A 72,089-nucleotide genomic window follows, 5' to 3' on the forward strand; every position below is an offset into this window, starting at 1 on the left:
TGAGCAGATGGCTTCCTATCTAACTTGTACGTAGGCCCCTGTAAACAGCTTGGAATAACAAAGGTTATTTTGTCCTGTTTATTGAACACATTTTGTGGTTAGCAAAAGCACATTAACATTGCACATTTTAGGCAAGAATATAATGGCTTATACATTGAACATTGTAAAGGAATACAAAAGCATCCTTTTAACATTTTATAAAAGAGTAACTTAATATCATTTCCTTCATGCTGAATGGAATCTTTTTATTCTTCCATCAAAATATTTCCTATGAACTGACTATATGGGCACCCATCACAGTAGAGTCTGGGGCACATCACTTGGACCATAATGTAATTATGTGATTCACATACTTTTTATTATAATGTAATAATATATGTATCTTCATTTTGATGCCATTGTCACTTCTGATGGATACGGACAATTGGATTTATCCCAGATGATTTTGACATAGTATCTGACAAGTAAAATAGAGGAGAAACATTGTATAGGTAGTCCTTGGCTTAAAACCATTTGTTTAGTGCTTAGTGCGGCGAGGAGGAATTTATGAGCATGTTGGAAGAAATGTCCTTCTGGGTTCGGCTCCAAGTGGGGAAAAAGACACTGGAGACATGGAGGCTGCTTGGAAAGATGGTTTTAATGGTGGACAGGACCACATGGCTTGAGCCCTGAACAGAAAAGTGATCACATGCTTCAATGTTGGTGGAGAAGAAGAGAAGGGAAGAGAAGGGAAGAAGAAGGGCTTGCAGGGATTTTTATAATCTGTTCGGCCCCACCTATCTGTTTCCTGTTCCTGTGTAAGAAATGTATTCTGATTGGTTGCCAGACTCCCATGGGCCCGTGCAAGGGCAACCCTCTAGGCTGTTTTGAATTCAGGTTTGATTGAGTTCAGATGCCATGTGGTCAGTTGAGTAAAGGCTTATTATCCTGCCTTAATCCCATCACAGCTGAAGAGGAGAACTCTTTATTATGTAAAGTGGACTAGCTTGGCCTTCTTAATGGCCCATTGACAAAGTGGGGATGGGCAGGAAGCTGTAGGAATTTAGTGTTTAAAATGTGTTTCTCCCTTTTTCACATTCAGGAAAATATAATATTCTGCCTTATCAATATTTCCTAGGATATTTCATTTTTCTGGGAGAGGGCTAGGTGATAACTTCCTACAAGCACATACATGTAGATTTTATTTTTCATTGCAAGTTCCTCCCTGGCTATCCATGCTTCATTTCAATCTCAGGAGAACATGTTTTTTCCATGGGGTCGTTATTCATTTCCTAGCTAAGAAGTTGCAATCTTAGAAGTTTGAGAGAATTCCTTGACGAGTTCTTTTCCCCCAAGAGATACACATTGCAGAAGGAATCCCTGGGGAAACTTCACCGTAGCTAAGCCAGTGATCCAAGAAATTGAAAAGAAGGAGAATCTTTTCTCCTCTCATTATTGGGGGGAGAGGAGGAGGAGGAGGAGGAGGAGGAGAAGAAGAAGTAGAGGAAGAGGAGGAGGAGGAAGAGGGAAAGGAGAAGGAGGAGGAGGAGGAGGAGGAGGTGGTGGTGGTGGTGGTGGTGGTGGTGGAGGAGGAGGAGGAGGAGGAGGAGGAGGAGGAGGAGGAGGAGGAGGATATATCACCCTTCCAGAATTTGACATCAGCTACTGAATTTCCTGGGTGTGACCTTGAGATGAGCATTGGCAACCAGGAAAAAAAATAGAGGGCCCATGAGTTACTCTCTACTGTTTTTTTCAGCCACTGTGCATGGCTCCCTTGCAGATATACAGGATTGTCCCCCATGGAGGATAAGTTGGAGTTTTAAAATTCAATAAAATAGCAAACAGAGAAGCCATCAGATGATAGCTGTTCCGGACCACTTTGCCATTTATTTATTTAGCCTTCTGCTCTGGATTACTCTGCTATTTGTTTGTTGGTTTGTTTGTTTATTTATTCTTCTGCTTGGAACCATTCTGCCATTTATTTACTTACTTAGTCTTCTGCTCTGCCATTCATTCATTCATTCATTCATTCATTCATTCATTCATCTAACCTTCAACTCAGTGCAGACTTCTGGTGACTGCCTGGGCAAATCTTGAAGGGTTTTGTTTTGTTTGCAAGATTTCAGAAGTGGTTTGTCATTGCCTCCTTCCTAGGGCTGAGAGAGAGTGACTGGCTTAAGGTCACCCACTGGGCTTTGTGCTTAGGACAGAACTAGAACCCTCAGACTGCTGAGTTTCAGTCTGATGTCTTAACCATTACACCAGATTGTTTCTCTGCCACTAGCAGAAGGAAATTCTCAATGTGCTACAAGCCACTCCTTCTCTAACAAATGAAAAGAGGCTCCAAGGTTCAGTGCTCCATAAAATAACCTAGATGATTCATGCTACAATTAAGAGTCGGATCCAAACCAGCATATTAAACACACACAAAGCACTCACACACGCATAGCTGCACATAATTGTGATTGGCCTCAAAATGGCCCTGGATTGATTGATTTGGAAAAGCCACTTAACAATAAATAGTGTTGTTAGACATCGTACTCTGAACCATGAGCTCTAAAGGAGACATTACATTCCCTCAATTGGACAAAATCATGGATTTCTTAATTAGGTTTTGCTCTCTCAGTGATAAGAGATAAGGATATTCTTTCCAGGTCTTGTTGCCACAAAGAGATAGCAAAGTGCTTTTTGAGTTAAATAAGATCTTTTGATAACAGGTTACCTGCCCAGAGTGGATGAATTCTCGGGACTATCAGCATAGTTCCTACTTATTTTCTAAAAGCTGATTGCCTTGGTCAATTAAGGCACAGACCATAATGGTACAAAAACCATCAGCAGGGAATTTATGTTGTTTGAATTCAATGCAAGTTATAATTTAATCCCCAATGGATTGGAGAAGTTTATTCTAGTACATAGTTTCAATCTCCGTATGTATATTCTACATATTGGATTGATGGGAGATTGCTACTATTGGAAGAAAAACCCCATCTGGTTCAGTTCCGATCTGGGAGAAAGACACTGGACATATGGAGGCTGATTGGAAAGATGGTTTATTAATGAAGCAGAACTCCATGAGTTTGTGGTTCTGGGCAGCTGACAAAATGGAGTTGAGAGTGGATGGTTTTTATATCTTCTTTACACTTTGCATTTGAGCTTCCTGTTCCTGTGCAAGAACATGTCCTTTAATATTCTATTGGCTATGTAGAGGTCATAGTTGGCTCTATAATGCAAATTGTAGGTGCTTGTCTGCCTCTGGATTATTGTTTATCTGAGCTCTCAGGTTTGGACTGCTCTGGGATGGTGCAATGAAGGGGCTTGTGTCTTGAAAGGTGGTTGGGCAATTCCTATTGTGGCTAATGGCTTTTGACCTGTTTTGGATCTTGACTGAGGGGCTGCTTCTAATCCTACCATTCTGCCTTTGTTTCAAAACATCCTGTCTTGAATCGATTACCAAATCTGCATTTCTAAAAGCTGTATCCTCAGTTTCTGCTTGTGGGGCAGGGAGACTGGGACTGCTTCCTGCTTCTAAAAAAAATGTTTCTCCATTTAGGGAAATATAATGTTCTGCATTTTTAATATTCCTCAAAATATTTCTTTCTTCTAGGAGAAGGGGGCTTCCCACACTACTAAGTTATTCTGTACTTTGCAGTGGGAAGGATGTGGGTGGGGGGAGGATAGAATGTCATTTATTCAAAATCCTATCCACAGCATTAGAAGCATTAACCACATTTTATGCCAGGTTATACCGGATCTCTGGAAAGCGTATCGAACCGTGTTGGTGAACCTATGGCATCAATACAGCCCATCACTTTGACTTCTTTTTACCATTGCCACTAACATTACTACTCTGCTTATGATTTGTATAGACTTCACTCTTCAAAGAATCCCAATTTCAACCATATTTGATGGCAGAAGAAACCCTATTTTAAACTCACTAAAGTTTTTTTTAAAGAAAAATAAACCCTCTAATATTAAGATCTGGGGTCTGTAAAGATTGTTTATTGGTTTTTCAAATTTTCCTTTATTATTGATAAGATCCAATATGCTTCTGAGAATGTGCTTTGGGGTGTACATGTTGGTTTTCCTGTAGTCTGTGAATACTTCTGTATATTTGAGCCTACTCGTACATTTGAGATGGAGGAAACTTTTTTCCCCCATCGCAGGGTGGGGGCTGGGGAGGTCCAAGGATTTTTCCCCACACATTTTCTTTCCAAAATATTTAGGAAAACTGGCTTATTTGCAAGCTAAGCTTCACTCTGAATAAATGTAAGTAGGAATAATCAAAAGAAGGTTATAAACGTTATTGAAGGGCCTTGTGCTTTTATTGTTCAATATCTTGGATTTTTCATTTGCAAAAAGAAAGGATACAAATAAAACTTGAGAGAAAGGGGGAGAAAAAGCACTAAAAAAAAAAAACCTTGACAGTCTTAGAAGATGGATGTGAAGAATTGTTCAAGATCAAGGCAATAAAATGTTTAAGGTATCCATATTATTACAGAGTTAGAAGGTATCTCTCTCTTTTTTTCTTTTCTTTTTCTTTTAAAATTTGGCCCGAATGAAAAAAAGAGAAAGCATCTGGACATTTTTGGTTCAGCAATTTTTTTTTATGGTTATGAAATAATTAAAAGCAGGGCAAAGTCAGGAGCTGAATAAGACACTCTTATTTTTAGCTAACACAATCCAAATTATTGTAGCTCACATGCTAGGATCCTTCTGTGTTCATTTCATATTTAAAAGAAAACAGGCCATGGCCTTGGTACTGGATTGATGGCAGGAGGTGTTTTCACTTAAGAGATGGCACCTCTGTGTATATGAACAAGGGACAGCTGTCAAAAATGGAAAAGAGAGGCGAGAGGAAAGGAAAACAAGATTACAAAGTGCAAAGAACTTCAATTGCAATCACTGCCACCATCTTGAAATTTTTTGACATAATAACTATCTTCTAGTACTTGAGTGACTGTCATATAGAAGAGGGGATTGATTCATTCTCCAAAGTAACAGAGGGTAGGACAAGAAGTAATGGGTGGAAGCCTGTTAAAGAGAGATCCAACCTAGAAGTAAGGAGACATTTTCTGACAGTGACAATAATTGATCAATGGAGCAGATTGCCTCCTAGAGTTGTGGGTGTTTCATCACTGTAGGTGGGACAATCATTTGAGAGGGATGGTATAAAGTAGCCTGTCTTGGGCGGAAGGTTGCACTAGAAGACCTCAGATGTCCCTTCCAGCCTTATTGTTCTATGTTCCATGGCACTTAATAACAGCAACTGGAAATAATAGGAATAATCAAGTTTTGGAGGAAGACTGACGCTGGATAGAGAACAGTCGTACCATTTCAGTTATGTTGGGCAAAAGGAGACGTGGTGGAAATCTCTATGGGTAGGCTGCTGTCAAGTTGAAAACCAAGAATGACATTCCCAGCTGAGTTCTTTATTGTATAACATCTACAGACAAAACGTTACTAGGCTGAGGACTCTATTATTGTGGGTTGCCACAAAGAAGAGGGAGTCAAACTATTCTCCAAGGCACCTGAGGGTAGAACAAGAAGCAATGGGTGGAAACTAATCAAGGAGAGAAGCAACTTAGAACTGAGGAGAAATTTCCTGACAGTTAGAACAATTAATCAGTGGAACAGCTTGCCTCCAGAAGTTGTGAATGCTCCAACACTGGAAGTTTTTAAGAAGATGTTGGATAGCTATTTGTCTGAAACGGTATAGGGTTTCCTGCCTAGGCAGGGGGTTGGACTAGAAGACCTCCAAGGTCCCTTCCAACTCTACTATTGTATTGTATTGTATTGTATCTTCATCTACAACACACACGGTGACTTATCTTCTCTTTCTCTCACATGTAATATCTCGGCAGAATTGCCTCTTATTCTTCTGGAATTCATCTTCTCCCTCTTGGGATCCAGCTCCTAACTACGTATGTTCCGTCGCTGGTGTTTAAAACTGATACCACATTCTAATCCCCAGCAATCTGTGTCTGACGAGGTTTTTGACTAGGTTGAAGACTAGACCAGGGGTCTCCAAATGTGGCAACTTTAAGACTTGTGGACTTCAATTCCCAGAATTCCCCACCAGCCATGCGATGGACTTCAACTCCTAGAATTCTGAGAGTTGAAATCCACAAATGTTAAAGTTGCCCAGTTTGGAGATCTCTTGACTTGTTGTTGTTAGTTGCAAAGTCATGTCCGACCCATTGCAACTCCATGGAAAATGTTCCTCCAGGCCTTCCTGTCATCTACCAAACTCTGGAATCCATTTAAGCTCACACCAGTGGTGGGTTGCAGGCAGTATGCCCCGGTATGGGCATACCGGAGCCTGCCCGGAGCACTGGATACCGTTCCGGTACGGGGCTCCGGAGTGCCGACCCAACCACCCACCTGCCCGAGCTTCTTACTGGTCTTTTAAGTCTTTGGTGCTTCTGCATACACCGCCTGCGCGATGCTCTGCTGAGCAGCTGGAGCATTGTGGAGGCTCGCGGAGGTGCTAAGACACATGTGTGTGCTGCACACATGTGCACGCATGCTGCGTGGGTCCATGTGGACGCCGCAGGCCTATTCCAACCATACTGGTTGGAACATGATCCACCACTGGCTCACACCGACTGCTTCGGTGACTCCATCCAGCCACCTCCTTCTCTCACCCTAACCCTAACCCTTATTCTTTTGCCTTCAATCGTTCCCAGCATTAGGCTCTTCTCCAATGAGTCCTTCCTTCTTATTAGGTGGCCAAAGTATTTGAGTTTCCTCTTCAGGATATGGCCTTCTAAAGAGCAGTCAGGATTGATCTCCTCTAGGACTGCCTGGTTTGATCACCTTGCAGTCCAAGGGACTTGCAGGAATCTTCTCCAGCACCAGAGTTCAAAGGCCTCAATTCTTTGGTGCTGAGCCTTCCTTATGGTCCAACTTTCACAGCCATACATTGCAACTGGGACCCCTGGATTAGAGAAAAGCATTTAAAATAGCTGTGAGGTACAGCTCCAAGACAGTGTTGGTTACAAAGAGTTTTTGACATCCACAATTCAGGTTGTGAGATGGGAGATGGAAGACATAAGTAAAGCTGGGTAGTAGGCAAGAATAGATCCCTTTCTCCTAAGTCATCAGTTCAAGCTCTGAAAGACTTCCCCTAATGAAACATAATTAGAGCAACATCAAGTACTAAGATCTGCCAATTAGCCATCTGTGTACTCAATAGCTTATTTCCTGGCCTGTCCCACACTCCCCTTCTGATGACTGGAGAAGACACATGGTACAGAAGAAAAAATTACAAGCCATAATAACTCCGCACACATTAGATTTGTCATGGTGAGATCTAATTCACTCTAATTTGGGATATATATTATCTGAATGTTTTTGCTGCTTTGGAAATTTGAAGAAGAAGCCTGTTTAATTGCAAACATCAGTCAGTGATTGGGAGGCAAAGGTTTAATTTTCAGCTTCTTTGCAGTGGGGCTGTGTGAAAATGACATTTCTTCATGCCCTTGTTATTGGTCTGATGCTAGCCACATTTTCTTCAAAGAAGCAGAAGAGAGGTTTAGCAATAGCCTCCTCAAGGTTTGAAGGGGCATCATCTTGGATCAGTCACAGATTAGACTTTCAGCCAATTTACTTAGCAATGGGTACTGTGGAAATTTGGAGGGACGTGGTGGCTCAGTGGCATCGTGTAACAGAGTGAGCTCCTATTACGTGTCCCAGCTTCTGCCAACCTAGCAGTTCGAAAGCACATAAAACTGCAAGTAGAAAAAATAGGAGCGACCTTTGGTGGGAAGGTAACAGCGTTCTGTGTGCCTTCAGCATTTAGTCATGCCGGCCACATGACCACGGAGACGTCTTCAAACAGCTCTGGCTCTTCGACTTTGAAACAGAGATGAGCACCGACCTCTACAGTCAGGAGCGACTAGCATATATGTGCGAGGGGAACCTTTACATTTACCTTTTACTCTGGAAATTGCCCACCCTTGGAGCATCTCCCCCTCTGTCATTTTTAGGGAACTCCTGGCAATTTGTAAGAGATTTGGGTGTGATCTTGCTTGGTATGTATGCTTTTTAATACAAATTTAATAAAAGAATGAAACAAGCATGCTTTTTATGCTGTGCTTTTACATTCCTTTGCTTGAGCTAATAGTAAAGCTTAAAATCCCTTTATTTGCTGGTCTGTGGTTGTCTCAGGATCCAAACGAAACAACTGCCTGGGATCTGATCACTGGCCTGACACATGGCACAACAGCTTTATTTTTGAATAAATATATATAAATATATTTGAATAAATATGGCTTAGGTGTCACTACAAGTATTGTTGCTTCTGTTAATCATTTTCTATCCCTTTGAAGCTTTTCCAGTTACCTTTCCTTTCTGTCTAAAAAGGCCCAGGAAGAGATCGCACATCATATCTTGGGAATTAGGATGGCTGTAGATGGCAGGAGAGAAAAGCATATAGTGAAAGATAGAATAGAATAGAATAGAATAGAATGGAATTCTTTATTGGCCAAGTGTGATTGGACACACAAGGAATTTGTCTTTGGTGCAGAAGCTCTCAGTGTACATAAAAAGACAAGATAAATTCATCAAGAATCATAAGGTACATCACTTAATTATAGTTGTAGGGTACAAATAAGCAATCAGGAAACCATCAATGTCAATATAAATCATTAAGGATACAAGCAACAAAGTTACAGTCCTGCAGTCATAAGTGGGATGAGATGGGTGATAGAAACAACGAGAAGGCTAATAGTAATAGTAATGCAGCCTTAGTGAATAGTTCGACAGTGGTGAGGGAATTATTTGTTTAGCAGAGTGATGGCATTTGGGGAAAAAGTGTTCTTGTGTCTAGTTGCCTTGGTGTGCAGTGCTCTAGAGTGTCGTTTTGAGGGTAGGAGTTGAAACAATCTATGTCCAGGATGCGAGGGGTCTGTAAATATTTTCACGGAAGGCAGGAAGTTCAGAGAAGCATCCCATGGCCACCTTGACATGGTATGTCCAAGAAATTTGCATTTAACTCACAAGAACTTCATAAAAATGATTTTTTTTCCTTTGAAGGCTGTTGGACGTGCACATCCTCTTTCATCAGACTGAACGGTAATTGAGGAAAGAAAATCGGAACTGCCCCAATGATCTTCTGGATAATGTGAAGGATTCTAAGTGGAGTCAATCAAAGTTTCCTGCTTCTTGTTCAATCAAAGCCTTTTTGCGCACAATGCTTTGAAGATCTGAAAACAAATTTGCATGACCAAAGGGACAAAAGAAGGGATTTGAGTGCAGTTCAGAACCCACGGCCTACCTGATGTTGCTGAGCTTTGGTTCATAGGGCCAGCATGATGAGAGATGCAGGGGAATCACAAGTCATCAAAAGCAGGTGGGCCACCAGACCCTTCCACTTAATCTAACCCATTCTTATTTATAGTGAGTGACACTTTGCACTTTGGGATCTCTAGAATAAGCTCTTTACCCTCTCCTGTCCTTATAAGTGAAGATGTCAGGGACTGAAGGCAAAGATGGTTTTCATTGGTTCTACCATTGATCAACTACTCCAACACAGATATTTAACTGATTAGAGCCATGATGGCAAACCTATGGCACATGTGCCAGAGGTGGCACGCAGAGCCCTCTCTTATGGGCGTGTGTGGCATTGCTAGCTGCTCTTCAGGTTTCCAGCATGCATATGTGCACCAGACAGCTGATCTTCATTTGTGCTGGAGTGCCGGAAACTTGAAGACCAGCTGGCCGGATGCACATGCGTGCGCCGGAAACCCAAAGACCAACTGGCCGGCTTGTGCAAGTGTGCTGGCCAACTGGTCTTCAGGTTTCCGGCACACCGGCGTGCGTGTGTTCTGGTTTGGGCACTCAGTGCCGAAAATGTTCACCATCACTGGATTAGAGCATCAATTCTCAACTTTTTGTAATAACCACTTTTAATAATAATAATAATAAGTTTGAATTTATTAGCCGCTCCCTTTCCAAGTAGGACTCGGGGCGGCGTACAATGGGGCATATAAAACATAGAAAATATATAAAACACATAGGCGTACATACAGAACATACATACAGATACACAAACACGGACTCGGAGGAGGTAAACAATTTACATCATATAGACAGTTAAAAAACCCGCATTAAAATACCCCAATTGTAAAAACCCAATATAAAAATTAAGATTTAACGTTTAAAATACAATTTAAAAACAGTTAGGAGGAATAAGAATAATTACGATTGAGCCAGGCCAGATAATTGAAAGAGGTGGGTCTTCAGCTGAACACGGAAGGAGCGGAGATCGGAAGTAATCCTGATGTCACGGGGGAGGTCATTCCACAGGGCTGGGCCCACCACAGAGAAGGCTCTGCTCCTGGGTGTCGCCCCCCGGCACTGTTTGGCGGACGGCACCCGGAGAAGTCCCTCTCTGTGTGAGCGAATTGGTCGTAGGGATGTGTGGGGCAGGATGCGATCCTGCATATAACTAGGCCCTGTGCCATGAAGCGCTTTAAAGATCATAATCAAAACCTTGAAACGCACTCGGTAGACCACAGGAAGCCAGTGCAGCTCGCGCAGGAGAGGTGTTACAGGGGAGTACCTAGTCCTCCCCATAATCACCCGCGCGGCCGCGTTCTGGACCAACTGTAGTCTCCGAGTGCATCTCAAGGGAAGCCCCATGTAGAGAGCATTGCAGTAATCCAGGCGAGACGTCACTAGCGCATGGGTGACTGTGCGTAGGGCATCCCGGTCCAATAAGGGGCGCAATTGGCGCATCAGGCGGACCTGATGGAACGCCCCCCTTGCCACGGCTGTTACATGGTTATCCATGGACAGCCGGGCATCCAGGAGGACGCCCAAATTGCGCACCTGTTCCATGGGGGCTAGTTGGACGCCCCCAATGGCCAGAGATGGAAACACCTGGTTGAACCGGGAGGCCGGAAGCCACAGCCACTCCGTCTTGGAAGGGTTGAGTTTTAGTCGGTTGCCATCCATCCAGACCCGTACGGCCTCCAGACACCGGGACATCATTTCGACGGCCTCATTGGGGTGGTTCGGGGTGGAAATGTATAGCTGAGTATCATCAGCATACAGATGATATCCCACCCCAAAACCACGGATGATCTCGCCCAGCGGTTTCATATATGTGTTGAACAGGAGAGGCGAGAGTACCGATCCCTGTGGCACTCCACATGTGAGTGGCCTCCGGGTCGAACTCTGCTCCCCTGTCAACACACGTTGCGTCCGATCAGAGAGGTAGGAGCCAAACCACCGTAAGACGGTGCCCCTGACTCCCAGCCCCTCTAGCCGGTGCAACAGGATACCATGGTCGATGGTATCGAACGCCGCCGAGAGATCTAATAGGACCAGGATAGAGGAACAACCCCTATCTCTGGCCCTCCAGAGATCATCAACCAATGCGACCAAGGCCGTCTCTGTGCTGTGCCCGGGTCGGAAGCCGGACTGGCGCGGGTCTAGATAATCATTTTCCTCCAGGTGACGTGGGAACTGCTGTGCTACCACACTCTCTACAACCTTCGCTAAAAAAGGAAGGTTGGAGACTGGACGATAATTGACTAGGTCCGTTGGGTCCAGGGAAGGCTTCTTGAGCAGGGGCCTCACCACCGCCTCTTTCAAGGCGGCCGGTAGAGAACCCTCACCCAGCGAGGCGTTCACCAGGCCCAGGAGCCAGTCGCGCGTAACCTCCCAGGATGCCAGTACAAGCCAGGAGGGACACGGGTCCAATAAACATGTGGTAGGTCGCAGACGTCCACGCAACCTGTCCAAATCCTCGATGGCAACCGAGTCGAACTCCTCCCAAAGCGGTCCCTCAAGACTCGCAACGGGCGTCTCTACTGAATCACTGAAAGGGGTCCATCCCATCCGGATTTGAGCGACTTTATCCTGTAGATAATTCCCAAACTCCTCTGCTCTGCCCTGTAATGGGGCTTCCCGTGGTCTCTCAAACAAGAGGGAACGGGTTACCCGAAACAGGGCAGCAGGGCGGTTATCTGCAGACGCAATAAGAGCGGCACAATGTTGACGTTTGGCCGCTCTTAATGCCACAAGGTACGTCTTCAAATATGCTCGTGCCTGTGCTCGGTCAAATTCGGAACGGGAGGATCTCCAACGACTCTCTAGGCGTCTCTTGTGGCGTTTCATCACCCTTAGCTCCTCGGTAAACCAAGGTGCCAGGGTGGTTCGTCGCCGCAAGAGAGGCCGCAAAGGCGCCACCCGGTCTAGGGCCCCGGTAGTCGCACTATTCCATGCGTCTACCAGGTCCTCCACTCGGGGGCGGGTCAGGTCCACAGTAGGTGGCCCAAGTTCCGTCTGGAACCTATCCGGTTCCATCAGGCGCTTGGGGCGGAACCATCTAATACCTTCCAGTTCCGCCTCCTCGCGGCGGGGGGTGGCACCAGGGAAGTCCAGCCGGAGAAGTGAGTGATCCGACCATGACAGGGGAATAGTGTCTAGATCCCCTATTCCCAGATCACTCGTCCACTGGCCAGAGACAAAAACAAGGTCCAGGGTGTGGCCTCCCTCGTGAGTAGGGCCCTGAATTAACTGGGTCAGGTCCATGGCTGTCATGGAAGCCATGAACTCCCGAACCCCCTCAGACGCTTCTCCCATCGACGGCAGATTAAAATCCCCCATCACTAAAAGTTTGGGGGTCTCAACCGCCACCGATGAGATCAGCTCAAGGAGTTCGGGCAGGGCCGCTGAAGTATAGCGAGGAGCCAGGTATACTATCAGCAGGCCCAACTGCCTCCCTGGGCCCCATCTCACGACGAGGGACTCACACCCGGATGTCTGCGGCACAGTGAACTCTCTCGGCTCTAAGTCTTCCCGGATAATCACTGCTACCCCACCGCCCCTTCCCTGGGCCCGAGGCTGGTGAAATGCTCGATAACCTGGAGGGCACATTTCCACAAGGGGTAGACCTCCCTCGTGGCCCAACCAGGTCTCGGTTATTCCGGCGAGGTCCGGGTCCCCCTCCAAAATTAGATCGTGGATGAGGGGGGCCTTATTGACAACGGACCTCGCATTGCATAACAGCAGTCTCAGGCCTTGGGTCTGTAGATCCTGACCACCTAGTATGCAGGGGTTGGTACAAACGACCGGGAATGACCAAAAACCCCGGTCTCCCAACCGACTACGTGCTCTTAAACTGTCCTCGCACCTGCCCCTCCCTACGACCGTTGGTATTAAAGTGCCCTGCACAGGAATGCTATCTTCCTTCTCCTCCCCCACTCCGCTCCCTCCTCCTTCGACCACACCTAGATGCCTGGCTCTACCATCCCTCCTGACCTGTTCCCCCCCCTCCTCCCACCCCCCAACCCCAGGATCCCTACAAATTCTTAAAAAATATTTTATTAAAAAACCCCTTAATTTGCGCTTCCTCCACCTCTCAGGGTTAATAAACCCATCCTCAAGGTGGGCCCTCGAAAGGGCTGAAGGCCAGACCTGCGAGAAAGGGGATTCCCGCAGCCGCAGTAATTCCGGCTTCGTGTACATAGAAATGGAATCATGGGGTACAGTTAGTTGGTAACTGGTGCTGAAGAAATAGATGTAAAATCATTTGTTTGTCGAGAAGGTTTTCCTGACCCAAGATGAAAAGGGTGAGTTGATGGGCTAGTCGCCTCCCCGGGTTTCATTCAGGAGAGTTTCAAGATGGTGTAGGAACCGGCAAAGCAGATGTTAAAACGATGTTAAAAAGCAGATATTTAAAAGATGTTTAAAAAGATGTTAAAAGCAAACGCCAAGGTCACAATCAGAATAGTATCAAGGATTCAAGCCTAGGTTCTAGGTTTGCCCTTTAGTTGTGTCTGCTCTGCTCTGAGAGACTTTAACCGGCTCACCCCTCCTATAGCTGCTTCGTTCAGATCTTCCTCCATCTCCCTTCTCGCCTCTCACACAACGAGGCAGTCCTCCAGGTTTCTGGCCAACGCCCCGGCTAGCACGCCCACACGCCAACACGCCAGCACACCAACAGACCGACATACTTGCAATCTTTCTCATCATCTTCCTGTCTCTCCAGCCTCTCCGCGCTTCTCCCTCACGCCTCCCACACTCCGTTCTCTGTTTGGTGCCAGATGATCCGTTCCATGCTCCACGTCTGGCGCTCTCACCAGCTAGACGGGCAACCACAGCCAAACGAGACCCACTTCGTATCTCCGTTCTTCTCCGTTCCTCCGTTCCTCTCTAGCCGCCTGACACTCAGCTCAGCTCCACACTCCACACTCCACACTCCACACTCAACTCCGCGCTCCACGCTCCACGATCAGCTCCGCGCTCCACGCTCCCCATCTGGTGCTCTCACTAGCCAGATGGGAAGCCACAGCCAGCAAACCATTCCATAACTCCTTCTCCACTCCATTCCGTTCTCCTTCTCCACTCCATTCCATTCTCCATTCCATTCTCCGCCTAAGCGCTGGCGCGTTCGGCGTCCTCGGCGTCCTTCGGTGTTTCAGCTTCTCGCTAGCCAGCTGACCGCCCCAAACGCCCTACCCGGCCCCTCCTGGCCAGGGCAGAATCGGGGGGTGGTCGTCGACAAAGCACGACCCTCAGAGTAGCATTAGGGGTCGGCAGCACCTCTCCCAGATGGAAAACCCCTCCGCAATTTTGCGGAGCTCACACGGCAGCCGCCATTTGCCTCGGAAGCTCCTCCTCCTCCTCTTTTACTTTTGGGAACTTTTTTTCCCAATCATTACTGTTTCACCTAACCCAACCAACACTTCTTTGCTGCAACACCAATCCTTTGGAATAGTTTCCCATTTTCTATAGAAGCTTCCCTGTTAAGTAGTCCAGAAAGGTGTCAAATCAGGTCTTTCCACAGATGAAATGCATGATTGAAGCATCCTTCTTCTTGAGGTGTGGGGTGTGGGCTTTGATCACACATTCAGAACTGCAGAAAAAAACATTTACTGCCAATCTGCCTTCCATCGACAACCTCTACACTGCACGAGTGAAAAAGAGGGCTGTGAAAATATCTACAGACCCCTCACATCCTGGACATAAATTGTTTCAACTTCTACTCTCAAAATGATGCTATAGGGCACTATACACCAGAACAACTAGACACAAGGACAGTTTTTTCCCAAATGCCATCACTCTGCTTAATAACTAATTCCCTCAACACTGTCAAACTTTCATGAAGGCTGCATTACTATTACTATTAGTCTTCTCATCGTTCCTATCATCCATCTCCTCCCACTCATGACTGCAGGACTGTAACTTTGTTGCTTGTATCCTTACAATTTATATTGATATTGATTGTTTCCTGATTGCTTATTTGTAACGTATGACTATCATTAAGTGTTGTATCTTACGATTCTTGACGAATGTATCTTGTCTTTTTATGTACACTGAGAGCATCTGCACCAAAGACAATACAATACAATAGTAGAGTTGGAAGGGACCTTGGAGGTCTTCTAGTCCAACCCCCTGCCTAGGCAGGAAACCCTAAACTGTTTCAAACAGATGGCTATCCAACATCTTCTTAAAGACTTCCAGTGTTGGGGCATTCACAACTTCTGGAGGCAAGCTGTTCCACTAACAAGACAAATTCCTTGTGTGTCCAATCACACTTGGCCAATAAAGAATTCTATTCTATTTTATTCAAAAGTCATCTCTGCCCAGGATACTCCTTTGTAAGAATAATTATGGAAACATTAAGCATTGTTGGAAGTTTAAATAGCTACAAGGAGGGATTCAAATTAACATTGGAATTAGGGTTGTATTTTGTGAGATTGCAACTTCCTTTTCTTCCTTTCCATTTGGTATGAATATATTTATCTCCTGTCCTCCTCTCTACACACTCAACTAAATACTAGAGACTATTTTTCTGAGTATTTTGATTAGAGATGTTAAGCATGGCCTTTGTATTTGTACACATGTATTCCCCTGGCTACAATCTTGCAGTTTGAAGGGTGAAATGGAATGAAAAGACACTCTTGATAGTTCTGACATGTAATGTTTGGATGAGCAAGATGAAAGCAGATATAAGACGATGAAGTTGTCTTGACATTTGTTCTTTAATAAAAACAAGAAAGCTCTGCTATTACTATTGTCCTGTTTTTGGTGTCAACAGTACACTCACACAGAGTTGTTATGGAAATTAGCAGTTTACTTAAGGTTGAGTAGATATCAGCAGACAAAGAATGCAAACCAATATATAGCCTCTGTGAGAAACCTACGTGAGTGGTTTTGCTTTTAACAGGATTGCGCAGAAGAATAGTCAAACTCCAGTCCAGAATTCCAAAAACCAGATCAGGGTTGTCAGCCAGTCCAGAGATCAAAATTTCATGAGCAGAATCTATGCAAATGATACGCAAGAGCCCAAGATCAGATAGTTGATTCTAGTGAGGGATCATGGCTATCTTAAATAAGGCTGCTGCCAGCTGCTTTTAATCAAAAGATTTATTCCATTTTTTGAGGCTCTTGGCAAGGAGCCTCAAAGAACCTAATTGCTCTGCTCTTCACTCTATTTGTCTGGTGCAGGAGCTGGAAGGCCTGACATCATTATCATCTGACTGCTTCAACTGTTCAGGCAGTGCCTATATTAGACCTTCCTCGAGTGATTCTTTGCTTTGTGTCTCCTGAGGCTCTTCTTCACAGTCATTGTATGAGTCTTGGCCCATGACAATTATATATCTTTGAAAATGACCAGTCAGAGAGAGAGGAAGAATCAGGTGGGAAAGTAACCTTGAGTTGTTCCTGAGATCCAGGACTGTCCTCTGCCCCCAAGCTCCATGGAACCTTATCTATCTGTTTCCAAGGAAGACAAGCAGTCTGACAAGATTCCTGTATTATAGGCAGAATATAATAAAATACTTAGCTTGAACTGTACAGATGTGGATCTGGTTACTTGTACTTACTAATCAAAATAGGTTTAATTCATACAATGCAAAGCAACCTTTTTCACACAAAAGCAGGAGACATCTGCATTTGCTAGAACTGACCTGATCTTATTGTGTGAACACAAATTTGACAATCACACAGGTTTTTTTTAAATTTAATTTTAAGGGAAGTTGGAATTTTCTACAACATTTTATAGAGTCCTTTCCGGGAGAGGGGGCGGTCTATAAATGTGAATAATAAATAAATAAATAAATAACACTTTAATCAATAAGCTACAAGGATCATATATGAAATCAAAGTTCATGGCAAAATTCAAAATGTTCATCTGCTTTGAAGTTTTATTGGAGTTGATTATTGAGAAATTTGCCAAAACCTAAGTTTTAAAAATATACATATCATGAAGGTTCCTTTAGCTTTGATAGGCAGTTATTCATGGTTTGAGGTTACTTACTTCTTCACAGAGTTATAGACCAGATATGACTGTATTGTAATGGTACATCTGATGATTTGAGCAAAATTCTAATGCAGTCCCAGCATTCTCTTTTTATTAGGAATAAGCAATATTCCATTTTCTAGATTATTACTTAATTATCTAGCATGAAATATTGTTTGAAAATTATGGGGAAAAAACATTAATGCAGTTCTCATGATACAAATTCATTAACACTGAGCTAAAATGAATATTATGCAAATGGAAAAATCTGCTCCTCAATTCTCATTTGCAACAGCTGTGTTTTGTTTAGCTTATTTTTTGATCCTTATTTCCAGCAGAACCTCCAAACAAATGAGCAAAGAATTACTGTTAATATAGGGAGATCAATATCTTTCAATTGATTTAGGATTTTATCATTAAGGGATTCATTAAAAAAAGTAAGCAAAGCACTTTATAGTTGGATGAAATCCTTCATATAATTAGTTGAATATCATAGCAACACAGATAGTTCTAAAGTGGCAAATACTACATTTCAACAGGTAGGGGCGAGAGGTAAGGAAATTTCATCATAATATAGGTACTCCTTGACTTACAATCACAATTGAGCCTAAAATTTCTGTTGCCAACTGTGACAGTTGTTAAATGAGTTTTTATCCATTTTTTCTCCATTTTACGATTTTTCTTGCCACAATTGTTAAGTGAAATTGTTGTTGTTAAGGTATTATTGGAATACATGCCCTTCCTCTGAAGAAAAAAATATTATTTTACTGTCTTCTTTTCTTACTGTTTTAGTTTCCCAGAATTTTGAGATTCTTTATTGGTTGCTGACTGATTTTTAGCTACTCAAGTCCCTACCGAAATATAAAGTTTAGATCACAAGAAGTAATTTTTCCTCTCTAGCTTTCAGCTGGAATCCTACATCCAGTTTTGAGTCCCACCATTTCAAAGGACAATAAGACATTGTAGCATCCATTACCCCAAATTGTAAGACCAGGCAACCATCAAATTAAAATTATAAGAAGGCTGGTACCAGTTTATAAACTAGGAGGAACTTTTTGATTTGTATAAACTGTTCTTTTTGACTTGTATAAATTGTTAGCCAGTGGAATAGTCTACCACGTGAAGTGAGAGACCTTCAACCAGACAGAGGATTCCAGCTGGAAGCTAGACCAGAGAGGAAAAATTATTTCCTGTGGTCTAAACTTTGTATTTCTGTAGGTCTAGAGTAGCTAAAAATTAGTCAGCAACCAGTAAAGAACCTCAAAATTCTGGAAGCTAAAGCAGGTTAAAAACATCATAAGAATCTCTGACTCTGCAGTTTGTTTCAAATATAGCTTAAAGGCTTTGCTTGCTTTTTAATATTATAGAAGTTCACCTTTTGATGTTATTTTGAAAATTACTGCTTTGGTTTTAAGATGCTACTGCTTTCAGATTATTGATCTATTTTATTTTACTGCCTGCTAATCTGATGATCAACCTGTAAGCTTAGTTTAAAATATTGCTGGTATCACATGAGAAATTATTTTTAGTTTTTTTCAAGTGGCATAAATTATAAGTTATATATTCTAATTTTTATGCTTTAAGTTAACTGCATGAGAATATAAATACTAAATAGCTAGAATTTAATTAGAGGGCAACCCAATGTGGTTATAATAATCATCATTTAATGTAAAGTATTAAATATGATAATTGATGTACATTTTCAATATATTAGATAAAAAACCCAAGATAAATGGTCAGTTTTAATGGAATACAATATTACAGCCTGCTAAAGCACTCTGATAAACAAGAGTGGATAGTAATGATTGGTCTCTAGCTTGGAAAATATACATCAAAACAAGGAGAATATATTTGGGAGACTTGCTATACAACCATAGATTATATCTAAACATTGAACATATATTAGCAATTTTTTTTTCTGCCATAAACCCACGAAGTTACCTAATTGTCTCATCATGAACAAGGAAGTTTTGCATACTTCTGATAGACTCCCTGGGGGATATTTAGAATATAACCAAATGAATGAAAGATGATTTTGAGTGGCACGGTGGCCTAGTGGTGAAGGTGCTTGCCTTTCACTCGGAAGGTTGAGAGTTCAATCCTAGGTAGATGCAGATGTTTCTCTGCTAGGACACTGCAAACTCGTCCTGTGGCATCAGGAAGGGCATCTGGCCAGTAAACGCTGAACTCCATCCAGTTGCCCTGACTTTATCCTGAATTAAGGGATTACAGGGCTGCAAATAGGGAGTTTTAATGACTGATAATAAAAATCAGTGGATGTTACTGCTTAAGAAGCTTGGGTACTATGATATACTGTACAAGGTGTTCCCCGGAAGTCTTGGAAAGTTTAGTATGTTTTCAGCATTGGAAAAGAAGGACAATAGCTACCAATTCTTGGGTTGAATTCTTAATAAACTGCAATTCACTAGGAGTGGAATATAAGAATTATATGTACCCTGCAGGGTTTACAATGTTAGAATTGGTCTGTGTTTGCTTGCTACTGTGTTATATTGTTTCTGTTGTGGGATATGTTAAAAAAAACTATTTGTGCCTAATTAAAAATATGCATTACAGGGAGAAAGCCGCTACTGTTTCATTTCCCTGGCGGCCCCTCCTTCCTCAAATTATTTCCAGAAGGCTTCATAGGAGTTTCCTGTAGCCCAAGGGAAGAGGAGGAGAAGACAATTAAATTTAATCGCAAAGATACAAAACAGATGTAGAAAAGCAGAAAAGAAGCTAATCGTTAGGGAATAGGTCAAGGCCAGTGTAAAATAAATGCAGTCAACCTGAGGATATATTTTGATTTCTAGGCTTTGGGGTTACTGAACCCATCACAAACCTCTTTTTTTCCCTTTCTCCATCCCCACTCTCTTTCCTTCTACTTTATAATGACTTGGTAAGACCACGCTTAGACTACTGCATCCGTTTTGGTTGTTACAATGTAAAAAAGATATTGAGACGCTAGAAAGGGTGCAGAGAAGAGCAACAAAGATGATTAAGGGACTGGAAGCTAAGACATATAAAGGAATTGGGAATGTCTAGTTTAATGAAAAGCAGGACTAGGGACAGAGGTGGGTTCCTGCCAGTTCTATAGAAGAGGTTCCACAAATCTACAGTGCCATTTAGAACCGGTTCCAGCTCCCTCCCCCTGCCTGTCCGCACATCATCAAGATCAAGAGTGAGAGGAGGAATTCTGGGAATTGAAGTCCACAAGTGAGCAGAGGAATAGAGTACTCTTCTCGTGAAATACCTCTGAATCCACTCAATTGGATTAATGTCCGATATACAGTGTGGATTCCAGGCAGATGAGCTATATTTGAGAATTGCTCTGGCAAAGGTTTTGTATGCCCTAGTTTGCAGTACAATGTTCCCAGAGAAGAAGCTTTGCAAAATTAAGTTAACAACTCTTAATGCCTTTTTGGGAATGCTGTTACAGTGAGCTCTGAGGCTTAGATCATTTGAGATGGGTACTTTTGTCTGCAATGGTATAGAGTTTCCTATCTGAGTAGGGGGTCGGACAAAAAGACCTCCAGGTTATTCTGTTAGTGGGGCGGTGACAGGGGACAGGGGGTTGACAGCAATTTCATCATTCCTCGTGGTAAGCCATGCTGGGGACTGTTTGACTAAAGAGCAAAGTAAAGGCTGAAATAAGTGAATGAATAAGAATGCTGGAATCATTTAAAACCCAGCACTTTAAAATGCTGTGTTTTGTTCTGAGTGAAAACCACCACATTGAATCTGGTATTGCAGGTGCCACACACAATGGCATTATGTAGCTCAACGTCACGTTCAGCTGAGATCTAATGACATACTGTTTAGAAAGTAGAGGGGGGGAGATTGGTGCGTGATTGCTCATTCATATGCTTAGCAGTACCTGTTAGTTATCCCTCATTGTTCTTTCTGCAGTCTTATTTTCTCCATGTTGTCCTTTATATTTCCCCCATGTATTTGTGAGCTTTTGCCTGCTGTTTGTGTATCCTATATATAGGTAGCCATTCTGACAGTTGCAGTTAAGATTTGTCAGCTTTTGATCCTAACAGATGTAGGAAATTTTCTGCAGAGGGAAGAGCAACGCACTCACCCACGTCCGTGTATGTGCATACATATACAGACATACAGACGCTTCTGTATGCAGATATGTATCAGCCATACCGAGTACATTTATCTCTGCAGAGAGAGGCAGGCGTGGGCTTTGCCGATATAGATGAAGACATTTCTATTAAAGGCAGGAGGTGGTCTGTGAATAGAAGAAGAATCTGTATTTGTGCCACACTGCATGTCCCTCGTTTCTCATTCAAAAGGGACTGGGCTTATCTTAGAACGGATTCCCCCCCTCCCCTCATTTTAGGTTAAGGCTGCCATATTGATGGATTGGGTGGTCTTGAGAAGATAGTCAGGGAAAGTTTAAAGCCCTATAGAGACACAGCATCATCGTAAGAAGAGCACAGCTCCTTTCCTTAGTGGTGACATTGTTATTAATAGCAAGGTGGTTTCAGAGGTCAACCTCACTTTGTGGACACAACAGAGAGAGATCAGGGCTAGTGAGGGCAGGAGGAAAGGAAAGAATCAAAAGACAAGGGAAGTAGCGCTATATTGGTTCTGAACCTATGCACATTACAGAATTATGCATTACGCATTACAGAATTACAGTAACCAAACAATGAATGAATGTGTGTGTGTGTGTCTGTGTGTGTGAAAAAGTTCCCTTCACACTTATGGGCTACCGTGTTTTCCCAAAACTACGACATGTCCTGATAATAAGGCCATGCCATATTTTTTCTGTGGGCAAAAATATACCCCCTCCCCTGATAATAAGCCCCCTGGACAACCCCATCTCCAGCCAGGCAGAGCACTGTTCACCAACCTAGCGATATCCTGAAGGCAGGAGGCTGGGGGGGAGTGGGAGCAAAGGCGCTCCTATTGCTTGCCGCCTTTGGGATACCATTCGGTTGGTGAGTGGTGCTGTGACCAGCTGGAGTGGGGGTGGGTTGCTGGGCTGCTGCTCTCACGAGCAGCCACCCGGCAACCCCCTTTTCCAGCTGGGCAGAGCACCACTCACCGACCCAGTAATATCCCAAAGGCGCTAAGCCGCATGGCGCTCTGCCCAGCTGGAAAGAGAGGTTGCGTGAGCACCTGTTCTGCCCCCAGCTTGCGTGCCTCCCAGCCTCACCATCCCCTGGCCCAGCTCTCCCTGAAGGGCCAGGGCACCACCACTGCCACCACGCCGCCGCCGCCATCGCACTCCAAACATAACCGGCTTCCAAACTCCGAAGATCCGCTGCCAAGTCTTCCCGCAGCCAACCCACAACCCATAGAGCGCAGTCCCAGAGTGGCCGCTGCCGGAAAACTCTGCAGCGGATCTCTGGAGTTTGGAAGACAGTTATGCTCGGAGCACAGCGGCGGCAGCATGGCAGCAGTGCCCTGGCCCTGCAGGGAGAGCTGGACCAGGGCATGGTGAGGCTGGGAGCATGTGAGCTGGGGCGGAACATGTGCTCGTGCAACCTCCCTTTTCAGCCGGGCAGAGTGCCATGCGGCTTAGCGCCTTTGGGATATTACTGGGTCAGTGTGTGGCGCTCTGCCCGGCTAGAAAGGGGGGCTGCTGGGTGGCTGCTTGTGAGCATGGTTACCTCATGGTGGCTTTGTTGTGCTGCTGTGACAGTGCAACACAGCCGTTTGCCCCTGAAGCCGTACCCAGTTCTTTGGGTGCCTGCTCACAAGAGAGCAGCCACCCGGCAACCCCAAATCAATACTCCCTCTATAATAAGGCCCAAGCAACATTGGGGGGGGGGGAGGGAATAAGACCCTGTCTTATTTTCAGGGAAGCCCGGTAGTTGTTCCCGACTCTAGGGGGAGGTGCTCATCTCCATTTCAAAGCTGAAGAGCCAGCACTATCCGAAGATGTCTCCGTGGTCATGTGGCTGGCATGACTAAATGCTGAATACGCACGGAACACTGTTACCTTCCCCTGTATATGTATATGTATATGTATCTGTATCTGTATCTATCTGTATCTGTATCTATCTATCTATCTATCTATCTATCTATCTATCTATCTATCTATCTATCTATCTCTATCTCTATCTCTATCTCTATCTATCTATCTATCTCTATCTATCTATCTATCTATCTCTATCTATCTATCTATCTATCTATCTATCTATCTATCTATCTATATATATATCTATATATGTATTTGTGTTACAACCCCTGGTATGCCTAATATATATAGTGTTATGTCAAAGCACCTGGTATGCCAAATTTGGGAGAGAGCATACTGCTGAAATATGGGAGGCTGAAAGGTAAAAGGCAAGCAATATGAGTTAGTCTCTCTCTCTCTCTCTCTCTCTCTCTCTCTCTCTCTCTCTCTCTCTCTCTCTCTCTCTCTCTCTCTCTCTCTCTCTCTCTCTCTCTCATACCAACCCACCTCACAGGGTTGGTGCTGTAAAGATGTTAAGAATAGATATATAGAGATTGCAAGAATAGAAACAGAATAGAAAGTCATAGGGGAAGGAATAAAATCCTACTGAGAAAATATTAAAATAAGGCTGAAGTATAAAAATAAAAAGGTAGTAAAAAGAAATAGAGCATAGCTACAATAATAACCATAAAAGCCACAGTTGCGTTGGTAAAAGCAAACCTTTATTTCGCTGCAATAAAATGTCCCCATGAATTAAAGTAGAACGCTGTTGTTGTTTGGTCTCCGATCTGTACCATTTTTAAAAAGAGAGTGTGATGCATGAACCCCTGTAGCTGGCTTTGTCCAATGTGATTTTTCATGCTAGTGAAAGACCAAATGTGTGGATTAGCACAATGTACCCAGTTGTAACTTCCAGGGGTTTTCAAGAGCTGCCCTATGTACAAAGTATCACAGTAATCCATATGGGAAGTGACCAGGGTGTACAACCATGTCTTCTGTTTTTAAAGGAATATTTGAGGTCACCTTCATTCCTTCTGTTGTAAAACTCTAGAGGGCACACAGCCCATAAGTCAGCAAAATGTTGAAAACTCTCAAAAGATTCTGGAGGACAGTCAAGAGTTGCTGAATCCTCCTGATCAGCTGGGACTCAGGAGGCTGAGAATAGATGGGTGCGAGGTGGTATTTACCGGTTCTCTGAACTACCGTATTTTTTGGACTATAAGATGCACCTTCCCCCCCCCCCCCAAAGAGGGTGAAAATCTGGGTATGTCTTATACACTGAATATCGTTTTTGGCCTCCTGAAATCCCACCCCCTTTGCAAAAATGGCCATGCATATCCCTTAGGGGGCTTCCAGAGTGCTCCTGGGGGCTGGGGAGGGCAAAAATGAGCAAAAAATGGTCGGAATTTTTTGCTAGTTTTTGCCCCTCCCCAGCCCCCAGAAGCACTCTATAAGCCTCCTAAAGGCTATGCATGCCATTTTTTTGACAAAAATGGGCTGTTTTTTGCTTATTTTTGTCCCCCCCCCCCCCAGGAGCACCTTACAAGCCTTCTAAAGGCTATGCATGCCATATTTTTTTTTTTACAGCTACGAGCCATTTTTGGGAAGTCTACAAAGTGCAAAAACTTTTTTTTTATTTTGCCTCTTCAAAATCTTATTGTATCTTATACTCCGGTGCGTCTTATACTCCAAACATACGGTACTCAAAATTTCCGCTACTGGTTCTCCAGAACTGGTCAGAACCTGCTGAATACCATCCCTGGTCTGCATCCTCCTTTAAATTTCTTTCCCTATTAATAAGTGGCTTCTGGATTTCACAAATAATGGTTATAATAAAGAACCCTATTCTTCATGCATGTTAAGTACAATTTGTATATATATAACTGCCCCCTTAACCAATAATCATACCATTATGATAGCATGTCTGCAAATTTTGTCTACCTTTATAATTTATGGAATTAATAAATTAATTCCTTTTAAAAGTCAGGTATGCAAAGCTTTGGCCCTAAGTGCTGCTTTTCAGTTTCTCAAACCAAAGGTAGTAGAAAGATGAAAAGGTCAGGCAGTGAATAGAGTGGTATGATTTTTAGCTAAAATGTCAGACCACTTTACTTGCTCTTTTTGGACTCAATATTTCATTTTAGCTTGGTTTATTCTGGCTGTCCAACCTCACCAGTTAGCGATGACAGTATTATGGAAAGGTCAATAGTCAATGTTGGGGTCTTATTTTCAGCAACACAAGAATGGCTTGGGTGAAAATTAAGAAAAAGATGTTCCAAAGATGACCTAATCGACACATTAGAGAATTTCCACTGTGAAATCCTGAACAACCAGTTCATAATCTAAGTTGGAAATAGTTGGCTGTTGTGCAGGGAGGAAAATGGTGTTATTTTTGATAGATACCAACTAGGGATAGAGAATTTCTTTCTTTCTTTCTCTTTCTTTCTCTCCCTCCCTCCCCACTCTCTTCAATTTTAAATGGCTGCCTATCTTACAAAAAAGCAATTCCAAGCAATACAATAATACAATTTGGGGAGTGGGCATGATGAAAGTTGGGCAAGCTAAACCTTTTGAAGAATCTAGCACATGACTTCTTTAATTTCTTGGTGGAAACTGGCAGACAATTGTGAGTTGAGTTCTGAAAGGATTTGCCATCAAGTCTTCCTAAATGAAACTGGTAGGTATAATAACAAACAAACACAAATTATGGTTGAGAGTCAAGCAACAAGTTGCCCACCTCTGATCTAAGCTCCTGATTTAAAAAATGGAGAAGCATCAAATCCTATAAGTAACCTTACAATATTCTAAATCTTTTGTTATTACTTTTTGGCAAGGCTTGTACAACATGCTATCTTCTGGATTCAAATATTACATGGAATCATAGGTTATTCAAGCAAGCAAAGAAGAGCTAAACAAGCTTCCATACACTGTATACACTATTTTTATTCTGATAATATACAAGGCAATTGAGAATATTTAAAAAGAAGACTATGGAATGCTAAAAACACCATATGATTTTAAATATTTTATTCCATAGTGAAATCATTGAAGAATTAAAAGCCTAGTGAAAGAAATCATCTTCACAATGTTTATATATATTGAAAGAGGGACAAAATGCAACTTGCAAGGAAGTGTGATCCCTAGCCTGGGAAAAAATGGATATTATTTTCTAGTACAGGAATGATGGGCAGCAGAAGCATCTTCAAAGGAGGTATTAAGCAAAACTCTTCCTATTGATTCCAACAGTGTGACATAATTGCAATTGAAGAATTGTTCCCTTTGATTATTTTCCAACTTAGGCAGTTCCCAAATGTGTGGATTCCAACTTCCAGGATCAGATTTGGGTTCAGTTGTTTGAAACAGAAAGTGAATGTAGTCCTTGACCTATGACTGCAATGGAGTCCATATGACTGACCTGAACCTTTCTTTCAGCAGTCATTAAGTAATAATAATAATAATAATAATAATAATAATAATAATAATAATAATAATAATAATAATAATAATAATAATAATAATAATAATAATAATAATAATAATAATAATAATAATAATAATAATAATAATAATAATAATAATATTATTAAATTTCTAAAGGCCAATAGTTAAGCAAGCCCATTCTTTGCTACAGGGCATTTTTGCAACAAACTGTAAATGCAGGTGAGTTGCTGAATATTTGAAATCTGATCACTGGACTATGAGGGGGTGCCTGTTGTAACTTTGGACCTGGATTGTAAGTACATTTTGGGGGGTCCATTGTAACTTTCAACTGGTCAAGAACTACCTGTAATCTATAATTTTTACAGACAACAATCATAGAGACCTCTTAAGTTACTGAAATGGAAATGATGGGTTTAGAAGATCTTCAGCAACTGAACTATGTCCACTGAAGAACCAACCAATTAGTACTAAGGCATTAGAGTGAAACCCATTATAATTCCTTTCTAATCATGTTGCTGTAAAATGATGAAGAAGTGGCTCTTTTCACCCATAATGGAAAGTCTTGTAGGTTTCTTTTTAATCCTAAAGTAGCCTAAGAATCAACACTTATACTCTAGATTCTTAGCAATGCATCCAGTTTTGGTTACCATATTACAAAAAAGATGTTGAGACTCTGGAAAGAGTGCAGAGGAGAGCAACAAAGATGATTAAGGGGCTGGAGACTAAAACCTAAGAAGAACGGTTGCAAGAATTGGGTATCTCTAGTCTAATGAAAAGTAGGGCCAGGGGTGAAATGATAGCAGTGTTCCAATACTTGAGGGGTTGCCACAAAGAAGAGGGGGTCAAGCTATTTTCCAACACACCAGTGACAAGATGAGAAGCAATGGATGGAAATTAATAAAGAAGAAAAGAAACCTAGAACGTGTCTATGCAAGGAAATTATTTATTTGCTAAATTTGTCATCCATCTTGCCATGGGACTACTCTAGACAGCTTACAATTGCCTTAAACAGGCAGTCTGTATGGATGTTTTTGGTTCAAAAACTCTCTCTTGAACTGAATTCAAGTCCTGATATTTTCATGTAGGAATTATATGTAGAATTTCTATTTTTATATGTAGAAAAGAGGAAATGTCTTTTGGTGACACAGAAGGGAAGTGGTTTGTCACCAAGATAACACACAAGTTGTGACCAGCTGTCTAGAAAGATCTTCAGCAAATAGAGCTCAAGCAGTTCCCACATCATAAATGGAGAAACATTGACTTCAAATTGGAGAGCAGAAACTTTAACAAAGCGAGGAAAAAAGTGCGAATGGAGAAATATTAACATTTGGAGCAAAACTTTAAACTATTCTTGAGGTTGGCAAAGAAAAAAACCCATTATTCGAGTTGATCCTCTGTATTGTTATAAGCCTATAATGTCCCCTTTTTTCATTTTGAAGAGGAAAAGAGATTCTGAGACTAAGGAAGAAAAGGAGACAAATGATAAAAGCCTGGAGGATATTAGTCTAACCAACAAGAGACATTTTATAGTATGCAGAGGCATGAGAAGAAAATCTTTCAGAAGAAGCAAAGGCGATAAAAGTGAAACTTTGTCTGCTGATTTCCCCTAGAGGTCAGTCAGTTAATACTCTAGGTGCGGAAAGCTGTGAATTCAACTCCAGCAGTGAATTCTCATGGGGGGGGGGGGAATGATCTATTCACCAGTGTTTCTCAACACCCACACCTTGTGTGTGTGCGTGCATGTGTGTGTGTGTTGGGATATTGAAATTTAGCTGGGACAGTAAAGTGTATTTTTAAGTTCTGGGCGAAGAATGGAGGTGAGGCCAGAGTGGTTTCTAACAACTCTTTATTGAATACTGCCTGTGAGGCGACTGAACTTCCTGGCTGACACAGCTCCTTTTATCAACCAAACAACCAATCAGGAGAGAGTATTTTCCCCCTCCAACAGGGGACCAGAATGAGGACTTCAACTGACAACTATACACTATATACAATACATAACATGTATAATGGGCCAGAACACACAGTTATAGTTGTTTGGTTGGAGAGTGCGGGCTCCTGTCTGAGGCAATCTTTGTGGTGATTGGTTGCTGTGGGTGTGAAGGGAAGTTTCCCTTTTTTCCCGCCTTTTTCTTCTGTGTGCCCTGTATGCTTTATGATTTACTTCACGATGCTCCTGTTTGCCTGATTGTCTTGTTTGTTGTATAGGTTGATGTAAAATATATTTATTTATATAAAACTACAAGTTCATGTCAGTGTGTTTGACTTCATTTGGACACCTGCTGCACAATTTGCTGATTGTGTGTGTGTGTGTGTGTGTGTGTGTGTGTGAGGAAATGATAAATTTGCCAGAATCTTGGTTTATAAATGGCCCCTCACAATCTTTTGCGTAGATGCTCTCCCTCCCAGAAAAGATTGTAATTTTCTACTTGCAACCAAGTCCTCACTTTCATTGTTACAATCTCTGCTTTTGTGTTTTAATACCTTTGGGTTTTTTTGGTTTTTATTTTTTGCTGCTTCTCTGGAAATAACTGAATTAACATCTTCATCCTGTTTGGTCTTCTGAAGCAGCATAAAACCAATCCTTTTCATTTACTTAGGGAATATATATTTGCAAAAGAGGTGCCCTGCCTAACAGTTTCAAATTATCTGAACCACAGCTATGTCCCTTCTGTAATTAATGGTGGAAGCTTTGCTTTTGAGCAAAATAATTCTATTTACTTCTTGATTTGTTTGAAAATGAAACAAATTGATGGATTAACCCAGAAGGGAGAGAATGTCATGAGAAAGGGTCATTGACATACATATATCTACCAATTATAGACTGGGGAATTTAAAAGTGTGCATTTTGAATTGTTGTTGATTTGGACTGCTGATCTGTGAAGGAGGAATATATTATAATGGATTTTTTTTTTAAAAAGATAATGTTTCAGAACAAGTAAATAAAAGCCTCCTAGTGTACAGTCAAAAAAGGAAAAGGAAAATCACTGCAAACCTTGGTATATTTAGAACCAGCTGAGCTGTGAAAATGCTAAACTAATCTTTGGAGATGCTTGAGTTTCTCTTGGAAAAGTGAATGTATAACATTGTTTTGTCACACAAAAAATCTTGCATTTTATGTATCCAACAGTTTTCCCCTCATCTATTCCAAGCAATTATTCCCTGATATGCCCTGACTTTTGAATCTTTAAAAAGAAGCACAAACACACACTAACTTAAATGTATTTCTTCACTCTGCAAACTCAGCCAGAAATTGTATACAGAATTTGAGATTACAGCTGTAGTTGCTGAGATGCCAAGGGGAAGAGGAGCCCATAAAGAAACATGGCTTCCTATTATCTTCATGCTCTTTATTTCCTCATTTACAAATTTATGTAGACCTCCATCCTTTAACCAACTCTGGGCAGCTCCCAATCAAAAAATAAATAAATGACACCAAATCATTTTACAACTGTAAAACTCAATTAATTTGAACCTTAAAGTCAAGCAAGAGGCAGTGAGTTCCAGTCCCACCTTAACTATGAACGCCTGCTGAGTGACATTGCACCCTATCTGGAAAAGTGAAGGCGAGATACAGATGTGGGATAAATTTGGGCTATGAGTGAATATGGTTAATAACACAGGATTATATACAACTCTGCAGTGATCCAGTTACTGTAAGGTGATAGGACAAACTAATTTCTCTAGGCACATGCCTTAAAGATGAATTATTTCCTAATTGCCATTTCCTTTCTTCCTTCCCTCCCTCCCTCCTTTTTCCCCTTGCCAGTTATGTAGAATTTATGGAAGTTTCGAGGCATGAATGCCATTATATCAAGTAAAATTACATATTCCATCTCAGACCTCCTGGATCTAGCTAGTAACAAAATGGATCTAATGGCTGAGCTTACCTTCTTGATGACTGTACATAGAATAACAAAGACACTGATTATTTTCACTGTATGAAAAATATTATATGGGAGTTTATTCAGGCCTCTATACATTGGTCTGAGTGACATGATGATTGGAGGGGGGGCACTGTTCTGCTACACAAAAAACTAGAGTGTGTCATAAGTAGCTACAGTTTTAAGCAAAATTCTGAAGAGCAGTCACCCCATAATTTTTTATTCTTTAAGTTTGCTTATGAGATCAAATTATGGGGTGAGATTCATTCTTTACAATGAAAGTAATTCAAGGCTCTTGCTTTCCATGGAAACAAGATATTGCCCCTTATTTTTTCTACTTACTTAAAAAAACCACCAACATGTGGTAAGCACCAAGAAACATCTCTGCAGGCCCTTTGCCTCTCTGATCAGAAAAAAAAAATCCCCATTTCCCATAAAATGCTTCCTAGTCTTAAAAATAAACAAACAACAACACACCAGTGCTCAAGAATTCTGCAAGTTAATTTTGTAGATTTTGGAACAAAATAACTGGCAGCTACCTCCATAGGTAGCTACCATGCTCTTTTAAGCCTCACATCTTCTCTGGACTAAAATTATGCTCCTGATTGCAATGCCACAGATCACATCCTATACCAGAGGTATTCCTGCTCCAAATGCCATCAGTAGCCGTCCTTTCTCACTGGCACAAAATTTTAGAAATGGCATTCTGGGCAATGACACAAATTGTCACAGTGAGATGGATTGCAGCCCAAACTTAGCTTTATTAGGCCTTTCAGTTTTATTCCATGTAGTAAGAGTAAGTAAATGATGCCCAGAGCAGCTTGGCTTGAGTGTCCTCTAAACAACTTTCAGAGGTTGCTTTGTGCCTGGGCTGACAGATCTGTCAAGACCAGGTGATGTCCTATTCCCCTCTTGGGCCGTGGTCTAAATAGATGGAGGTCAGCATTTTATTTTGTTCAAGCTTTGTTGCAGAAGCCAAGCAAAATGGCCAAGAGAGATTAGCACTGACCTTATTTTACTCAATATGAGACGTGCCAGGGTTTTACAAGAGCTGGGATGAAACCAGCCATGACTGATGTCTTCTTTCCAGAATACAAAATGAATCTCTCCATCTTCAGATCAGAGATACTGAAAGACTGTCTTTTGGTACAGTCTGCTGCTCTTATCTTTGGGATTATTTTAGTTCTGTTTCTTCTTCTTCTTCTTCTTCTTCTTCTTCTTCTTCTTCTTCTTCTTCTTCTTCTTCTTCTCCTCCTCCTCCTCCTCCTCCTCCTCCTCCTCCTCCTCCTCCTCCTCCTCCTCCTCCTCCTCCTCCTCCTTGCAAAGCTTGGAAGCTATACCGGTGGAGGCTTTGCGATGCAGAGCACAGATCTAAGAGGCCCTATTATTTGCAAACCGATAATAATAACCATCTTTTCCTCAAGCGTTCATCACTTAGCAGCACTTTGGCATAGATACAATTCAGCCAGCTATACTACCTATCACTGTACACTTAATGCATATAGCTGCAGGGCTGCCTTTAAGCTGTAGAGTGAAGCACCTGAAGGAATTCCTATTTGGGAGCCAGAAACCCAGCTCATCTTTCATCCTTTCCTTCATCTTCCTGAGCTCAATCTAGCCACAAAAACTCCTGTGTACCAGAACTATGAGTTAGCTCTTCCCCAAATTGTTCCACCTCCTTCCTTTTGACTGTGTTTTATTTCCCCTGCAAATTCGACTGATTCTCTCCCTCCCCAAGCAAAACAAAATGATGCTATTAAAAGTCAACTGCCTGTATACACAATGTGTAATGTGTTTCAGGCGGCAATTAGTCCTCTGGAGGTGTGCCAGGGTAGGCTTAGGTGGCTTTAGGCAAAAAAAAAAAAAAAAAAAGGAAGGGAAGGGAAGGACAAAAATTAAATTTGATTGAATTAAATATACATTGAAATGTCTTTATACTTTTAGAAAGTTCATTAAATACAGTTAACCCTCCCTCTCGGTATTTAATGGGTTTTCTCTTTTCTCACAGTAAAAAATGAAAAATTGTTGGCACTTTCTACAGCAGCCACATCCAAAGCTTTTAGAGGCCCCATGTAACTCTGGCACCTTGGATTGTGTACTTGTGGTGTATATTAAATATCAGCCTTTGCCAATGTTTTTGTTTTATGGAAAGTATCAGAAATTCTAGCTCATTCTAGAATCCTAGAATCCTAGATATGGATGTGGCCAAAAAACCCATCAACTTCAGTTTGTCACTCCATGAAAAAAATCTAAATTAAGGCTTCCCTCACTGATGCATGACTAGGCCTCACTTAGAGGACTATAAATTGGAAATGGGTTTCACTGCTTTTAATACTGTATTTAAAACATTACAATGTACACTCAATCTCCCTTCCTGTAATTTAAACCCATTATTACATCTTGTGTGCTCTGGAAAGAGAGAGGGCAAGTCTTGATTTTGACCCATGGGACAAAATGTTTTCAGAGACTTGAAGAAGGCTGTCATACTCTGCCTCAATCTTCTTGTGGCTAAACCCTGCCAATTATTTCAATTTTTCTTCACAGGATTTGTTTTATTTTATAATCCTGTGAGCATCCTTGTCCTATCCAGTGCTGTATGAAGTAATTGGATTGAGAGCAGACCAAGGCAAGGAATTATTGACTTCCTATGATACAGAAACTTCTACTGATGCAACCTAGGACTCCATTTGTTTTTGCTACAGAGACATGGACTAGCTGGGGCTGTAATCTAGAATGTGTCTATGAAATGGAATTAAGCAAGATGTTCACTCATCTACCACAGTGGTCTAAATATGCACGGCAGGGTTTCTATAGTACGTTTTGCATTATAAATTCCTTCCGCAGCATTTCTTAATCTGGTGTTTTGCAGATGTCTCTGACTTCAAATCCTATCATTCCCAGCCAGCTTGGACATTGCTCTGATTGCCACATCTGGAAAGCATCAGGTCAGAGAAGATTTTGCTATTGGAACAACCTAACACAATTCAAAGCATGTTCAAGAGCAGCCGTCTGAAGAAAAATAGATTATTTAAAGTCTGCTCACAGAAGGTATATTTGAGGAGCTTCCTGTTCAGAACTAATATTTGGGATGGTGGTGGAGGAGCTGTTTTTCATAGCAGTGGTAACAAGTCTCCCTTTTTTTTCAAGAACAGAATGTTTTTGGCAGCAATCAACAAATCCCTCTGTCATTTTCTCCCCTTTAGTGAACAAAAGTATAGTTTGAAAACATAGAGGGTGGGGGGTGGAAATGGCTATTGTAACAAAGCTACACACTTTTCATAGAAGCATATTTTCTGCAATACTATCTTGAGATGGTGGGTGCAGAATAACAAAGTTGGAAGGGGACCTTGGAAGTCTTCTAGTCCAACTCCCTGCTCAGGCATGAAACCCTATATCATTTCAAACAAATGGTTATCCAATCTCTTTTTAAAAACTTCCAGTGTTGGAGCATCCAAAAATTCTGAAGGCAAGGCATTTCACTGATTAATTGTTCTGTCAGGAAATTTTCTCCTTAGTTCTAGGTTGGTTCTCTCCTTGATTAGTTTCCACCCATTGCTCTTTTCCTGCCTTCAGGTACTTTGGAAAATAGGTTGACATCTGTCTTCTTTGTGGCAACCCCTGAGATATTGGAAGATTGCTATCATGTCACCCCTAGTCTTCCTTTTAATCAAACTAGACATACCCAGTTCCTGCAACCGTTCTTCATATGCTTTAGCCTCAAGTCCCCTAATCATCTTTGTTGGTCTTCTCTGCATTTTTTCTAGAGTCTCAACATCTTTTTTATATTGTGCCTGGATGTAGTATTTCAAGTGTAGTCTTACCAAGGGATTATAAAGTGATATTAACCCTTCATGTGTTAATTGATTCTATCCCTCTATTTATACAGCCTAGGGCAGCAATGTATCAAGGACAGAAATGGGATTCTACCAGAAAGTAGGACACGAGCTTCAAAATATCCTTTTTGGGCTGCTGAAAAATGCCATCCCTTTGCAATAGTCAACTGTGATTTTTTTTAAAGGCTCCCCTCTCTTGAAAAAATATTCTACCGTGGTTAACATGCAACATTATTTTTCTCTATTGCCATCTATTTTTGTGTTCTTGAACTGGCTGTGATTAATTGAGATCTAGCACTAGGCCTTTCTTAAAGAAAGCCAATAACATTTTTGCCTCTTATATTATAGTCTATGTTTCTTTCCTCCCCTCACCCCCATGTAAATAGATTGGTCTACGGAATTCACAAACATATCTCCTGAAGAATGTCTTCAGTTAAATCATGGGTGATATGAGCAGCTGTAAGCAAAGATAATGAGAATTTTTTTTAAAGCAGTCTCTCGGAGAATCTCTATTTACTATACATCCCCGTGTGGTGAAAATGAATATCACCGCGTAATGTGCTAAGCAGAAGGATTGCCTTGGGGCTCCATCAAGAGGAGGTAAACTTAGATACAGCAGCTTTTAATTTTCATAACCTGGTTTGACCCAATAAATACGTCACACGTCTCAATTGTATTGTCCCAGCTAATCTTTGTAGTTACGTTTATTTTCAGATGTAGGTTGCTGACCTATGTCTTAGAATGGTACCCTCTAGAGAGAGGGAGGGAGGGACGGAGGGAGGGAGGAAGGAAGGGAGGGAGGAAGGAAGGAAGGAAGGAAGGAAGGAAGGAAGGAAGGAAGGAAGGAAGGAAAAATCAAACTTCAGGGTGGGTGAATTGTCTATTAAAGCAGAAGAAAATAGGATTTTTCTCTCTTTTTTTTTGCTTTGGATGAAAAGTGTTTAATTCTTCCTGCTCTGCTGTTGAAATCTCTTTATTAGTGCTGGGCAGAGACATACAACAATATATTGCACAATACAATTCAGAAATGCCCAGTAATTAGAAAAAAAATCAAGCCAATACATGAGTTCATAACTTAGCAGCCAAACCTGTGAGCAAATATTAACACTGAGACAAACCACATACAACTATACATATTTAAAACAGTGTCCTGCATAAAGTATGGAAAAGTTAAGATGAATCAAGGCCCTTGTAAAATGAGTTTCATTTCTGTTTTTGTACTGATGGACTGAATCCCATTTTGTTTTGTATTGCATTTTTTTTACTGATTATTATATTGTGGGCTACCCACAATTGTAATGGGGTTGTGTGGTGCTTAAATTAAAATAAATACATAAAATAAGGCATGAACTGCTCCATAATTAAAATATGGGTAATCTTTGACTTACAATCATTCATTTAGTGACTGTTCAAAGTTATAATGAATTGAAAACATGACTTACATCCAGTGCTTGTACTTATGACCATCACAGCATCCCTACAGTCTTGTGACCAAAATTTGGGTGCTTTGGCACCTGGCAAGTATTTATGATGATAGCAGTGGGATCTTATGGTTACCATTTGCAACTTTCCCAGCTGGCTTCTAAAAAGAATGCCAGCGGTGGGAAGTTGAATTTGGTTAATGATTGCATGTTTCACTTAACAACTGCAATTACTTAACAACTATGCCAAAATGTTGTAAAGTCATGCATGACTCACAACAGCTGCCTTGCCAGTGGAAAATCTGGTCTCAATTATGGTTGTAAGTTGAGGACTACCTGTGTGCCAGATGTTAATGTAAGGAATTAATGAGAGTAGGGTAGGATAATCACCACCATACTAACCAAGTGAAATGGTCTTTAAACTACTATTAAAAGCCAACCAACATTCTTTGAGATGAAAGGATGTCTTGTCAGATGCTATCTCTTCCATGGGTTCTGTGGTCTATGGTCAAAGTTGCCCAGATGGTGGCTGTGATATTGCAGTTGAAACATCCTCTGTTTTTTTTTATGGTAGCGGTTCAATTGCATTATCATAGCCTCTGAAAGATCTGAAGATGTTCTCCTTTCCCTGGAGAAAGAGGAACTGTCTTTCAATGACTCTGCTTCTATTCCACATGGAATGCTCCCCCAGGGTTAAAAAAGACGCAACACAGATCCAGGACTGGAAATATGGAGTCGTTTTTCAGGGACTAATTCTGGAGAAAAATCCAGATTATGAATGGTCAATCTTACAAGAGGAATGGTGAAATGGGTAGAAGGAATAACCTTGGTGAACAGGAGGAAAAGATGCTAATCTATATCTATATCTATATCTATATACGCTAATCTATATATATATATAAATGTCATCATGAAATCTCCAAAACCATAAAGCCTAAAAACTTGAAATTTGGCACATATATTCCTCTTGGCTTCTAGGTGATCGCTAAGAAAGGATTTGTCAAAATGACCATCAGATCATTAGTATTTTTTATACAGTAATTAACACGCTCTGATACTAAGGAGTTCTACTTCCCCTCCCCAACTGAAAAGAACTCCATTCCAACTGCCAGTTGCTTTATATTAACACACTCCAATGCTAAGGAGTTAGACATTCTGCTCCCCCTCCCCACCTGAAAAGAACTCTGTTCCAATTGGAAATTGCCTCACATTCTGTTACCTCAGTTCAAACAGACGTTCCACTCCTTCACTCAGGAGCGGTCTGGGGCTCCTTACAGTACTAAACGTCAGTACCTCACCAAGATGTCTATACCTTCCACCTATGGAACTACTCCCAGACTCAAGGTGGTGGGAGCGATAGTCCCTTATGTATTTCAAACACTGACCACCATTGAGCCAATGGATTGAACCGGAGTGAACTGGATTTCTCCTGCATTGCCCGATCACATAGTTTCATCACGAAGCACGGGTAACCAGCTAGTCATATAAAATATATCTGAGTCCAGGCCATAAGTGTAATCTGAGGAAGCGCCTCAGACAAGACCCTCCCTAGTTCTCACAAAAGAGTGGAAAAGCTCATTCAAACTTGAGATATATTATTACCAAATAATAAAAAAGTGGTATTAACTTTCATGACTTTGGTTTCCTAAGTCTGGTCTACCTTGGAGAACTACCTGAGAATGACAAATGGCATCTTGTAGAACCTTCTGGAATGCAGGGCATCTGAGTTTCCTAATCTTGCCTTAAAAAGAACAAGAGTAGATAGTAGATAGGATAGTGATTAATTCCAAAATTAGAGCAGGCAGACTCTCTGTGTTTTCTCCAGTTGCTTGGAAACAGAAGCAGAAAAGAGAACAGAATTCATGAACCGCTTATGAACTTCCCATAGGCCAGAGGTGGGTAGCCTGTGACCCCCACAGCCATAAATGCCCTGAGATACATTTGGACCTCTGTAGTTTTCTAAGAATACTTCACTAATAACTAGTGATCAAATTCTGAAAGTATTCTGGTAAAAGAACACAGGAAAATTAAAGAAAAATCCACACAGTTCTTAAATTTGGGGTAGCAGTTGGCCACAAAATCCCTCTCTGGATCTGTTGGCATCAGCCTTAACAGCAATAATCATGATAATGTACAGTCCATGTCCCTAAACTTATTGTTATCCTCCACTCAGTTCAACCCCAGGAGGAAACAGGATACAGACAGATTTTTGTCTTATCCAGCCAGACTGTTCTTATCTCTTAATGTCTGCTTTATTTGGAGTTGTATTTTTAAAAATATCGTGTATTATAAATAGCTTTGACCGGTCTTCCCACATGACACAACTATTTTATCTCACCCAGGGGCGTCTGTCAAATAAAATATATTTATTTAGAAAATTTATATTCTGCCGATTCCCTGACTCCAGAGGCCTGGAAAGGCACAAGGAGAACAAAACCCACACATGCCAGGAATTAAAATAGAATAAAATAAAATGTGAAACAAAACTGTTCATATTTCTAAGTTAGTTTATTTATTTATTTATTTATTTATTTATTTATTTATTTATTTATTTATTTGTTTGTTTATTTATTTATTTATTTAGCCAAGCATGAATTAGATAACAGATATAAGTATAAACATGATTTTGAATACATGAAATGAGTACGAATACAAGGGAACATTAGGACAGGGACATTAGGCATGCTGGTGCGCTTAGACACACCCCTTAAAGACCTCTTAGGAGTGTGGTGAGGTCGACAGTAGACAGCCTAAGGTTAAAGTTTTGGGGAAGAAACCACAGTGTCAGGTAGAGCATTCCAGGCACTGACAACTCTGTTACTGAAGTCATATTTTCTGCAATCAAGTTTGGAGCGGTTTACCATAGGTTTGTATCTTATTGTGTGCTTGTGTGTTGTTGTGGTTGAAGCTGAAGTAGTCATTGGCAGGTAGGACATTGTAGCAGATAAGATTATGTACTACGCTTAGGTTGGATCGAAGACAACTTAAGTTATAAGTTGTCTAAGCTCAAAATTTGGTGGCATAAAGTATTCTGTTGTGAGCAGTGGAGTGGAGGACTCTTCTCATGAAATATCTCTGGACTTGTTCGATTGTTAATGTCCGATATGCAGTGTGGTTCCAGACAGATGAGCTGTATTCTGGTTGTCTAAGACTGGAGTTGGAGAGGCAGTCACAGAGTTGGTCAATATGCCTTCTCCAATTCTTACCGTCCTCAAGCTCTGTTAGATTGGGTAATGGATAGGCACAGACAGGATTAACGGTAACAACAGCTCTTTATTAAGTACAAGTGAGAACAATCCAGCGAAGGTTGAGTCTGACAGCAGCCCTTTTATAGGGAGCTGTCAGACCCTTCGACCAATAGGATTAAACCTCTGTTCCCACCGGAACAGAGGACCTTGGTGGAAACCACTGAAGTTAAAGCAAGTATCTAACAGAAACCATTAAGGAGTTGTTTTTTCTTTCTTTCTTAGCAGTTTTATGGAATTCTCTCAACTGAGTCCTGCTGCATTCCCGTAGCATAGCCTGGAAGCTTTCTTTACTCTTCTCAGCTCATTTTGTAAGCCAAGCATATTTACAAAGCACAACACACACCAATACGCACCCAATTTTCTCCTGCAGGGAGATTTCAGATGGTGAAAGGAAGAGATTGATGGTGCTTCAGCCTGGGAGGGGGAAACATCTTTCCGTTTACAATCTCAGCTTCAAAAGATAGAACAGCATGGGCCTGGCTTTCTGAACATATTCTGTAATATTAAATTGTGCTTCCTAATTTAGACCAAGTTCCCCTTCCAGTTAGTTCTCCAAAATGACTACCGGCTATAAGGTCATTGTTCTTTCAGCTTTTTCAGGCAATAAGGGCTGTAAAACATGCCTAGTCGTCTTCTTTCTGGAGCATCAAAATTGCAAAACAAATGAGGTGGACTCCAAGTGAGCAGTAAATGAGCTCCAGAGGATGTGGGCTTAGTCAAGCATTTGCAGTTGATTATAAGTAAGGTCCGATGAACTTCCAAATAGAAGCAGGCTATCAAACTGAATGAGAACCCAAGGCAAATGCAGAGGTCTAGGTGCAAAAGACATATGTGGCAGTACCCAGACTTAATTGCCATGCTTTAGAACAAAGATGGTGGGGAGACATGGCATATGGGTATGCCATACATTTTAATTGCCATATCTTTAAAAGCTGATTGCAAATCTCTTCATATGTAGGGTGGAAAAAATTAAGTGTCTAAGCTCTTCACCATTTTCTTTGCCCTCCTCCAGACCATATTCCAGGCTGCTAGGACTCACAAGGTCCAGAGCCATGAATTTCAGCAGGTCAAATTATTGCAAAAGACTGGCATTAGCCAATCTCAAAGAAAATGGTGAATTTACTTCTGCAGATTCAGAGGTATCCCAAAATCTTTTCTTTACTGAGAAAAATAAAATTGCATTGTTCCAATGTACATTTTGTGGAACGTGGCGGCTCAGTGGCTAAGATGCTGAACGTGTCGATCAGAAAGGTTGGCCGTTCGACGGTTTGAATCCCTAGCACAGGGTAATGGAGTGAGCTCCCATCATTTGTGCCAGCTTCTGCCAACCTAGCCATTTGAAAACACGTAAAACTGAAAGTAGAAAAATAGGAACCACCTTTGGTGGGAAAGTAATAGCATTTTGTGCTTTAGACATGTCGGCCACATGACCACGGAGACATCTTTGGGCAGTGCTGGCTCTTTGGCTTTGAAACAGAGATGAGCTCCGCCCCCTAGAGTCAGGAATGACTAGCACATATGTGCAAGGGGAACCTTTATCTTTAGCTTAATGTACATTTCAGCAGCAAATTCATGGAAGTAAAACTGTGTCTTATCTATAAAGAGGGGGATTTTCAAGAGACTCAGAAGGCGCAATGAAGAAATTTAACCCAACTGCTCTCAACACTTATTCAAGGTAGACAAATAGTAGGGCTGGACCAGATCAAGATTGAGTTAGCAGCAAGAGAGCCAAAGTAAGGCAGATCAGCAAGAACACTTTTACTATCTATTAGCAAGAAGAGATAATATTTTGGGAATAGTTGCTTTATCTAAAGCAAGACCTGAGAACCTATATCTCCCAGGTTCCTTGAAGCCCCTTAGGAACACACTGCCAAAGTTCAGTAGCAAAACTACTAGTTCTAAGAAAAAAACATTTCTCCAAAAGATATGAAAACCAGGTAGAACTGTATGTTTTAAGTTTCAACAAGACAGATCATATTCATTGCTATTCTTAGCCATGCCCTCCTGCCCAAGAAAAAGCTTTTTTTTTAAAATCAGAAAAATCCTTCATTGATTTTAACTTCCTTCCCAATAATGTCATAGGTGTCATATATCCTAAATGCTCCAGACTCAAATGTAATGAAAAACATTAAATTAAAATAATAAAATACAACAAAATTTAAAATAAAATAAAATAACCTTAAAGTTGCTGGACCTTTCACAAGTCAGAAAAGATCAAAAGTTATAATCTTTTTGAGATGTAGGAAAGGTGTGTTCTTTTCCTTTAATTTTAACCATGCATTAAGTACACACCCCTCACGCAGATAAACTCTTCTTCTTTCCCAGTTGTGGGATGGTACTGAGAGCAACTATATCATCCTGGAAGAAGATGCAGCTGCTTTAAATGGTTGCCCTTCAGGCTTGGAAACACTTTTTCACCCCAGGAGCTGAAATGTGGGCAGTTTCAATACACTCACACCAGGAACTTGTTTTTCCATGCGCTCTTTGACCTAAAGCTTGGTTTACATATGAAGTTTCTTAGCCTCAGCATTTCAGCCGGCAGAATATCTGCAAATGGAATTGATTCGCTAACATAAAATGTTAATAAAGGCAGTGCAGCAGAGTGTACATACCTGCAATTTATAGTGCCAGAGGTAACCCTGCAAAATTGCAAGCGGATGGAAAAACAGTTGCCCAATTTCCATAGAGCAGGCAGAAGACAAGTTGCTGTTTTTTGGTGCCACCTGCTGTCTACCTGCTGAAAAAACTCTGGCAGAGGAAGCAATGTTTTCAAAGACTCCTCGTCTTTGAATTTATTTTATCATTTCTACTCCAAAATCACAGCAATGAATAAGGCAACTCATGCAGAAGAAGGAATTGCCTCCAAATATCAGATTCCTTAGATAAATGGCTATCTGTAGATGTTTACATCAGAATTGACAAATTGAGGGTCTCCGGGTGTAAACGATGCCCCCTAGCCTCCTTTATGACAAAAGATGCAGGTTGTAGCCATAAAGGACAGATGTTTCAGTAACATCTGGCCTCTTGTTAAATGATAAATGAAAGTTTGAAATGATTTCTATCAGAAACAAAAAATGGGGAAGCCAGATTCACTTAATAACCAGGTGACTAACTTACCACCTGCAATGATTCACTTAACAACTGTGGCAATAAAAGTGGTAAAATGGAAACTCTCTTTTCTCTGTAGAGTCTTCACAAACCCAGCACTTGTTTTGCTTCTACGTATCTGGGCAGAGAAAGTAACAGGTTCTTACAACAAGCTAAAATAGCCTAAAATGTAGTTGGGTAGTTCACAGGGTCATGGGAAACTAAATTGTTATTATAAACATGTACTGTTAATCAGGACATCAAATTAAAGTATGAGATGTTTGGGATAGCATACTATGAGATCATGGCAGCTGCAATAGGTCATTCCTGCTTAATTTTTAAAAAAGCTAAAAAAAATCTCAACCAACATTATATTTCTTTACATGAAATAGGGGATAAGAATTAGTATTCTGTGGATCAGGGGTTATTAAAATTTATGCTCCTCATTAAGCCCAGTTACTATACAATAATTCATCTTGTATCTGAACCATGGCTATTAGCCTATAATTTATACCTGGGTGAAAGAATATATATTGGCCATGACAGCAGTTTCTTTCTTTATACTGTGTGTATAAGTACGTATGTGTCCTAGATTCTTACACTGTGATTGACCAAGACTCAAAAAATCAATAAAACTACTGGACCCTGGACAATTGGACTTTTGAGTCTTCCTAAAAGAGTTGGAGAGATATTTTATTTTGAGAAAAAAAGATATAAAAGGGAATCATACAAATATGTGAATAGCTTCCATTATGAACTTATCCAATGCTCCATTTCCATTGCTATTACCCATGTTTTCCCAAAATAAGACAGGGTCTTATTTTCTTCTGGCACCCAAAATAAGCGCTTGGCCTTATTTTCAGGGAGGTCTTATTATTTTTGAGGTGCAGGAGGCAGCGAGCGTGGTCACCCCATGGCTTTCTTAATGAGCAGTATGTAAAGCATTTGTACCTTCCCACATAGTGCCTTCCTCTTCTTTTTCCACTAGATCCAGGACCTTGGCAACTTTAAGACTTGTGGACTTCAACTCTCAGAGTTCCTCAGTTTGGCTGATATAATTCAGCCAAGAAGTCTGGAAGTTGAAGTCCACAAGTCTTAAAGTTGCCAAGGTTGGAGACCCCTGCATTGGATCATTTAGCCTCAATGAAGGGAAAAATATATATTTTCTTTTATTTGGCTACTTTCTCTATTTGTTGCAGGTCGCAGAATACCCAAAACACACTTCTCCTCTGTTCTCCTCCCATCTCCTCCAGCTATTTCAAAATCGAAGATTTATAGGTTGTGCTGTTGCTGGGCAGAAGGCTGAAATGGAAAGGCAATAGAGGTTGCCTATACTTTTTCTCAGAAGCCTGCTATGAAGGATAATGGCTTGTTTGTGGAAAATTGTGAATTATAATCAGAGGTGATATTCAGCCGGTTCAGACCAGTCAGGGTGAACTGGTAGCAGAAAATTTGAGTAGTTTGGAGAACCGGCAAATACCACCTCTGGTTGGCCCCACCCTCCCACCCCCGTTATTGCCTTGCTTTTTTAGCTCAGCTGATTCGCACGATAGAGTGGATCCCCGCATCTCTGCTGAGCTAAACAACAGCTCAGCTCAGCAGCACTGACTTCGAGGGCGGTCTTTGAGTGCTGTGCGTGCGTGCAAAGTACGCATGCAAAGCACACTTTCATAGAACCGGTAGGAAAAGATTTGGAATTCCCATCACTGATTATAATCTACCATAGTTAATCCATTACTAGTTGATGGATAGATGTTTTGCAATTTCTCAATCTTAAGGGAGGACTAGAGCCAGCATCTTCCTCCTGCTAGGCTATCACAGTAACCACCTCACCAGGCTGGTGTGTGTCTGTGTGTGATGTCTTAAAGAGGAATTTGATCTTACAAAAATCGTAGATGCCTGACTTAAAAAGAGCACAGGCAGATTGGCGATAGGCTGCCACCTATGGTCCGATTTCAGATAAGAATAGCTGCACCATTTGAATTTCATTGGCGCAGGAAGGTGATCATTTCATTTGTTTTGATGTAAAGTAACCCAAATTTGCATTTTTTAAATAAAAATGTGCAGTACGGAAAGAATTTGAATTAGCTCTAATTAATCCAAATTAATTTATCCATTCCTAAAATAAATTGTGAAGGGATGCGGTGGCTCAGTAGCTAAGACGATATGCTTGTCGATCAGAAAGGTCAGCAGTTTGCCGGTTCAAATCCCTAGGGCCGCGTAATGGAGTGCGCTCCCGCTACTTGTCCCAGCTTCTGCCAACCTAGCAGTTTGAAAGTGTGTAAAAATGCGAGTAGAAAAATAGGATAACCACCTTTGGTGGGAAGGTAACAGCGTTCCATGCATCTTTGGCGTTTAGTCATGCCAGCCACATGACCATGGAGAACATCTTTGGACAATGCTGGCTCTTCGGATTTGAAATGGAGCTGAGTCAGGAGCGGCTAGCACATATGTGCGAGGGGAACCTTTACCTTAGAATAAATTGTATCAAGAGTTACAATGCCATGTCCATTTGCCTAGAATAAAATAGAAATGGCGGTTCAGGATTATTTGGATTCAGACTAATTTTATCTTTGTATGCTTATAAATAATTACTATTTCTTCTACAATTATCTGCTTTCTAAATTATGACATGTACAAATGACTTTAATACGACTAGTAGCCTAGAATAAATGAAATAATGTACCATTTTACAGCATGTCAAGGCATCTATTGATTGGCATCAAACTCTTCTTAATTAATTTCCTCTCTTTTGGAGAAGATGCAAACTCATATATTTTCATTGCAAAAACCCTTCAGCTTGAATGATTAGTATCATTAAGAAAATAATCTACCATGGATCTTGAGTTATGTGTCCAACATCAGTAAATAATATTGGGTCAAGTAACAACTTCTCCATTTATCCATTTATAAATTCCATAAAATCGAGCCGTCTGTATCTTTACTCAAAAGAAAACCTAGATGTTAACTTCAGCTAACGGCTGGCCAACAGCTGGTAAAATTTGCTCAACAGCAGCAATTAGGATTGCCATTACTAAGAAATGCAATCATTTGATGTCTCACTTTATGACCTCAGCACTTAATAGTCCTAATTGTCGAGGATTACCTGTAGAACTTAAATAGACTGCAGTATATTTAAAAAATAGAACATACTTAAGCAATCCAACTCTTCTCTCATCACTGGCACAGAGTCTCATTCGTGTCTTCTCCTCTTTCCTCGGCTTCTTTCTTCTGGATTTATCCTCCATGTGATATTCTCAACCTTTCCACACCACAAACCTTCCTCTGCAATGTCTTTGCTGACAAAACTTTCCAGTCTCTTTCTCTCCAGGTCGGCCAATTTGCCAACCAATCTCTCAGATTCCTCACATAACTCAACCTCCATCTTTTTCCCTGTTAACTACAGAGAGCAGAATCCGGGGGAAAGTTCTAATGGGGAGAAAAGAACAATGGCTTCTCCTTTGACTCTTGGTCCCAGGTAGCCTTTCTGTTGGTTCTGTAGAAGAAGAGTAAGTAGAGCCTGGGGGCAGAGTCAAGAGGGGAATCACCCTGGAATTGTTATGTTCCCACAAGAGGTCGAAGTCCAGCCTCCTTGAATTCCGTTGACTCTTATCTAGGGCCAATTTAGTCCTGATCATCAGTTGACTAGATTCTTGTGCATAGCATGAGCAATAAACCATCTTCACTAAAACTTAATAGCTGGGCCCAATTCTTTGTGCCTGATAGATGCACACTGTTCTGCTGGTTCCAAATACCCTGCCAGGTCCAAGCCAGAGGTGGGATTCAGCTGGTTCAGACCAGTTCGCCCAAACCGGTAGTGGAAATTGCAGTGAGCCTGCCTACCCAACCCAGCTCTATGTGGTCCTATTTAGGAACGTTTTTGAGGTCAGGTGCATGTGCAGAAGGCAAGCAAAGTGCATGTGTGGAACGTCAGGCACATGGGTGGAAGTGGTGTATGCTGCCGGCATTACTGCCAGTTCAGTGCACGGGAAATTTTGCGTGCATGTGCATTTGCCTATAAACGCTGTTAGGTAAGCTCCCCGTTAGAAGAGCGAGTGCGCAGAGAAGCGTAATGAGAGTGGTGTTGGAGAACACACAAACCGGTATACAGAGACACTGCAGTTTAAATAGGTTTTTACTTATGTGGAAAATATAGGTATTCAGAGTTCAATTTACACACGGCTCAGTCAGTCAGTTATCCATCGAACACAGTCCACTATCATATAATCAGTTCAGCACACAAAGTCACTAACAGTAGCAAAACGCACAGAATCTCACGATACAGTATCAACCAGTATCCACCGACCAGCATCTAACAAACAGAGAGCTAACAGCCACTCTGGCTCCATCTTATGGCTGCTTGAGGTAACAGCAACCAATCACATTACAGCAGTACTTAAAGCTACAGTACTACCATCATAGTTTATATATTGCTGACCCAACTGTTAGCTTACATTCCTAAATTACAATTGTTCTGCACATAAGCAGAACTAAAAAACAAGATAGCGGCACTGCTCGCGCTGCCCGGTGAACCGGTTCAGAGGCGTGGCAGGCCTGGGTCGCTGCCGGTTCCAGCGACCCAGGCCACCAAACCACTACCAGTTTGGCCAAACCAGGCCAAACCGGTAGGAACCCACCACCGACACATGCACCTGTGAAGCGTGTGCATGCACACAGGACGAACCGGTGGTAACAAAATGTGAAACCCACCCCTGGTCCAAGCCCAAGATGATGCAGAGAAATTAAATCAACCCAATCCTTTATTATTTCTTATTATTTCTCAGTGGCTAAGACACTGAGCTTGTCGATCAGAAAGGTCGGCAGTTTGGCAGTTCAAATCCCTAGCACCGCCTAACGGAGTGAGCTCCCGTTACTTGTCCCAGCTTCTGCCAAACTGGCAGTTTGAAAGCATGTAAAAATGCAAGTAGAAAAATAAGAACCACCTTTGGTGGGAAGGTAACAGCGTTCTGTGCACATTCGACATTTAGTCATGCCGGCCACATGACCACGGAGACGTCTTCGGACAGTTTTGGTTCTTTGACTTTGAAACGGAGATGAGCACCCCCCCTAGAGTTGGGAACGACTAGCACAAATGTGCAAGGAGAACCTTTACCTTTTTTTTCAATGGATAGAATCTTGCTAAACTAAAACTATAACCTTCTACATACATCCTGTGAGATTCTAGGGAGCCCCCATCCAGTTCAGGACTGTGAATTCTCTTAATCCAGACCTCTCTCTGGGAAAGTTCTGTGTTGCCAAAACTCTCCCTCCTATTCCTCCAGGTATGCATTCCATCACACACCTTTCTCTCTTCAGTCTTGGGGTCTAGATACATTCCTGAGCTAATCTTTTGTTCATTTCCAAACCTTACTTTCTCCTCTCCATTTTATAATCACCAGATATCTGAACAGACAAAGGGGAACAATTGAAGAGGAGGACAAATGGGGGGAAAAGATACATTAACTTCTCCCACCTGCTTATATTTTTCTGATCTCTATGCTTTTGGCTGCTCTGCACCTTGCCTTGTGGGATGGCAAGCTTTCTTGGCATCTGAGACCAAAACAATTACAGTGAAAAACTGCAAAAAATGTACTTAGGCCTACACTTATATTAAATTACTGCTTCCAGCATCAGAAAGATTCATTTTTCAATTGCAATGTTTTTCTGACAAATCAAGACTTTCATGAACATATGCTAGCAGTAATAATATGGAATTGAGGACTCCACATTTCACCAGGGAAATGTATGGTGTCATATGATTTACAGACTACAGTAACTGTATATTTGAAGGGGCTGGATTGAAGCCGATTGCTGGAATCAAAAAATAAATAACATAAATCTAGACTGGCAACAGGCGAGGAGAAAAAAGAAGCAGGCAATTTGCAAGGTCACAATTTACACAAAAGTTTGAATGACTATTGATTAGTTCAATATACAGTCCCCTAAAAACAAGACATTCAAAAAACCAGATACTAGTTTATTTTAAGGCTAGGCATGCTGGACGAAGGATGTGAGGACAAAGAGAAGAAAGTGTCTCCTTTCTCTGGATGTCTAGTAATCCTAATTTTAAAGTACTGACCAGAGGTGGTATTCAGCAGGTTCTGACCGGTTCCGGAGAAACAGTAGTGGAAATTTTGAGTAGTTCGGAGAACTGGTAAATACTACCTCTGACTGGCCCCGCACCCATTTATTCTCAGTAACCTTCCCTTGCCACACCCACCAAGCCACACCCACCTAGCCATGCCACACCCACCAAGCTACACCCACAGAACTGGTAGTTAAAATTTTTGAATCCCCACACTGGTACTATCTATAAGGAGTTTCCTATATTCCCCTACACCGATAGTCCTTGAGTCACAATCATAATGGAGCCTGTCCATCACGGTTGTAACTTGTGACGGTCATAAAATGAGACAATCGTGTGATGTTTAGAACTGTACTTTTTTTTTTTGCGCAGAGATCGTTAATTGAATCCACAGTTGTTAAGTAAGTGCCATGAACATTAAGTGAACTAATAGTTCACTATGGGCATGTTTTTGCCGAAAACTGAAAGCAAATGTTTTTTTGGGGGGGCCAAAACCTTTGTAAAACACCATCATGTGACTGTGAGTGCTGTAAATGGCCATAATTGTGGCCTTGTTGCTGAACACCCAAAGGCAGTCACATGATCACGGGCAAATGTGACCGTTGGAACTTTGAATCCAGGTCATAAATACTCACAAGTAGGCCGTTAGAACTTTGAACGGTTGCTAAGAGATCAGTCGTAGGTCAAGGACTGCCTTTTTACCTATATTGACCTATATTTTTACCTATATTTTCTGAGGATCTACTTGCATTCCTCTCACAATTTAGCTTTCTAACAATTTTAACCTGGAACCAAACGTGGTAAAACAAAAGTCGACAAGTCTATACAGCCACCAAAGCAGAAAATGTTTCAATCTGTAGGATGCCAGTGAAGAGCTGGGACAAGACATGGCCTCCTGTCTCTTAAAATGGGAAAAAAGAGGATATATTCGTCTGAGATTTAGTGAACTGAATTCTATTAGAAATATTAACATTGAATTTCAGACCTCTTGTAGGCCCAGAAGAAGCCACAGCTAGGATTTCAAAAATGAAAAAGTACGAGAAAATAAAACTCGGAACTCTTAGTTTCTTGGCTGGTTTGAATTCTGTTAATCTGAGAGGACACGTATTTTTGGAATTTTAGCAAGTCTTTTAAAGATTTATATTGTTGGTGTGTTTGCAAAAATGCTGTTTGCATTTCTCTCAGCATCAACAGAGCTCGAGCAATTTAATCAGACCCCTTCCTTCATTGTTAGTTAAAATGAAAGGTTTAAAATAGCCCGATTAATATTTGATAAAACTGTTTCTCTTGGCTGTGTGGTAAAAATATTTAGTGCTTTGGAAAGGAAGAACTTACTCAACACTCAGACTATTTGGGAGTTTTTCTGTGCTAATTCCTGAAAAAGTCCTCTGGAGGGCACTATTACCATAACTTTACAATTAACTGGAAGAAGACATCACAGTTTTCACCACAGCTTTAGAAGCAAGAGTACGGTTTCTCTGCTTCCTTTGCTGCATATAAACGGGATTATTGGCAGATGGGAACTGTGAGAGGGAATGTAAACAAGTTGTTGTACAAAGTTTTGTTGTCGTGTTTGGGGGTCTCCCCCACCTCCGCCAACACTTTTTTCATTTTACACCTACATCTTTTGATGAGTCCTTTGTTCCAGAACTAGATGTTAACAGAATTCTTAACGGATGCCTTTGCCGTTCGGCATTCTCGTTCGTTGCTTGACAAACATCTAGAACAGCAATCAGAGGCATCTCCAGGGCACGTCAAAGGGAGACGAATGACAAAAGCAGACTCGCACCTCACAACGCTGCATTCCTCATTTTGACAAAAGCATTAGATCTAGCTGACACCTCAGAGAGCTATAAAAGCGAATTGGCAATTCCATTCCCCCCCCCCCCAATGTAGGTTACTAAAGTAACCCATTTTTCTGGGTTGTTGACTCATAAACAAGCCAAAACCAGTTGAGTTTGAACAACTTACCAGGCCGTAAAACAAAACCTAACCAATTGAATTAAGCACATACATCCATTATACAATACAATACAATAGTAGAGTTGGAAGGGACCTTGGAGGTCTTCTAGTTCAACCCCCTGCCTAGGCAGGAAACCCTATCCCGTTTCAGACAGATGGCTATCCAACATCTTCTTAAAGACTTCCAGTGTTGGGGCATTCACAACTTCTGGAGGCAATTTCTGTTCCACTGATTAACTGTTCTAACTGTCAGGAAGTTTCTCCTCAGTTCTAAGTTGCTTCTCTCCTTGATTAGTTTCCACCCATTGCTTCTTGTTCTACCCTCAGGTGCCTTGGAGAATAGTTTGACTCCCTCTTCTTTGTGGCAATCCTGGAGATATTGGAACACTGCTATGTCTCCCCTAGTCCTTCTTTCTCTTAAGCTAGACATACCCAGTTCCTGCAACCGTTCTTCCTATGTTTTAGTCTCCAGTCCCCTAATCATCTTTGTTGCTCTTCTCTGCACTCTTTCTAGAATCTCCACATCTTTTTTACATTGTGGCGACCAGAACTGAATGCAGTATTCCAACTGTGGCCTTACCAAGGCATTATAAAGTGGTATTAACACTTCAGGTGATCTTGATTCTATCCCTCTGTTGATGCAGCCTAGGACTGTGTTGGCTTTTTTGGCAGCTGCTGCACACTGCTGGCTCATATTTAAATGGTTGTCCACTAGGACTCCAAGATACCTTTCACAGTTACTACTGTTGAGCAAGGTATCACCTATACTGTACCTGTGCATTCCATTTTTGTTGCCTAAATGTAGAACTTTACTCTTTTCACCATTGAATTTCATTTTATTAGATAGTGCCCAATGTTCAAGTTTGTCAAGATCCTCCCACTATACCTTTACCTAGATTGGTTAAGCATGTTGTGGAATCCCAACCAGTGTAGATGTCTATGGAGATTCTCAGTCATCCAGGTCATGGTTGTCCCAAAGGTGCTTTTTCAAGAGGCAACCGGAATTCCTGTTTTTTCTTTGAGGATGTTTCACTTCTCATCCAAGAAGCTTCTTCAGCTCTGACTGGATGGTGGGAAATGAAAGGATTTATATTCCTTGCAGACAGCTGGTCATTTGCATTCTTTTAGCGGGTTGTTAAGGTCACCTGGAAGTTTATCTGTGTCCTCAGGGTTACCTGAGTGGTGCAAATGGGTGTAGAGCCTTCTTGGAACTGTTGAAAGGACTGTGTTGTAGACTGGAGATAGATGATGTCATATCCCGCCCCCTCCGTTGAGACAGGGCTGTTCAATTTTCAAAATTTTCAATTTTCATCTATCTCCAATCTACAACACAGTAAAGGTGTATCTTTCTTGCGGTGTCTTTCCATTTCCTGCTTCTCTTTATCACATAATCCGAATAAACTGTCACAGTGTATGGGGAGCTTCCATGACAATTAATTCAAGTAGTTTGGTATCAGAATAAGAGAGCTGGAAGGGACCTTGTAGGTCATCTAGACAAACTGCCTGCCTAAGCAGGAGACCCTTCACCATTACTGACAGATATCAGGTTTGTTGGGTCTAAGAGTGTTCATATAGAGGCGGTCCTCAACTTACGAACATTCATTTAGTGACCACTGGAATTTACAAAGGCACTGCAAAAAATTACGACGGGTCCTTGCACTTATAACTGTTGCAGCATCCCCACAACCTTGTGATCTGTAGTCAGATACCTGGCAAACAGCTTGTATTTATGATCATTGCAACACCCTGGGGCCATGCAATCTCTATTTGTGGCCTTCCCAGCTGGTTTCTGATGAAGACCAGAGGGGAAATAGATTTGTTTAATGACTGCATGATTGTCTTAACAACTGCAGGTATTTGTAGTTCAAGCATGAAAGGATGTCTTGCACAAACATGTGTAGTAGACCTTTTTGCGCAGCAGTCATTTTGGCATGCACTACAGGTGGTTCCCAACTTATGACAACAACCGAGCCCAAATTTCTGTTGTTAAGCAAGACATTTTGTTAAGCGAATTTTGCCTCAACCTTTCACAGAGTACGAAACGGGAGCGCGCATATGGGGAAGCACCGGAAACCGAAGACCAGCTCCGTGGTGTGCATGTGGGCACCGGGAAGCTAAGCTTCTAGCTTCTGCCATGCACATGCATGCTGGTCACCTGGTCTTCCAGTTTTTGGCACATATGCGCACAGCTGGCACATATGAACGTGCTGGAAACTGGAAGCTCAGCTTCCTGGTGCGCACATGTGCACCAGGGAGCTGCTCTCCCAGTTTCCAGTGCTCATGTGCGTGCCAAGACCAGCTGGCCAGTGCACACATGCGTGCCAGAACCCAGAAGAGCAACGGGCGATGGCTGATGTGCCCGGAGAGATGGCCCTGTGTGCCACTTCCAACATGCGTGCCATAGCTCCCTTCCAACTCTGTTATTCTGCCCCTCTCTATATATAATGTTGATAGATAATTTCACTGAAACTTTTACACCTGGTTCTAAATTTGTTCCATGATACCTCTAACCCTAGAAGGGCTGCTTAATTATTGCTAATAGCAGTTTATTGCTAGCTTCCTAGAGTTGTCAAGACATGCCCATAAATATTAATTGGAAAAGATGCCAGTAGGTTCCGACTGCTTAAAATTACATTATTAAGGAAAAATCTGGGGGAGAAGGGTAATGCAACGACTCTTGCTAAACTGATGAGGAAAAAAGGAACAAAAAAAATGTATTTGTTCATTCATTTTATTTAAATTTGTAGGTTACTGAACTCTATTACAACTCCGGATGGCAGTTAATATACACAATTTAAAATAAAACAAGCCATGCAATTCAAAAAGAAGCTCCAGGGAATGCCACCATCATCTCACAATTCAGACAACTCGCAAGAGTCCACCACCCACTTTCCTGCCCAAGGCCTGGGAAATTTAGTCTTAGAATACGATGGGAAAGAAAATTTGATATCAATCACCTAGAATTCCTGAGTGCTGCACATGACCTTCCTCGCTAAGGTCATGTTCAGCCGCCGAGTAGACGGCAGCATAAATCTTCTAAATAAATAAATAAGTCATTACAATTGTTTTAAACGTATGGGTATAGCATTTCATTTTCCTTGAAAGGGAGATTTAGGCGGATAAAATGCTCCGCGTCCAATAGAAGCTACCCCCCTTTTGTATGCCAAGAGACATTTTATTAATCTGAAATTCATTTTCAAGAAGATTGTTTCTCTGTCTAAATTAGACTGTACATCTTTGGACAGCTTAACACACCCCCCCCCCCAAAAAAAAGAGGAAGAACATAACATTTATAAAGCCCTATATGGATTCACAGCCATACCAGATCGTCTCTCCCAATCACTGTATCTAGGGGTGGGATTCAGCTGGTTCGTACCGGTTTGGGTGAACCGGATGTTAATTTTGCATTGGGTTCGCCGAACCAGTTTTTGCAAGGACTGGCTGGCCCCACCCACCATGCTACTCCCCTCCCAGGAGTCTCCACGCAGCCCATTTATCATGCCAGGTAAGTAGAGGGCCCATGTGGAGGCTCTGGGAGGACGAAAAACAGGCCTACCGGAAGCTCCGGAAGTCTGGAAATGGACACGTTTCTGGCTTCCAGAGGGCCTCGGGAGCCTGGGGGTGTCCGTTTTCACCCTCCTGCAGATTCAAAAAAAGTCTCCGGAGGCTGGTGAGGGCAAAAACACTGGTGAGGAGACTGAGTAGGCCAAACCCCCATGACCATGCCCACCCAGCAACCGGGTAGAGAACCGGTTGCTAAAAGTTTTCAATCCCATCCCTGACTGTATCCATCCAACATGGTCAAGTTGAGATGCTGAGGATCCCCCACCTCACATGACATGGGCAGCACTTAATCTGATGCAATGTAGTCACTTCCCCCCCTTCTTATCATGTTCTGACTTTCTTTGTGCCTTCAGCTGATGCCTTATCTTTCCCTGGTTTTAGGGTCAGTAAGTGCAGCATTGAGCAATACTGAATATGCAAGATAACAAAAAGAGAAAGGAATGTTCAGGTCCAAATACACCGCTACCCCAATGGTCATAAATGTTAAATACTTTGGAGTTAGAAGGCAGTTTTACTAATCAAGAGATAGCCTAAAGCTGGTTCTGCATTCAGATCCCATACCAAAGCCTTCCAATTTTGCATCTACCTTTTAGGGAATTTCTTTTCAAGGGCTGGAATGCATCTTCTTTTGCCAGCAGCATCTGATTGAAAATAAAAGCATTCCCACTAGTGAGGTTCTCTCTTTTCCCATTCTCTTTCATTGAGTTGATGCCTTTGCTTGCTTCACTCCACTTCTATAATTGATCAGTTGGGGGCTTCTGTCCCATTTGCTCTCATTTCTCACTAACTCCGTAACCTTTTCTTCTTTCTCTTTGTTTCATTTGCAGTTGGCCACTAGACTGAATTCTCAGTTTGCTCACTCTTATGTTCTATTTAACTTTTTTGGGGGCTGCTGTTGCTTCTAGCACATGCCCTTCTGGACAACTTTGGTTAATGTCACCAGACCGAGGTAGATCTTTTGAATGTGGGGTAGTCTATTTTTAAGCAGTCTATGTGGTGTCACCACTGGGGCCGGGAGACCAAGTGTCGAATCCTTATTGAACAACGAAGCTCATTTAGTGACCTTGCTGAAAATAGTCTGGATGGAAGATTTTCAGACCTGAAATAAATGGGAAGCAAGTCAGAAGTGAAAGTTGGGAGGGCAAGCTGAAAGGATCCTGTTGTCTCTCTGTCTAACTTGACTCCTGCTGTCTGCACATTGGAGGAAACATCAATAAAGGGTAGGTGAGAAGAGTACACAGAAGAGCAACAAAGATATTAGGGGACTGGAAGCTAAAATATATGAGGAACGGTTGTAGGAATTGGGTATGTCTAGTTTGATGAAAAGAAGGACTAGGGGAGACAGGATAGCAGTGTTCCAATACCTGAGGGGCTGCCCCAAAGGAGAGGGAGTCAAACTATTCTCCAAAGCACCTGTGGGTAGAACAAGAAGCATTGGATGGAAACTAATCAAGGAGAGAAGCAACCTAGCACTAAGGAGAAATATCCTGACAACTAGAAGAATTAAGCAGTGGAATGTCTTGTCTCCAGAAATTGTGGTGCTCCAACACTGGAGGTTTTAAAGAAGAGATTGAAGAACCATTTGTCTGAAATAATATAGGGTTTTCTGTTTAAGCAGGGAGTTGGACTAGAAGACCTCTAAGGTCCCTTCCAACTGTGTTATACGGAGGCCCCTGAAAAAGTGATACACTGCTTGCTGAAGCTTATGCCTCAATAAAAATTTGTTTTCCAAACTATTCTCCAAGGCACCTGAGGGTAGAACAAGAAGCAATGGGTGGAAACTAATCAAGGAGAGAAGCAACTTAGAACTGAGGAGAAATTTCCTGACAGTTAGAACAATTAATCAATGGAACAGCTTGCCTCCAGAAGTTGTGAATGCCCCAACACTGGAAGTCTTTAAGAAGATGTTGGATAGCCATTTGTCTGAAACGGTATAGGGTTTCCTGCCTAGGCAGGGGGTTGGACTAGAAGACCTCCAAGGTCCCTTCCAACTCTACTATTGTATTGTATTGTATTGAAGGTATTGCCAGACTCCATGTCTGGTACATATGGCAAGTGTTTCATCAAAATTTCCAGCAGAAGTGAAGGAGCCAAGATCCTAGTAGTTTAGAAAGCTGGATTTAAATCTTCTTGTGCCTTCTTGTTTAGCATTGTAACACATCACCCCTTTCTTGAACACCATTGATCAACAGCAGGGAATCTTTGAGGTTTAGCTTTGATGCTGTGCATTGATGAAGTTCCTTAGTCGAAATTTTTGTTCAGAGAGTAAACAAGTTCAGAGAGCAGCAAGATCTTCACAGTCCTACTCTGAGCTACAGCTATTCTCCTTCATTGGAGAGGAAACTCTCAAGCCAGATCTGTGCCAGAAATCCTGCACTGTGGCCACCATTCTTACATAGACCATTCAAACCAAGATGACACTTTACTCACAGCAGAGTACATGGCAGAATCTAAACTTAAATTTAACACAAAGTTTAGAATTCTGTTTCTCCAAATCCTGACAAGGACAGAAGAGGTTTCAAGGATTAAAGAAACATAATTATTTTTCTCTTATGTTTCTAAAACTAATCTAATGTTGTGGCCCACCAGATTCAGACAGTGAGGAGGTTGAGGAGGAACATGGGCCAGTCCTGGAGTCTGGGGAAGGCTCTGATGAGGGCTGTGTGTTGCAGGCAGAGAGGGGGCCAGAGCTGTATGCCAGTTACCAGCTGCCTTCTGAGTCAGACATCAGTGAGGCAGATGAACAGCTGGAGCCTGTTCCCAGTATGTGCATGTGCATATTGCCAGATGAAGGCAACAGCTAAAGAACAGGGGTTGACATGGGAGTAAGGCCATAGGTGGATGATGAATGGCCCCTCCCAGAGGAAATAAAAGAGGAGTGAAAGAGGAGTGGAGTTTGCAGGAGACAACTAGTTTGCTTAATTGGTTCATGACTCTCCGAGACTCTTTGCCAAATTTTGCAGGTATCAGCCTGTCAACTCTCCAAGTCAGATAAGGTCTGTGACTGTAAATCCTCCCTTGAAAGACTTTGCTGTATGTGAATGAGAAGAATTCTCAGTAAATTAATAAAAAGGGTTTTTTGTTGGGACAAGGAGTTTGCTTCAGGCTCTTGGGAAGCGTCGGTCAGAACATCTAAACTAGTCTGCAGCCTTAGAGCAAACACTTATTTCAACGTGGGAAACTCTGCTACTGGGAGCTGATTCTTGTGTCACACAATTCAACTGCTTCACTTCTAGCCAAAATCCACTAAAGGCAAAAGCAACGGGATCTCTGGGCAAGGAGAACCTAAGATTTCATTTGTGGATTTTAAGAGCAGTTGCTACTTCAGTTTAAGTTGCGAAGCATGAGGGAACTGTGCAACCATTTGATGAAGGGTCTTGTCAACAAGGAAGCTAATAAACTCGATGGTGAGCAGGCAATTTATCTTGCTTAACTTTGGCAGAAACAGTGAATTAATGGAAGGGTTGGTGCATTCTTGGCCCCAGCTTTATGAAAGAGGACAGTTTTCTCAGACTCACAGAAATGCAACTCTGAACGCATCTTACCGAGCACTAAAATAGGATAAATGCTCAGGAAGTAGTCAGGACTCCTTAAAAACACATTGGGTCAGTTGACATAAATAAGTGGCTGCTGTCAACAGACTGTAAATTCAGGGCAGTCAATCAAAGTCCCTGCTAGTCACACTTCTGACTTTACAATCTCTATATATAAACGGCTGTGTGTGTATATGTTCCAGCATAAATCTGGAACGCCTCAAGCAATTTCAACCAAACTTGGTATACAGATGACTTACTCTCTGGAAAAAAAAGTATTGTGGGGGTAAGACACCCCAAATACCCTCAGTGTGTGTGTTCTGTAAAGATACAGCCTGTTGTGCCTTAAAATGACTTCTATTGTACCGCTGTAAAATGGCTTCTACTGTGCAGTTCAATGGAGTTGCCATGGTAATGGCTTCACAGTACTCCACAAGGGGGCTCCCTCTGGTAAAGGGAACAATCCAACATTAGATGTTACGTTTGGTCTGGACATTTTCCCCCTATAAATAAATACCTGAGCAACTCCTGGTTATCGGCTAGATTAGAACAAAATGTTAGGACCAGCTCTGGGATGAATTGCAGAACAGTGCCTTGCCCCATAAACCAATGCTAACTAAAATGAGAGTTTAGATTTTCTTTATAATAAACCATGGGGCTGCAGATTCCAATATACTACTAGTAGGACCCAGTGGTGGGTTTCTGCCGGATCGCACTGGATCGCACGATCTGGTTGGTCAATGAACCCGAAAGTAATTTCCTGCCCCGCCCCCTTGGCGTTTTTTGCATCGGGGCTGACTCCCCGCCGCCACCTCTGCGCTACCTTATGTTCCTTGTCTTCTGGCCGCGGCCCCACTCCGTGGAAAACATAGGCGCAATTACAGCCCGGAGCAGGAGCAAAGCCCCATTCCCAACTGGCCCTTCCTCCCTCGGAAGGCTTCGGAGGGAAGCTTCTGCAGAAGCCCAGGTGAGTGACAACAAGTTCCCACCGTTACGAAGTCTTGGAGGCTGTAATTTTCTGAGCTGTGCGCACGCGCCTGTTTTCCATGGCGTGGAGCAGCAGCGAGGTTCTGCGTGGCCAGCAATGACTCCGGATGCCATCTGGGAAGATGAGGAACGCGAGGGGGGACCGTTGATGGCCTCCGGAATCATCGCTGGCGGCGCAGAGCCTCGCTGCTGCTTCACGCCTTGGAAAACAGGCGCGCGCGCACAGCTCAGAAAATTACAGCCTCCGAGACTTCGTAACGGCGGGAACTTGTTGTCACTCGCCCGGGCTTCTGCAGAAGCTTCCCTCTGAAGCCTTCCGAGGGAGGAAGGGCCAGTTGGGAAAGGGGCTTTGCTCCTGCTCCGGGCTGTAATTGCGCCTATGTTTTCCATGGCGTGGAGCAGCGGCGAGGTTCTGCGTGGCCGGCAATGACTCCAGGGGCCATCCGGGAAGACGAGGAACGCGAGGGGGGACCCTGCCCCCCACTGATGGCCTCCGGAATCATCGCTGGCCGCGCAGAACCTCGCCGCTGCTCCACGCCGTGGAAAACATAGGCGCAATTACAGCCCGGAGCAGGAGCAAAGCCCCTTTCCCAACTGGCCCTTAGGACCACTTAGGGGCCACAAAGTAGACAACATAGTATGCAATCTTCTCTTGCCACCTCCAAGCATCTTCTGTGTAAAGTGTCAGCTTCATTTGAACTAACACAGGTAGTCTTCAACTTAACCACAGTTTGTTTAATGACCGTTCAAAGTTACAACAGCACTGAAAAAAGTGACTTATGACTGTTCTTCACACTTATGACCTTTGCAGCATCCCCATGATCACACGATCAAAATTCATGTGCTTGGAAACTGGTTCATATTTATGACGGTTGCAGTGTCCACGGGTCATGTGATCATCTTTTGCGAACTTCTGAGAAGCAAAATTAATGAAATTGGATTCACTGAACAACTGAGTTAGTAACTTATCAACTGCAGTGATTCACTTAACAACTGTGGCAAGAAAGGTCATAAAATGAGCCAAAACTCACTTAACAGATGTTTCACTTAACAAAAGAAATTTGGGGCTCAGTTGTGGTCGTAAGCTGAGGACTACCTGTAGTAGGACTACCTGTGGTCTTGCATGTCACCTTATTATATGACCAGTTTTCTTGATAGCCTTTCAATTCAACACAATCACGACATGCAGATTGAGACATCAATTGTGTAGTCTACCACCCACCGTTTTAAAGGGCTAGAACACCTTTTTTACCTGTAGACTTTCCTAGAAAACCCGGGTTTTTATTGAAAGAATGAGATAGCACAAGAAGTCTAGGGTTCCTAACCTTTCTTAACATGGGTGCTCATCAGATGTGTACTGTATTTTTTGGAGTATAAGACGCACTGGAATATAAGATGCACCAAGATTTTGAAGAGGCAAAATAAGAAAAAAGTGTTTGCACTCTGCAGACCTGTAAAAAATGGCTCGTTTTTCATGAATACGGGCCCGTTTTTTCACCCCCCAAAAAGGGCAATAGCCTTTAGGAGCCTTTTGGAGTGCTCCTGGGAGCTGGTGGGGCCAAAACTGAGCAAAATACGGTCCGTTTTTCGCTCATTTCTGCCCTCCCCAGCCCCCAGGAGCACTCTGAAAGCCTCCTAAAGTCTATGCACAGCCATTATGGTGAAGGGGGTAGGGTTTCTGGAGGCAAAAAAATGCTGTATTCAGTGTATAAGACACAACCAGATTTTCAGCCTCTTTTTTGAGGGAAAAGGGTGCGTCTTATACTCCGAAAAATATAGAAAGTTTCAATTCCCTGAAATTTTAGAATGGGTGAGAATTCTAGGTGATGAATCTATATTGAAGGCACCCAAAGAGCCACCCCCTACTCCATGTAGACCAGGGGGGGTCTCCAAACTAGGAAACTTTAAGACTTGTGGACTTCAACTCCCAGAATCCCCCAGCCAGCATGGGGACTAGTTGAGGAATTATGGGAGTTGAAGTCCAGAAGTCTGAAAGTAGCCAGGATTGGAGACCCCCTGATGTAAACAATAGTGACTAATTGTAGATAGATGGCTAGCTTGACCCTGGCGTGAGGGCACGTCCTATGTTTCATTTCTCCAAGCTAAAACACACAGGTAGAACAGTTGGTGAGCAGTATCATTTCAGACTGCCAATGCAGAACCGATGATTGAACAGTGGCTCATATCAAATGCTTTTTACCCACAGGGAAAATGCTAGCCTAGAGCTTTCTGCTGGGCATCTAGTTTATATGCTTATAAAGTACTTTGTATCAAGATGCAGCCAGGCTCTTGCTCCTGATTTGTAATCTGAAAAAGGGACTGTCAGACATCGGATCACATCATATAGAGAAGACGTGATGCTCTGGAGGTGAGGAGCTATGCTTGAGAGACCATGGCCCAGAAGGAGCAATTAAGCCTACAGGCTGAAAATTCCCAAGCTCTGGGTTCCTGTATCATGATGAACCTTGTGGTACCTTAGAAAAACCAACATCCACAGAGAGAAAAGAACACCTGGGAGGCTAAAGAATTGTGGTTTTCAAGCAGGCATACCAGTTGCTGTCAAGCTAATGGAAAGCAAACTGACATCCCTTCTTTAGAAAGATGTTTACAAAATTGTAAACTCTGTACCAAATCTGTACCAAAATAATGATCAAATCTACTAGTGCACAAAGGATAAAATGACAACTAAAGAAATTGAATTGAAACGGCCAAATGCTGATGCTTCTCAGATATGGTGGGTCAGGTGTGCATTCTACTTGTGAAGCTCTAGAAGTTTTGACACCCCTTTTTTCCACTGTTGCATTAATAAAGATCTGCTTGGCTTTGTGTGTTGGGATGTTGTCAGGAAATGTGTTGTTAGAACTGTCTCAAAAGTAGAAAGGAAGAACAGAGTTGGAAGGGACCTTGGAGGTCTTCTAATTGAACCCCCTCCTGAAGCTGAAGACCCTATATCATTTCAGACAAATGGCTGTCAAATCTCTTCTTCAAAACCTCCAGTGATGGAGTATTTACAACTTCTGAAGTCAAACTGTTTCACTGATTAATTGTTCTCACTGTCAGGAAATTTCTCCTTACTTCTAGGTTGGTTCTCTCCTTGATTAGTTTTCCATTCATTGCTTCTTGTTTTACCTTCAGCTGCATTGGAGAATAAGTTGACCCCCTATTCTTTGTGGCAGCCCCTCAAATATTGGAACAATGCTATCATATCACCCCTAGTCCTTGTTTTCATTAGACTAGACATACTGAGTTTCTGCAACCGTTCTTGTCAGCCTTATTACTCTGCAGGCAGATGGTAATGAATTCAAAAGTGGTCTTACCAACATTTGGCTGCTGCCTGGTTCATCTAAGCAATTCTGGATTCGAAACCATCTGAGTTGAGCAAACCCTAACCATTAAAAAAAAGTGAGACTGGAGAAATTATATTTGTGTGCATGTAATCTTAGTTAATCTAAAAACACTCAGGAGCACCCAAGGTGTTATTTACTGCTCAGATAACACCATTTGCAATGTACACTTTTATCCATATAAAGGAATGACACTGTATTTTTATTTATTTGTATGCTAACTTCATTATTTTTACAAATAACTCAAGGCAGCGAACATATCCAACACACCTTCCAGGGGTGGGCTGCTACAGGTTCGCACAGGTTTGGGTGATCCTCTAGCTAAGGATCTGCCCAGTTCGGCAAAGCTGCAAATACCACCACTGGCTGGCCCTGCCCACCCTGCCATTCCCAGGAGTGTCTATGTGGCCTGTTTGGGATGCTAGGTAAGTACAGGGCCCGCGTGGAGGCTCAGGGAGGGCAAAAAAAATGCCCCCCCCCTGAAGTTCCAGGCCTCTGGAGTCTGGGCAGGGCCTTTGGAGCCTGGGGAGCCATTTTTGCCCTCCCGGAGGCTCGAGAAAAGCCTCCAGAGCCTGGGGAGGGTGTAAAACAGTCCTCCCAGAAGTTCTGGAAGTGTGGAAATGGGCCTGTTTCCGACCTACAGAGGGCCTCCAGAGCCCGGGGGAGGATATTTTCATCCCCCAGAGCCTCAAGGAAAGCCTCTAGAGACTGGGGAGGACAAACAATGGGCCTCCTGGATGTTCTGGAAGTCTGGAAATGGGCATGTTACCTGCCTCCAGAGGGCCTCTGGAGCCTGGGGAGGCCATTTTCACCCTCCCGGAAGCTCGAGGAAAGCCTCCAGAGCCCAGGAGCCAGTGGTGGGTTGCAGACGGTATATCCCGGTATGGGCGTACCAGAGCCTGCCTGGAGCACTGGATACCATTCCGGTATGGTGCTCCGGAGGGCCCACCCTCCTGCCCGAGCTCCTTACTGGTCTTCGGTGCTTCCGCGCATGCACATGGTGCATATAGCCCCATGCGCGATGCTCCGCTGAGCAGCTGGAGCATCATGGAGGCTTGCAGAGGCGCTAAGACGCATGCACGCACAACAAACGCCGCCGGGCCCTTTCCAACTGTACTGATTGGAACAGGATCTCGAACCCACCACTGCCAGGGGCAAAAACACTGTGATGCAGGAGGCCAACTAAGCCATGTCCACCATGCCCACCCAGCAACCGGGTAGAGAACTCGTTGCTAAAAAATTTGAAGCCCACCCCTGCCTTCCACCTCCTATTCTTTCCCATAACAACAACTCTGTGAAGTAGATTGGGCTGAGAGAGAGAGAGAGGGTGACTTGTGCAAATTCATCCAGCTGGCTTTCCTGCCTAAGGTGGGACTTGAACGCACCATCTGCCACTTTTTACTCTGGCGCCTTAACCCTAGATCAAACTGATTCTCGGTTTGTATATTTGTATGCATTTATTTATCTATTCGTCCAGCTCCAATGGACTCTTATCTTTTAGCATAGTGCTGTCTTTTAAGACATTTGATCTGGCAACCATTGTCCACAAGGTCTCTGAGAGCTTAGATTGTCGTAAATGAAACGTGAAACAAAAATATAACATGATACATCTACTGTATCTCCTAAAATAATATCTTCTTATTTCCTAATATCTGGAGAAGTGGCTTAACTCAAATGAATACCTTTAAACTAAGATGGGTGTTGGCAGCTTTCTATCCATGCTTGGTTAGTTACATGGAAAGTTACATGGGCATGTCATTGGCTGCCCCTTTGCTGTCTACTGTCCTCTATTGCTTCTATTCACAAATCACTATGGCTGCTGAGGTCACATTTCCATCTTATGGTGGCAAAGCAGCTCCAGATCAGTGCTGGAATAAAAGAGAAGCTTTTATTGTAATGCCAATAAACCTAAGTACTATTTATGTCTGACTCATTCATGTGCTGGAAATGAGACAAAGACAATATAATGAATCTACGGATGTAAAATGACGTGTCAAAAGAGTTGGGGTATGATTAGGTGGAGAAACAGCTTGTGTTCCGTGGACAATACTCCTCAAGATGGCCAGAATATAAAAAAGTCCTGTTCACAAAATCTGAAAATTAAGACTTCCAAAGCATTAAGTCGTAAAGCTCTTTACTGCCTAAGTGTCGCAGAAAGACAGACTGATGAATTTTGGTAACAATTGGAAAGAGTAGCCTGGAGGTTCTACCAGACAATTACGGGAAGGTTGAATGTATCTCATTAAGGTAAACCTGGCTTTAGGCAATGAATGGGGGAGAAAGCAGAAAATGCCCATGTGTATAATGTGTTCTACCTTTTAAGCAGACTTAAACAATATAATGATCCAATTTCCTCAAGCAAAATCTGAGCGTATCACGATTTTCAAGGCGCTCTTGCGATACGGGAAGGGCCATATTTAAGATGCTATCATAATGTTTTCCTGGTTTTCTGCCAGCCCTCCACGATCACTTAGTATTCTGAGATCTTTTTTTTTGTTAAGAACAAAGTAGATCTCCCACTTCTCAATTTTGATCCTGAACAAAATTCCACTTCTGCACAATTTGTTCCATCCCTGTTCAAAAAAAACCATCTATTCAAGATCTTCTTCCTTGTGTGTAGCCCTTGGGTCTGTGCTCTACAGTTCTGATTGCTGTATATTTGAATGGTTCCATCTCCATCTTCTCCAAAAGAGCTTTTTTCTTATCATAGATATAAATTGTGAACATTTTTCCCAAGGAAGAAAAGGATGATAGTCTTAAGATACAGAAGGATCTTGACAAACTTGAACATTGGGCACTATCTAATAAAATGAAATTCAATTGTGAAAAGAGTAAGGTTCTACATTTAGGCAAGAAAAATGAAATGCACAGGTACAATATAGGTGGTACCTTGCTCAATAATAGTAACTGTGAGAGGGATCTTGGAGTCCTAGTGGACAACCACTTAAATATGAGCCAGCAGTGTGCAGCAGCTGCCAAAAAGCCAACACAGTTCTAGGCTTCATAAACAGAGGGGTAGAATCAAGATCACGTGAAGTGTTAATACCACTTTATAATGCCTTGGTAAGGCCACACTTGGAATACTGCATTCAGTTCTGGTCGCCACGATGTAAAAAAGATGTGGAGACTCTAGAAAGAGTGCAGAGAAGAGCAACAAAGATGATTAGGGGACTGGAGACTAAAACATATGAAGAACGGTTGCAGGAACTAGGTATGTCTAGCTTAAGAGAAAGAAGGACTAGGGGAGACATGATAGCATTGTTTCAATATCTCAGGGGTTGCCACAAAGAAGAGGGAGTCAAACTATTCTCCAAAGCACCTGAGGGTAGAACAAGAAGCAATGGGTGGAAACTAATCAAGGAGAGAAGCAACTTAGAATTGAGGAGAAATTTCCTGAGAGTTAGAACAATTAAGCAGTGGAGCAGCTTGCCTCCAGAAGTTGTGAATGCCCCAACACTGGAAGTCTTTAAGAAGATGTTGGATAGCCATTTGTCTGAAACAATGTAGGGTTTCCTGCCTAGGCAAGGGGTTGGACTAGAAGACCTCCAAGGTCCCTTCCACCTCTGCAATTGCATTGTATTGACTACATGGACACTAAATTTACATTTTTGACATTTCTATAGCTGCTCCTATTCCCTTTTAGGGTAATAATGATTTAATAGTTGTAATACTGAAATGATGATGGAATGATAATGAGTCAGTAGGTTTACTTGACTGTTGCCACTTTAAAAGAAGGCATTAAAAGAGAGGCTCTGCTAGGGCGTCTCTCTCTCTCTCTCTCTGTGTGTATGCTTCCGTGCTACAGTTGATGATTGATTGCCTGACTTTGCCTAATACGTGTATGTATATATTCCTTGTAGATAAACCACTATTTGAAAGACAAACCTCTGTTTACTGTATTTTGCTCCTGGGTTGTCTCAAAATAGCCACACTGTGTGCACTCTGACATGCCCAATATATTTATTTGTCCTGTATTATGGACTTTCCATCACAAAATGAATTTATATGTCTCTTTAATTTATTATTTTTCATGAAATATTTTATCACACATTTTCTTGAAGGAAAATTAATGGTCTTCTGCCCTCATCAAACTGTCTTCTCTGCAGATGATCAAGATCTGCATTTGAGGACATGTTAACTGGTTCTACCAGGGACGTGCGGTCAGGGGAGGCAGGGGAGGCACAGCCTCACCTCTCTTCATGTAATAATAGTATATAATATTATATACTATATATATATATATATATATATATATATATATATATATATATATATATATATATATATATATATATATATATATATATATATATATTTGTTGTTGTTGTTGTTGTTATTATTATTATTATTATTATTATTATTATTATTATTATTATTATTATTATTATTATTATTATTATTATTATTATATACAGCCGTCCGGCCGCGCCCGGGAGCTGAGGAGGCAGAAATGTTGTCAGCGCTCGCGGATGACGAAGCCACGAAAGCGACTGGGGAACGACGAGAACCTTCCTGCCTCTGCTGGACTTCACACGCTCCTCAGCACACATGGTCCCATTCCCCGCCTTCCTGAGCGTGCTCCGCCAGCTCATGCTCCGCAGTCCTCGAAAGCGACTGGGGAACAACGAGAACCTTCCTGCCTCTGCTGGCCTCACCAGCCATAAACCTCACCGCACGTCACTGGGTTCTACCATCATATATCTTCTTTAACTAGTGATGGCTGCTCCACCATCATTTAATTGAGATGTTGAGAAACTCCTAGCTCTGATTGACCAAGGCAAAAGTTTTCAAAAAGTTCAGAAAGTTGATACGATTATTTAGCTTTCTCTCATGCAGACTTCCCGTGGGGAATCTATTTCAAGTAACATTTTCTATATCTGTGCTTATCACAAAGGATTATGGGATAGAGAAACATTTTTTTCCTCTTAGTCTATTAAGGCAAATCAAAAGAAGAAAGGGATATTTAAAATTTCAGTGGGCTTAAACAACAAAATACTGTTGACAGGAAGCACTGACTATTAAAGTTAGTAAAATTGTAAGTCAACGCATACGTCTAAATAAAGTAATGGCAACTTGAGTCTTGACAAACTGGCAAAACTCTTAGGAAAAGTCCTCCCTCCCCATCTATTATTTGTATTACAGTCACTTGTCAGCAAAATAAGTCAAGGTATAAGAGAGTCAGGAGTGCTTTCCTTACTTACTTCAAAGGAAAGGCAACTTTAAACAGAAATAAAAGACTACAGCCACTGTTTCTTCAATGACTGACAAAAACTGAGTTCAGCCCGAGCAATAATTCCTAGGAAGAATTAATTTGAGCCCTCAGGAAATCACAGAATAAAGCCAAGTCTAGACATATATTATTCAAAATTCAGCCTTTCAGCTTCTTGTAATGAAAATGCATTCTTCCATTGACTTCTTTGGATAGACTCCCATGTCACCTGAAGCATGGGCCTGAATTTATGAGACTGGTTCATCCTGAGCATAGCCAGAAAGAGAAACTGGATCCAAACCAGTATTTTAAATATAGATGAAAATGGAAGTAATATTGAGATGGGGATGGGGATGGAGATAGGAAGCCTGCGATGTTGTACTATGACTCACAACTTCCATCAATATTCTCACAATTAAGTGTGGCAGTGTTTCAATATTTGAGGGGCTGCTGAAAAGAAGAAGGGGTCAACCTATTTTCCCAAGCACCAGAAGGACAGACAAGAAACAATGGATTGTTGTTGTTGGTATGTGCAAAGTCATGTCCAATCCATCGTGACCCCATGGACAACGTTCCTCCAGGCCTTCCTGTCTTCTACCATCCTCTGGAGTCCATTTAAGCTCACACCTACTGCTTCGGTAACTCTATCATGCCACCTCATTTTCTGTCGTCCCTTTCTTCTTTGGCCCTCAATCTTTCACAACATTAGGCTCTTCTCCAGGGAGTCCTTCCTTCACATTAGGTGGCCAAGGTACTTGAGTTTCCTCTTCAGGATCTGGCCTTCTAAAGAGCAGTCAGGGTTGATCTCCTCTAGGACTGACCGGTTTGATCACCTTGCAGTCCAAGGGACTCACAGGAGTCTTCTCCAGCACCATAGTTAAAAGGCCTAAATTCTTGGCGCTCAGACTTTCTTATGGTCCAACTTTCACAGCCATACACTCTCGGCCTTCTCCTCCAGTCAGCATCCACTCCAGCTGAACTTCTGGTTAGTTATTTCACCGGTTGAGCTGCACTTCTGATCATACTGCTGCTGCCTAAGGTAAGGCCGAAGGGTGCTAGGGAGGATCAGCTGACTGAGGGGTTCTCTCACCAGTGTAGCCACGTGATCCAGGGCCAGTCGGTGAGTAGGGGAGGGGCTGCTGCTGGCTTGAAAAGCAGCTCTGCTGCCAGTTTGTAAACTAGTGTTTTAAAACTCTTTAAAAATACTTTAAAAACAGCCTTTCAGGCTGTGAGTAAGTAGAAGAGGGGCAAGTACAGCAAGGACAAAGGCAAAATGGACTCCTACATTGGCCACGCCCACCCAGTCACATGCCCACCTAGCCATGCCCACCCAGTCACATGACCACCTAGCCACAACCACCCAGCCACATGACCACCTAGCCACTCCCACCCAGCCACATGACCATCTAGCCACACCCACCCACCCATATGACCACATAGCCACGCCCACCCAGCCACATGACCACCTAGCCATGCCCACCCAGCCACATAACCACCTACCCACGACCACCCAGCTGGTCCAGCCCTCCAATAGTCTGAGGGACCGTGAATCAGGCCCCTGTTTAAAATGTTTGAGGACCCCTAGCTTAGCTAGTTCAATATTTTATTTGAATGGGTACTAATGGATACTTTTTTACCAAATCCTATAAAAAAGAACATACTTTAATTCCATAAATGTGGGAACACAGTCTCCCACATGCCTTTGGACACCTGGCATTCAGAACCCTGTTGCCTCTAATCCCAGAAGCAATACATAATCAGCATTCATACAGGAATACATAGTCACTGGTAACTTGATCCTAATGGCCCTGCACATCTGTCCAATTTGGCAGCTAGTAAATCAGCAGCGGCAGTGAAGTTAACTATGTGTTGGAGGAAAGGTAATCACAGGAGGTGTGGAATTGTGGAAGCAGCAGTTGGAAGAACTAGCAACCAAATGATCCAAAAGGGAGGGAGACGAGATCAGGAAGGAGCTATGGAAAGCTGAAGTCAGAGAGAGAATGTGAGTAGTCAGCAGAAAAGAAAACATGGCCCTCAACTGAAGTCATAACTAAGTGTGTAAGACTACACTTAGAATACTGCATCCAGTTTCAGTCACCTTATTATTAAAAGGGGACTCTGGAAAGAATGCAGACTAGAGCAACAAAGATGATTAGAGGCTGCTGGAGGCTAAAACATACTATGAAGAACAGTTACAGGAACTGGGTATGTCTAGTTTAATGAAAAGAAGGATTAAAGGAGACATGATAGCAGCAATATCTCAGGGGTTGCCACAAAGAAGAGGGAGTCCACTTATTTTCCAAAGCCCCAGAAGGCCAGACAAAGACAAGCAGCCTAACCCTAACCCTAACCTCTGTGTCTTTTCAGGACCTTCACTTGCCCTGATGTGTATCTCCTTGATTTAATGGTGACGTTATTTTTACTTTGCTTACTTCTGTTTTGTTATTTGTTTCTTTGCCACATCCATTCCATCCAGCTACAAGGAGAGTTCTGAGTCGTTCACCCACAAAGGTTAAATCCACAAAGGATAAAAATATAACAGGCACCAAACCTTAAGCACTAAAAATATCTGAAAAATAAATCCAAGATAGAAAGATCCAGTTGGGAAAAAAAAAGCAGCAGGAATGCAAAGTACTTTAAAAGCACAAAATCCCCAAGGCCTGGGAACATTTTCCTAAAGTCTCTATCCAGCATTGAGTTGAATGGAAAGAAGTCAATTTTGGTCAGGATAAACAAGAAAAGATAATCTGATTTTACTAAATGTTTGAATTTTTGATAAAAGATAGCAATAAAAGATAATCTCATTTCGTAAGGTGCTTCTGTTTTAAGAATCGGGGAAGAGAAAATTGCAATCAGCATCCCCCCCCTTTGTACTTATATGATAGATTTAATCTGAACTTGATAAAGTATCACTAATGCTCTCAGACTGGCATTAAATTTCAGTCTTCAGAGTCGAAATACCTGGCCTAATTTTTGAGCTTCCATGCTTCTTTTCCATCTCCTGAGGATCAGTTGTGGAGAAAGTGAAAGATTGAGCATGTTTTTAAAGCACTATTTTGATCAGTTTAAAAAGTATGATCAAACTGTCAATTTTGGAATTTGGGGTTGTTGATTTGGTTTTTTTTGCATGTATCAACCCAGGTACGATTTGTTCATCCATGCACAATTTTAGATGGTTCACTTAATCTGTTTTGCATAGATAGTCCTTGAGTTGCGACTGTAACTGAGTCCTGCAAAACTCATGATCGTTGCAAAGATACAGGGGTGGGTTTTCTGCTGCCCAATTGCTGGGTGGGTGTGGCTGGGTGAGCATGGCCTAGTCAGCCTCCTGCACCACAGCGGTGGGAGCCAATCTCTCTAAGAGCTTCTGAGCGGAACCTCACATTTTAAATTTAAATTTTGGAAGAGGTTAATGAATCAGACATAAGATTTTATATACTGTTTGTATATTTTTAATATTTTATGTATAGAGCCCAGAGTCCTTCTGTGAGGGAGATGGGTGGTACTTAAATAGGATAAATAGGATAAATAGATGATAGATGATAGACAGACAGACAGACAGACAGATAGATGAGAGAGAGAGATGATACAAAGATAGCTAGCTAGCTAGCTAGCTAGGCAGGCAGGCAGGCAGGCAGGCAGATAACCAGATTATATGGGATCACAATTGCCAACTGTCTACCTGTATCTCTCTATATAAAAGCCAAATACCCCTCACTCAGCACGAAATCTCCAGAACCGTAAAGCGTACAAGCTTTGGTACATATATTCCTCTTGGCTTCTAGGTGCTCGCTAAGAAAGGATTTTTTGAAAATTAACAAGCTCTGATGCCAAGGAGTTCTACTGCCCCTCCTCACCTGAAAAGAACTCTGTTCCAACTGCCAGTTGCCTTATATTCCGTTATTTCAGTTCAAACTGGCAGACATTCCACTTCTTCACTCAGGAGCTGTCTGGGGCTCCTTACAATACTAAACATCAGTACCTCATCAACGTGTCTACACCTTCCACTTATGGAACTGCTGCAGGACTCCAGACAGTAGGAGTGATATTCCCTTATGTGTTTCAATCACTGTAATTCCTTTCTAGAGGGAGTAACTTGGGGGAGCAATGTACAAGTACCTATTTTCCCTCAGATATTTTCCCATCCTCCAGGGAGGATGAATAGACTCCTCACAGATATTTAATTCCTCTCAGAAGCACAATTCCTAAAACAGAAATTGGACAAAGCAGACTTTTAGATTGGATATAATTCTGCTTGCTCATTCTTCCTTTTTAACTATATTTCTTGTTGATAAAATAATTCATCCGGAGATACAGAAGCCTACTATCAAAAAAGTGTCTCTCTAATATATTTGGCAATATAGAATATCTAGGTTGGAATGGATTTTTTTTCTGGGTCAGAAACACCAACGTACTTCCATGGTGAAAGGAGTGATAACCAGTGAAAACACATTGCCTTTAGGATGCCAAGTTGGGGGCTCTTTTCATGTCCCATGAAGTTGCTTACAAACTGTTGGGTCAGCAGGTGATGGAGCATCCGATTGGGAGATCATTCCACCCTTCAGCAGCAACGGATCTTGAACACAAACCTGCCAAGCGACAGACCAATATTCTCAGGGGTGAGATTCAGCCCTTTCGCACTGATTCGGGCAAACCAGATGCTAATTTTGCATCTGGTTCGCCGAAATAGCTGTTGCAAGGACCGGCTGGCCCCACCCACCCCTTCCCTCTCCTCCTAGGAGTCTCCATGTGGTCCGTTCATCATGCCAGGTAAGTACAGGGCCTCTGCAGAGGTTCTGGGAGGGCAAAAATGGGCTACCGGAAGTTCTGGAATTCTGGAAACGGGCCTGTTTCTGGCTTCTAGAGCCTAGGGGAGGCTGTTTTCACTTCCTGGAGGCTTGAGGAAAACTTCTGAAGCCTGGGGAGGGTGAAAATACCCTCACCACCACTGTGCGGAGGCCAAGGAGGCCATGCCCCCATGGCCAAGCCCACCCAGCAACCAGACAGAGAACTGGTTGCTAAAAATTTTCAATCCCACCAGTGGTGGGATTCGAATAATTAAGAACCGGTTCTCTGCCTTAATGATTTCTTCCAACAACCAGTTCCACAAACTGCTCAGAAAGTTAACCGGTTCTCCTGAAGTGGTGTGAACTGGCTGAATCCCACCACTGAATCCCACCCCTGAGCGTTCTAACCTCATGAACCATCATGCTCCTTGAATGGGAACATCCCTGAAGGGATGTTGAAGATCATCTAAGCTATGACCAATTCAAGGGCTGATCATTGTTGCTATATTTCATCCAGACTCTGGTCAAGTAACACCTACATACATTCGTAC

The sequence above is a fragment of the Natrix helvetica genome (genome assembly GCF_964273705.1).
Source record: "Natrix helvetica genome assembly, chromosome: 6".
Taxonomy (NCBI): domain Eukaryota; kingdom Metazoa; phylum Chordata; class Lepidosauria; order Squamata; family Natricidae; genus Natrix; species Natrix helvetica.